Source organism: Boleophthalmus pectinirostris, unplaced genomic scaffold (genome assembly GCF_026225935.1).
Source record: "Boleophthalmus pectinirostris isolate CB_2022bp ecotype Guang Dong unplaced genomic scaffold, ASM2622593v1 HiC_scaffold_17, whole genome shotgun sequence".
Lineage (NCBI taxonomy): Eukaryota > Metazoa > Chordata > Actinopteri > Gobiiformes > Gobiidae > Boleophthalmus > Boleophthalmus pectinirostris.
The window spans coordinates 13,460,401-13,532,489 of NW_026571115.1; the positions used below are offsets into that span (position 1 = coordinate 13,460,401).

Here is a 72,089-nt window from a genome sequence, read left to right on the forward strand (position 1 = left end):
GCGAAGGCAACAAAGGTTCACCTGTTTTCTATTTGAAATGCCTCACAAATGTCTGTATTTACATTAAACATAACACTGATCACTAGTGTTCAGTATGTTCAATGCATTTGTCCCATTCTAAAAGAAGAGGTGTACTATTGATATTTTGCAGTGACCTCAGGCTGGGGGTGTTCTACAATATGCACACACAGACAAAAGTTTTAAGATTGTCTGAAAACTCAAGAAAATACACAACATTTATTTAAACCACACATTTTCAAAACCATTCATGGTCCTGACTTTCAACAAAAAAAGCTGAAAGTGTCTAAAAACTAAAAGCTGTCTGCTTGAGGCTGTAATTTGATGTGTCAGAGACTTGATTAAAACTACAAATTATCTCACCTGTCGTAGTTCCAACCAAATCAGTTATTTCTGGTCAGATTGTGTTAAAATAAGGCTCAGATTAAAGTCTAACAAACAGTAGTGCCTACAGTTAGTGTCACACCCGCAGGGATTGTGGATGACATCAACTGCAAAGTATTAACATTGTCAAAATAAGATTGGAATGTTTGTTTTGAAAGGAGGCACAATATGGAACTTTTCTGGTGGAGTGCTGGTCACCTGCTTATGTCCACAGAGATGTTTTTGGTTTGCCTGGAAAGTTCCACATAGTACGACAATAAACTCTCCATGAAGAGGAAGTGTCTCCATCAGGGTTGGGTGTCATTCAGAGGTTGCCGATACAAAACGATACATACCTTGATACTCGACCATGACACAATATATATCTTGATACAGTGCTCTTTCAATTCGATATGATATAATTCAAATCAATTCAATACAGTTCAATAAAAATAGAGGCTAAATCATGGCTAAGATAGTAAAAGTCTTTGTTAAACCATTTCTTGTGCAAAGTTAATATGAAAAAGAGCCATTTCAATCATCAAAATTGTGAAAATGTAAAATGTGTCGCATAAATGAGTTTCCTTCCTCTAAACAAACAACAAAACTGTAGCACTGTAACAAAATACTTTTGTAAAATTTACCAAAAAATACTGTAGGTGATATATCGATACAGCAGCCCACAATATCGATATTGTATCATCACATTAAACGATACAATATATCGATATTTTTGCACACTCCTAGTCTCCATGAAGCTCTGTGAAGTTTAATGCCATAAAGAGATGCTACCAGGCCATGTTAGAGGTCAGATCTGTGGAGAGGCAACCTCACTCAAAGCAATTATGGATGTTTATAAGTAACTAATGCCATCCAGTGAAGCATTCCAGGCAAAGTAATAAGATCTCTATGAGACAAGAAAGTGGCAGGCCGCCAACAGAAAAAGCTACGTAGTGTATCTTTAATATATCAGGTATATTTTCTGTAAAACTTTCAAAAATCTGCAAACTTTTTTTTTTTTTTTTTTAAAGAACCAAAAGTTGCGGTGCACGAGGTGAAATTTCTGCACTTTTCTGTTAAATGTCAGACCCTACCTTTGTGTGATACTTATTTTCAACCAATACTTTTGCATGCATAGCTAAAAAAGGAATATTAATCGTCATTATTGCCCACCCGAGTCAGATGCAGTGGATCTTGGGTCAGGACTTTGATCAAACAGTTTCTGAATATGAAACTCTTCAAGGACAGAGGAACATGCAGAGCCCACACTAATGACGGCCGTTCAGGAGAGAAGCCTCGACCTTTGCCACAGTGACGCCATCTTTGATTCATGATTCACACATGACATTTCCACAAGACTTCTTCTTTTAGGATGGAAAGGCCATTTTAATTGGCCATGAGCAGCAATGATGAAAAAAATCTGTGCAGTGTTGGAATAGATGAAACAAACTAAATATCTGAGTTGAGCTGCTGTTTCTAATTCTTTGCAGTGACATCATGCTGGGGGTGTTCTACATGTATCTCTAATGGTGGAATGTTGAGGAGTTACCATGGTGACACAAAGCACACACTAGCAAACACAATTTTAAAGTTTTAAGATTGTCTGAAAACTCAAGGAAAAATACAAAATAGATTCAAGCAGCACATTTTCATGAGCCTGTCTCCAAGTGTTCATGGTCCTGTTTAGGTGATTTTCAACAAAAGTGGTGAGTGTGAGTAACTGGAAAACTGTGGGCTAATGCTGGCTAGCTTTTGATTGTAATTGGAAGTGCGAATGACTTGTTTAACAGCACAAATCAGCTCACTTGAGGCAGTTCCAGTTAGCTCTTTCTGCTCACATTGTGTTAAAATAAAGCACATATTAAAGTATAATAAAGCGTCAGACAGAGCAGAGCCTACAGTTAGCGTCACACCCATAAAGAATGTGGATATCATCAGCTGCAAAGTATTAATTAGGCTATAATAAAACAGCCTGCTGCAATGTAAAATGCTAAAATGATACAAATAAAGTGATGTAGCACTGGTGCTTTGTTCTGGCTAATGAATCAAACACTGAATATTTTCTTGCATGTCTGAAAGTCGTGAGCTGCTCCCCTATCTCGTGTTTTGCTAAACTTAAACTGACTTTTACTTACAGAAGTCCATGTCAACAGGAGTTATGAAATATGAAATTAAATTCTAAAACAAAACACAGACTTTTGTGTTAAGTTTGTTATTGGTAGATTTCAAAGTGTACTACAAAAGCACTACTTGCTATAAATTAATTATCATATTTTCCAGGCTATTAGGCGCACTCTTAAGCCTCCAACCCCATCAAAAAACGACACCAGCGGACACACTCATCACTCCACGCCGACGAGGAACGGAACGGAGGAACGAACTGCAAAAGCGAGTACAATGTGCCACTTCTAGACACAACTGAACAAGTGAATCACTGCGAACACGCCAACAATCCATTGGTCCCAGACAGCACCCTCCCTACACGCCACAACTGAACAAAGCCCAGAGTCACCGTGAACGCACCAAACAAAGTCCCACTGACCCATCCAACTGTTGTGTTTCGTTTAAAGTCTGGGGCAGTTTATTTGTGAAAAAAAGTTCAAAAATAGACCTTTCTATGACAGTGCGCTTTATAATCCAGAGCGCCTAATAGCCCGGAAAATAAGGTAGTTGACAATTTTTTCTAATTTTCAGTGTTTTTGTGTCTCCATTTTGAAGGCTTTATTGGTAGTTTGCAGTGACATCACACTCGGGGGATTGTCTATTGGTGGAATGTTCAATATCAGTACATTGTACAAACTTTTCAACACTGGTTGTGTTTTTTTGTTTAATTAATGCTAATGTAATTTAATGAATCTCATCGGTTGTAGTTACAAACATGTCAGTTCTTTCTGTTCAGACTGTGGTAAATTAAAGTTCAGATGAAGTCTAACTTAAGTAACAGATGTTTAGACAGACTAGTGCCTACAGTTATCTTATGTATTTATTTGGGGTAAGTAAGAGATTTACTTTCTTTTACAATGGAACATATAACATTAGTGAAATCATAATAGAAATAACCACAACAAAAATGTGTCCAAAAAGGAGTGGAAAGAAGAAAACGTATTTAATCCCACCCCCACTTTTCTAATCTAACACAAGGAGCTTTCTTATGCATTTTTCAGACAGTTTACAATAAACTACATGAACTACTTACAAGTGTGGACAATAAGCAACTGTTATAGCTTGGTAACATATAATAATACATAAGCATACCAACAATAGTAACAGACAACAGATACAAGTAATGTAATGGACGGCTCATACCCGCAATGGTAATGAAAAAACAAACAAAAAAACAAAAAAACCAAGTATAAACTAGCACTACATAAGGAAGTATTGTTCTAATATTAAGACCCACTCTCTATATACTGTGACCAGACCATATGTTTATATAAAACCTTGAATTTATAGATATTTTGGCATTGCTTGAGACATGTACCCAGACTGTTCCAGAGTTTTACACCACATATAGACACACAGAAACTTTTACGGGTAGTTTGAACATTGGGCAAAATTTTCATACCCTCTAAAATGATGAGTTCTCTCTCTCATTTTGAACAAGCTTTGGAGATAACTTGATAGTAAATTGTTGAATACTCTAAATAAAATTACCAGTGTATAATATTTTACAAGGTCAGGAATCTTTAGGAGCTTGTAGGGATGTAAACGAAATATTGTGATATTGTATCATCAAAGTTCTCACAATAATATCGTGGACCACCACAATTTGACGAATTACAAGTCTCTTTGCTTAAATTAAGAGCTATGGTGCAGCAATAGGGTCTAGGAAGGGAACTACATAGACCATGATCCTTTGCTCCTTTTCAGTGTAGACTACAAGAAGACATTTCTAAGCACTTTGAAGTCTTAGTTCTTTGGATTAAGTCTTGTCAAGGCATTTTAAGAGGAAAAAGTAGCATAATCACAATTTTGTTAGCCTCCACAAAATCTTGCAATAAATATCTTGCCATGAGATGTACATCGTGAAAATATCGTACCGAGAGATTTGAACTAAATTACATCCCTAATCGTGAGCCTTCCCAACATATCATGAGCTTTCCCACGATATTGCAATAAATATCGTATCGTGAGGTTCATACCGTGAGGATATTGTATCGCGAGACTTGGATATTGTTACACCCCTAAGGAGCTTGGATTGAATAAAAAGAGGGATCTCAATGTCAGTGTTTTCTAAATACTGTCAATCATCTCGTTACCTATAAACTATTTCACACACAAAACAAAAACACAAAATCTCACAATCGAACACGCACCATTTATTCTCCCCCTTTTAATCTCTCAAAATGACGTATGTGTGCAACAGGTCAAACTATCACAAAGCGCCTTCATTAGTGAAAATGGTTGCGTGACCCTTTGACTCTGCTCCTATTTTCCTCTGTGGAGTCAGTGGTGGAGATGCCCATAGCTCAGAATGATCAAGTAAACCCGTGTGTTAATAGACTTCCTTTGGAGAGTGCTTCTGACCTAAACACATTCACGCTGAGGCCCTGAGGCGAACTACTGTGATACATGGCTTTAGCTAACAGTGCTGGAAATATTTATAAGACGACCAACTGGGCTGTTCTGGGGTCAAAGGTTATGCAAAAGTACCTCCAATAGACACATGCATGAGCTACGACAAAAGACACAATGGGGATGATTAAGCCAGGGTTTTCACATGTTTATTTTTGGTATTAGAGAAAGGTTAAACAGTTAAGGTGTTGAGAAGGTGCCAAATCCCAAAGTGAGTCATTTGAACTGTGATGTCAAAGCTAAAGTAAACAGCAGAGACAGAAACACCCGCAGACATGGACCGGGTCGGCGGACAAATGTTGGACTTATAGAAAGCATATGAGACTATAGTGACTTCAAAACTGTACGATCTTCAAAACAGATCAAGTGTCAATGGAACAAAGCATCTGTCACCTCACATTCATGGGTTGTGGTTTCCGGTTTATAGGCGCCAGGTGAGGACTACACCAGGCTCAAAAAGAAAAGTTGTGAATTGTTAGTTGCTATGGAAACAGTGATCATTTATTCTCACTCTGAAATCCACAGATCAGCTGCTTTCTTCTTCAACACAAGTGAAACACAACTGAAAATCACTACTCATGTCATATTTTAGAGACTGAGTCAGGACTGAGTAATGTACTGATAAAACATATGTGATGTTATTTTATGTTCTATGGAGCTTGAAAGTGCACTGTGTAATGTTTTTGATGGCGGGTCCCTCACCTGCTTCTCTCCATGAAGATATTGCCTGGAATATTCCACATATATGGGATTATACTCTATGAAGATAGCAGGTGTTACATGTTACATGTCATATCTGTGGAGAGGCGAACCCACTCACAGTAAGTTTTTAAGTCAACATGGAATTGACTAAATGCATTCAATGCCATATCTGCTTGTCAAACCCTGATCCCGTCAGATCTCAGAAGCTAAGCAAAGCTGGGCCTGGTTAGTACTTGGATGGGAGATTGCTGGGAAAATCAGGTGCCACAATGGGGCGCCAGTTGCAAAAACACTTGTTGTGTCCTTAGGCAAGGCACTTCACCCATATTGCCTATTATGAAGGTGGTGTACGTGATGGTGGTGGTTGGAGAGGCTGTTGGCGCAGATTGGCAGCCTCACTTCTGTCAGTCTGCACCAGGGCAGCTCCCACCATCGAGTGTGGAGTGAATGAATAATGCTCTGAGTGTCCAGTAAAGCACTATATAAAACTGATGCATTATTATTACTATTATAATGGGACATTCCAGACAAAGCAACATCTCCATGGAGACAAACAGATGGCTGACCCTCCACCAGAAAAGTTACACAATCCAGAAGGATTTAAGGATTGAAGGACTACACAATCTCTATTGGTCAGTCTCTGTTGTTCTCTGAGTGAGTGACATGTGGATTTCACCAATCACAATGATGGAGTAGTAAGTTTATTTATTTTATTTATAACATAAGCAAACTAATGGTGAGGAAATGCAAATGTTTTTAGACTTATGACTTTTAAACTAAATGGGTTTAAAAACTGTTTTTAACTTATCTGTCACCAAAAGAGTTCAATTCTTTTTCACAACACAGCACTTGTTTGACTAAACAACAAGTAACCACCCCTTTTTGAGAACAGAACCTCAACCATTAGCATTCCACTTACAAAAGAGCTTTTCTTCAAGGTCTTCCCAAATCCTGAGTTACCACTAGAAACAACTTGCTTATCCCTATACTTACACCACGACTCCACATAACACACTCCCTTTTGTAATGGGCTGCTTCCATCTTGACAACGTTGCAGAATTGGCACCACCAATCTGTGAGTTATTATCGTGTTACGTCTTATTTTAGAGTCTAAAGCGTGTTTGACATTTTTTTCCTCCCTTTGCTTTACGAGGCTCAAAGGTTTTGGGAAATCTCTTGGCCCACAGAGGAACGTTTTAGCTTTAACACATCCTGAAGTGAATTAAATGAAATCACCAATCTGGGACAAGAGTTGTGCCCAAATGTGGGGTTTACACAGAGCTGCATGTAAATCTGTCATTTCAACAGGGCACCGGGATAAGACAGGCCTTTGTGTTTTAAATGCTCTGGGAGGATAAAGTGAACACATATGGCAGACACAGAAATTAAGCAAATTAGAGGCTTGGCTTTCCTTGTCTCTGAAAGTGTAAAGTCTTGATTCATACCAACATGTTATATGCAGGAATAAATAATGCATGCATTTTCAAAGTTGGCAAATACACTAAAACAAATTGCATTGATCCACAAAAGGAACTTATATGGACACAGTAGCTCACACATCACAATATATTAGCTCCTGAAACTAAAATAACATCTTATATGGTAAAAAAAATGCATGAAAAAGTTTAGTTTTATCTATTTGAAAGGACAACGTAAGGCATTAAGCTCATAAAAAATAGAGATGTTCCTCACCAGATTAGAGCTAAATACCAAGTTTCTGTTGTGAGCCAGGAAGTAACAATGGTTCACTGTTAGCATACTAGTTATTATTAGCGTTAATGTGGCGGCAACACTCCATTCCAAAAGTTGTGAAAAGCGCTTAAACTTACGTATGAATACTTAGATAAGGAATAATGTTAGAGCGCTGCAAACTGAACCATGCTTATGTTTGTCACAATATCAAAAAAGGTAGAAAAATCAATACAAAAATCAGTTACAGCTCCTTTAATATTGCACATAACAATATTTATACACAGGGAATCAAATAGCTTTGTCACATGCCGATTTGGTTTAGGTTTGGTTCTGGTTTGAGCTCAGTTCAGTCTCAGTCTTGATTTTGTTCAGCCTTAGTTTAGTCTCAGTCTGACTGACTACAGTGTGTGTGCAAATGTGAACTCGCCCATTCTATATTAAAGGTCCCATATTATGCAAAATTGACTTTTGTAAACTTTAAGTCAAGTTAGAATGTTGTTATTAATGTTGTTACATACCTGGAGTTGTTCTTTGGTTCATTCACACGCTTGAGTAATGCTGCATTATTACTCTGTCTACATCTCCAAAGCTCAAAATGCTCTGTTGCACCTTGTGATGTCATGAAGCAGTAATTTTCAAGTTAACACCCATCTTTACCTTTAGTTCGGTAGAGATTGGCAATTCCAGGGCTGAAATTATCCAAATGATTCTTGTGTGTGGAGTCAAAAACACAGTAAAACACTTCTTGTATTACCACAGGACATCAGAACAGTGTTTTCAGTTTGAGAAACGAACTCAGGCAAAATATGCAGGGTTTGTGCGTTAAATATGTGTGAATGAAAAAAAAACAACAACAACACAACTCCAGGTATGTTTTTGATGAGGAAACAACATAATAACAGAGATCAGAAAACAGCATAATATGGGCCTTTTAACACTATTTGAAATGAAATATAGCGCACAAGTTATTTCGGTTCAAAGCAAAGACATACTTGCTCAGGTCTGCTACAGTGTCCATCACATTTAGCTGCTTGTAAAACTCAGTGCTAATAAGAACCGAAACAAACTCACTGCTATTTCACCAGTATATATCAGCCTGCCATGGATTCTTTTAATCTAATTTGTCTGAACTCCACATGAACTCCAGTTGGTGATGCTGAAGCAGATAGATCTTGACACTACTTCAGTGACAAATCACAATGAAATGACATGCATCTGCAGCTCTGTAGTCTGAGAACAATGGTGCTGTTTTAACATGCCCACCGCACTGGTCTGAATGTTTATCTCTCGTCCCGAACCGTGAAACTGTTTAGAAGTTCCCTTTCTTGAACTTGAATGGAGAAGGTGGAGCTCAGCTGACTCTGCACTGCTCTGTTATCTGTGGGCAGTAAACAAGGGCCTGCATGAGACTAGTGTTGTCATAATACTACAGTTTCATACTCTGTTTTGGAGCAAGTGAAAGCTCAAAACTCCATGGATTCTAAAAGTATTCAAGAAAGGTCTATATTTGTTTTATTGGAATATAAAATAAGAATTGATCCAAAAAAAATAATAATTTGTTAAAGGTCCTATATTATGCAAACTGACTCTTGTGAGTTTAAGGCCATGTTATAATGTTGTTACCTCATCAGAGACATACCTGGAATTGTGTTTTGTTTCATTCACACATTTAAGTAATCCTGCATTATTAGGCGTCTACGTCTCCAAAGTTTAAAATGTGATGTCATGAAGTGGTAGTTTTCAAGTGAATAATTACCTTTTACATTTTGTTCAGAAGAGACTGGCAGTTCCGCTGCTGTAATTATCTGAATGATTCTAGTGAAAGCATATTGAGTTTAAAAAGTCAAGTGGATGAGTGTTTTCTGTTTCAGAGAAAAACAAAACTTACAGGATATGTGAATGAAACAAAACATGACTTCAGGTGTACTTGCGATGAGGAAACAACATTATGACAGATCAGAAAATAGCATAATGGACCCTTTAATAACTTATCTTTGCCTGAAGTGTAATGGGAAAAAGTACAGCACAAGTACACTTCATGATACACTTCCTTGATACACAGGGGTCTGAGGTGTAGACCTGGTTTAGTTCTGGCATGTTCTTGTTTATTTGTGGCTTTGCCCTAATTTACTCCCAGTTTACTCTCATTTAAGCAGTGGTTAAATCCAAATTAAGGTTTCTTTTAGTTGAAGGTGGCACTTGTAAAGTGAAAGATGGAAGTGAAGGTGGTGTTTTGACATACTTGAGTTAGTTATGCATTATTACATTTAGAGCCAAATGTAAGCTACATTAAAACATTTTTTTTTCCTAGACCACAATGTCATTGTTGGGAAATATGCACTCTCCATTGCATTACATCACACCAACAAAGCTATGTGGTAATACAGGAAGTGCTCCACTGTGTTTTTAAACTCATCATTATTTGGATCATTGGATTAGCCCTGGAAATGCCAATTTCGACTGAACTAAAGGTAAAAGGTAACTTCATGACATCACAAGGTGGAACAGAGTATTTTGAGTTTTGGAGATTTAGACAGACTAATAATAAATTATTACTGTGAAATACAAAAATAGTCAGGTTTCAATTAACTGCCAGGTCTCCTTTAAACTCTGGGTGCAGGTGTATATTTTGATAAATAACTTTCCAAATAAATGCAGAGTCTAATGTAAAAAGACAGAAGTCATGTCTGCAACAACAGGATGCAGGACTGATGCTCGCGTTGTCTCTAACTTTCTCACTCTGCCTGCTCCCCATTTGCTACATCTGTCTTTTGTTTTAACTTGCTAAAGAAATTTCTGCATGTTGCAGGAAGGTTTTAATTACTTTCTGTAATTAAGAAGTCTCTTTCAAATGTGAAGAAACTCCCCACTCCATAGACATTTTGTTGTAGCATTTCAAATTATGTCTGTATATAAAGTAGCCTATGCTGACACCCCCTATGCTGAGGAAGCTGCTCAAACTCCCATTTCCTGTTTTTTGTGCTTTATTTCACCAAGATATGATTAGTGCAGCGACACCACAGAGAGTGAGATGTTTACAGCTGACAAAGGAGCAGTTTGACTTCAGGTCTGTCCTGCCTTTACAAGACTGGTTGTGTGAGTGACTCAGAATGGATAGGCTATATTCTCTGCGCAGCGTCCAATCACCCTCACCTTCACTGAAAAAGTGGCGGAACAGATGACGTTGCTATGAAATCCCTATTTTGAAGTGACGTAAAAAAGAAAGATGGCACAACATAGTGAGGAGGAAATGGAAGCAGTTATTAGGAGTTTTGGTAATATTACTTCAGTTTGGCAATTTGGAGGAAGCAGCAATGTCATCGCAGCTGCTGTGGCTTAAGAAGAAAGTTATGGCAAAGGGGCGAGGAAAGGCAGGGGATGAGACGGCATGAATCGTGCCGACAAGGTAGGCAAAGTAGTCGCCAGGCCATCGTACAATGGCAACACCTCCAAAGAGGCATCGCGTAAAAACTGTAAATTATAGTCATGCTGGACAAAAGAATTTGAGTACCATATTTTCCCAGTTTTGCTGAACAAGATTTTTGTGAGGAAGAAATTAATCGCCTTCCCCAGATTGCTGCCCGGTCTCAAATAAATGCCTGGTCTATTATTTGGTATTTTAGAGTTACTCAAACAGATGTGAATGAAACAAAACACAACTCCAGGTATGGTTTTGAGAAGGTAACAGCATTATAACTTGGCTTAAAGCTCAGAAGAATCAATTTTGTGTAATATAGGACCTTTAAGACTCCATTGTTCTACTTGTTCTTGAACCATAGCTTGAGAACCACTGCCCTGCTCCCACAGCTAAGTGCAGCAATAAAGTCCTTCCAAACTTTCTCAAGGTCTGGAACTAATCCATGCAAAAGAAACAGAAAAAATAAGCTGTCAAGTTTCCAGTGTCTAACTTCTCTCTCCCCTGTGTGATTCAGTTAAACCCAGTGCAACATTTAAAGTTTATACTAGGGCCCAACGCAGAAGTGGAAGCTGATATAGATATTATAAGAAAACATATTACAGTGTATAACTTAACCACTCATTCACCTTTGTTCATAGGAGAATTTGGCAGGTTTTGTGTGAGCTAAATGAGCATGAAATTGCTTTATTATGGTTTGTTTGAGGGGAAATGAAACGTAAGGCAGGAGGGATCAGAGCATGTGACCTAAGACCTTCTCAACACTGGACACTGCACTTCAGAGACGTGGAGAGTTTGACAAAACGTAATGTATATTTTTTATAACAATGATGTGTTTGCCATCCACAAATGTACTTAAAGGGGCGTGTAAAAGTTACCCAAGAAGAGAATTTGCAAAAGTATAACACTATTTTCTTATTTAAAAGACTGAAAGATGGCATTCAGGGCTGCAAAATGAATCACAATCAAATAGAAATTGCAATTTCAATGGACAAACACAAAAGCTGCAGTTTTTAAGTACCTTTATTTAATCTACAAAATATTACCTTTTTAACTGCTAACAATCTTTTTGCTTTCAGTTTTTTTGTTAATTCTTCTAGATGCATAGAAAATGTGAACTTTGAACAAAATCCTATTAAATCAACTGCTGCTTGTCTAAAAAATCTGTTCATTTTGTTTCTGGCATACTATTGTAATTTGAATTAATCTTACAAGTTATCACCCACCTTTCCTGCATATTTCAGCTTTTTTACCCTTTAATTGTCAGTTGCCCCTGTCAGTCCCTGTCATCATCAGAGCCCTCTCCTGACCCTTCATCTCGACAGGAGCATGATTAGGACACTGCACTATCACGAAGCAGCGAGTTCACACTCAATCAGAGCTTTGTCGTGTTTGAGAGCTTCTTCTTCAAACTACTCCAGAATTTTTAAATGGAGCTTGCTTTGAAGATATGTACAAAAAAGTTCACTGAAAATAGAAAGTTCAGTATATAGATTATATTTCAGGAACACATAGTTCAAAAGTGGCACCCTAATCAATTTATTATTCTAGCTTTGTATTTGCCCTGATTTAATATTGTGCATCTACAGTGAATTATCATAACTACAGCACTGTGCTCTTGAATTAATGTTTTAAAACTGTAAACATTGTGACTGCATGTGGAGAACAAGTCAGATATGATACAGTACAAGCTCATTTAAAACAAGGGCCTTTACCCTATCAGCAAAAGCTAAAGTTTAAACTTTGATCACACTTATTAGGGATGCACTGATCCAGCTTTTTCAATAGTATTTAAAGTATCAATTTCAGTATTATAGCTTTATATCACTGAGACTGGGTGGGTCGCAAGAGATTTTTTTGGGTTGCCTTGTTATAATCTGCATGAAGGTTGAAATGTTAAGACATGTTTTGTATAATTTCTAATCTTTTTGTAACTATTTTATTGACTGTTTTGTTCCAATATTGCTGGTTCAATTGAATGTTGAAAAGAAAAAGAAATGGGCTACATTTAATGTCCAAATAGGCAACTTATGGATGCCTTTGATTGCTAGTTGTGTTTTTCATTGTTTAAAACTTATTAATTAATTGTTCAGCGAGACATGATCACTCAGTCAACAATAAAAAATCCTCATCAGTGTTCAATAATGGTCAAATCCACCTTTATTTTGTGATTTATGAATAATGTCTATTGACTTGAGTTGCGAAGGTTTGTGATTTTTAAAATATGGGTCACCAGAAAAAAAAGTTTGGGAAACACTGATCTATATCAACAGATACAATGCAGAGACTGAAAACAGCATTTATGTCCTTAAAACAAAAATAAAATAAGACACAACTGATCCCAATGGATTATGTAGTTGATATCTATCTCTCAAGTAGTTATATGTCCAACCAGGATATCAGATGAACCAGTATTTGGAAGCCAATATCCAATCCAGCTTTTTTTTCAGAATTGATGCCAATGCGCATCCCTAACACTGAAAATGTAAATGTCTTCTTTTCACTCTTAAAATGATGACATGTCTCCCACAGTCATCCCTAACTTCTTCATTTGAAAGAGGGACACATCTATACATCTCCTTCCAAAATCTTTTCGACCCATGTTTAACCTTGATCTATTTATAGAAGCAACATCTGTCGACAAAGTGGCCTCCTTCACTTTTGAGACTCTATTTGGTGGTAATCTGTTGCGTGTACCCAAACAGCCCGTGTAGTCTGTGTTAGTCCTCTCTTTTGTCAGCTATAAGCACAGACATATCTTATCTCCCCCTATTATTTAGTGTTTCACCACGACACTGGCCTCCTGTATGGTTCATCTTACCGTGATTTGGAAACAGGATGGAGCCTGAAATGTGGAGCAGACCTGAGTCCTGATAAGATCTGAGTCCCACACTGAGCACATCAAAGAGGGATAGCTTTCACCTGAGATAACAGCCACTCGGAGCAGATACAACAGGGCCTATAGATAAAGTGGATTAACGCTAAAACTGGAACAACAGCTCATCTGCTGCTCATATCACGCTTGATAAAGACTCTACTACAACTGATGTTATCAATATTTTAAAAGAAGCCAGCATTATTATTACAGTTTTGTTTTTTTGTTTTTTTAATCTGGGCTATTTATCATGCATTGACAGTTCTGGCTGAACTCACCTGTCTTAAAAAACAGGAACCAGAAATTGAATAAAATATTTTTGGATAATGAAAAACCCAAGTAAAAATCACATCAGAAAATCCACTGAACCTGTCTATGAAACTATGAAACTACAATATGAGCACACAAAATCAGATATCAGGTATTAAAAAGGATAGTTACACAGTGGTTGCTACTTCTTAATTTTAGGTTAGGGTTAGTAGGCAGATCAGGTCAAATCCAGTGACTATAAATCAGCAAAACTGACTGTTAAAAGGCATTTTTTGTCTGTAATTCTGTACCTGTATGAAAAAAGACACAATTTGTATATAGCTTTGTTCATTTCATTCATAAATTTGCAGAAATCACCATTTTAGAGAAAAAAAAGTGCTCAAAGGTTCTTATTTACCACTTTTTATAGTTAAGTTTCATTTTGTATTACTGACTAAAAGTTAAATAAAAATAAAAATCCACAATTCTTTCCTTTGATAACAGCACCCCCTGGTGGCTCACTCCATGTAACTACACCAGTGGCTTGTAAGCGCACACATCTGTGTCATATCTGTCCACATGTACTGCATCACTATAGACACCACTCTCCAATGCACAGTATAGGTCAGCTCATCCAAAAGGCATCCTCATTTATAATCACGTGAGATGTCTGTCAATTCACTGTCTTTAAACAAAGGAGCAATTACAAGTAAAAACCAACAGCAGATGGGACAGAACTAAACATCCTGTCTGGATAAACCACTAAATGAATTTGACTGGAAACGATTTCAGTGAAGTAAACTGGATAACGTCCCAATAAAGTGTTCTCTGAGAATGAGAGACATCACATCAGGTTCCATTTCCATCAAACGTTTCTTTTTTCAAATGTACAACGTGAAACCTGCAGACAATTGAAGGCAGTACGTTCCCAAATAAGCCAGAGTATTACTGTACTACATACTGAAAACATTTAAGCAGCTTAATGTACTGAATGTTTTCAGTAAACATTAATCTACTGAATGTTTTCCACATTTTTAGTAGCGTGACTCACCAAATGGATGGTTGGCAGGTCGAACCATGCCCACACTGTTTTTGTGTCTCTGGGCAAGACACCTCCACATTGTCTACTCCAGTCGTACAGTCAACATCCTGCAAAATAAAGAAGTCACAAGTTAAAATGTAAACATGTTGTTTCATGTTAACAGACATAGAAAACCAAAGAGGCCTACAGAACTACAATGGTGCTGATGAGGCACACTCCAGTCTGAAGAGTCTGGAGAGTATCCAGCAACGTCAGCCTCTCAGTAAGAAGTCTCATTAATTAGAGCTGTGCAATTCATTTCATTTCAATTGAGATTCACTCATTTTTAATTATCAATGAAATGGGTGGGTGTTTTTATCAAGAGGTATGTAACTGGTCATACTGTATTTTGATATTAACCTATAGAGCACACAACTGTGGGTTGATTTTAGGTCTGGGTGATTTGACAAAAACTTTTTGCCCTATAGTGATCATTTGGATTTTTTATTTGATTTGATTTTTGTCACTAAAAACAAATAAAATGCTTTCAATATAGATTTTTTTTTGGAAAATAAACAATGCAGACTTTTGACCACCACAGAGAAATAGTCTAATAATTTCCTCCAAAGTCTAAACTTTGCTCCAAACCACATGCTTTTACTGACAGAAAACAGGTCTCTCTTATGAATATCAGGCATATCCCACAGAAATTGTTACAAGCACACATCATATTCCTTCTTTATTACAGCAGCAAGAACTGAAAATCCCATTAACACTTTGTAAAGTCAACAAAAGACAACCACATACACTTCTATTTGCATGACATATGCATGATATCAAACTCCATCAAACTGAAGGCTAACGTCAAAAACTTCAAAAACAATAGTTCAGTCAGACTCTGATATCAGTTCTTGTTTGTTTCATTCATCTTTTCATTTTGTTGGTTTGAAACTTTCGACTCATTCACGTAGGTTTTCTCTGTCTTTCTCACAACATCTGTCAATTATGGATTCTTTATACAAGCCTTAAATAAATACATTCTCTCCTCAGTTCAAGACCAAACTACCTCTGACCATTTGGCTACAAGATCTTCAGATAGGTGAGGCTGTGTGTGTGGTCGTCTCTTGCTTCCATGCTGAACTCAACTGAAGATTTCTACCTCATGTTACACTGGGGTTAGTTGGGACTTATGGGATGGGGTCTTGCACCTTTGATATTACACTAACATAATTTCATAGTTTTTTTTTATGATAATTACAATAAAAACTGATTATTACAATAGAATCTGATTTCCAGTGGTTAAAAGTGTACCAGATACTACAACATACTTTTCCACATATGCACAAGTGAGCCCATCTCCTCCGTTCACTTCGATGAATTCTACAACACAGATGCAGCACATTTAACAATAACCGCTAGAGGGCAGCCTACCCATACACACAGCCCTGGCAGCAGCGTGTGGGTCTGTGACATCTCACCAGGCTGCCTGTCGCCTGCAGCCGCACATTCAAACTGAATTATACTGTGAAATAGGATTACGTGTCAAGCAATGCAATGATTGAGCACAATTGTGGGGCGTCTGGCAGCCTCGTGGAATAAAGGGGGGAATACACAGACACGGGTGCGTATTTGTCATGCTGATGTGAGGCATTTGTGTGAAAAGATAAAGTCGCTGCTCTGAGTCAAACGATGGGTATCTCCAAAAGTCACAGCGCCTTTTCAAAGGGGTAAAATATAGCAGCTGTTTATCTGCGTGCTCCCCGAAGAACGCGCTGGCAGACTTACGGCCCTATAATTATGTGCGGGGAGTGCGAGTGTGTGTATGAATGAACATGGCCCATTTTAAAAATACGCTTTATTATAGTTGCCGTTTCTTCACCAATCGTGGGCTGGGGAGTGGATTTCCCTTTATAGGCTGGCTGCTCCCCGCGCGTCTCCCAGGGCAAGTGGAGAGGCGAAATTATACAGAAACATGGTTAGAAATAATCTAATGAAAAAAAGACTGGGGAGGGGGAGATCACGCCACGAAGAAAGTCAATCAATCTCATCCTTCTTCAGCAGCGCTTGCATAATGAGAAGGCCAAGAAAGCAGACTACGCTCAGATCTTACGTGGAATCGACGTGGGGCTGACGCAATAGACCTGCAGGGCTTTTGGCTGTACACTGGATTCTGCGATTAGAGTTCTATAAATAAGTTTCATTTTACATTTCACAATTGCTCATTAGTTCTTAAAGGTGCACTGCGCAACTTTTCTGGTGGAGGGTCTGCTACCTGCTTGTCGCCATGGAGATGTTATTGCTTTGCCAGGCATATTCCGTGGTGTGACTTTAAACATATCCATCTAGCATTTATTCATTACGGGTGTTTCTATTGTTCAAAAACACAATGATTCCTTCTGTGAAGAGGGGTGACTCTCCACAGATCTCAACTGTAATATAGCGTAGTGTTGTAATCTGCTTGTTTAGATAGGTTTAATCTATACCAGGCATGTTCAAACTATGGCCCGTGAGCCAAATGCGGCCCTCAGACAATGTGTTTTTGGCCCTCAGGCTTTCAGGTGAATTGGCTCAAATTACCTTGCATCAATTAAAAATGAACTTTTTACTGAATGTTTTTTTTTTTTAATCTACCATGATAATGCTAAATATATAATATTTAGTGTGTGGTTTTAACAATCTTAGCATGAATAAAGACTGATGGCACATTCTAACGTGTTTAAACATGCACATATTTCAATTATTCACTGTATTGAGCATCAGTCTACGGCCCTCGATCAGCCCTCTGTTTCGTCTGTGTTTAGATATGTGGCCCTTGATGAAAAAAGTTTGGACACCCCTGATCTATACTGTGGAACATTCTGGACAAAGCATTCACATTTCCATGGAGACAAGCAGGTGGTGGACCCTCGAGTAATGTCTTTAAGATGCACAGCCACTCATTATATCAATGCATCAATCTTTTATCATGCTTTTCTGAACATATAAAGTCGCTTGATATTACATTAAGTATTCATTACATTAAATATTCAGTACCATAAAACTAAGTGGGGGGTTAACCACTTTTAAAACGTGATTGGCAATTATTATCAATGGCCTCTCTGACCAATCACGGATCACTTATTAAAGCATTAGCCACATACTGTACATACATGGCTGGAATCGGACACCGAGAGCCTAGGCCGTTATGGTTAGAACTTAAAGGTGCACTGCGTAATGTTTCTAGTGGAGGGTCTGTCACCTGATGTTTCACAGTATAGATTAAACCTATCTATTAGAAGAGAGACAAGCAGGTTACGGCACTATGGTACTTCAGGTCTATGGAGAGTCGCCCATGTCCACAGAAGGACCTTTTGAATTTTTGAGCCATAGAAACACCCGTAATGAATAATTGCTATAGATGCGAATTCATAAAGTCATACCATGGAACATTCCAGGCAAAATAATAACATCTCCATGGAGAAAAACAGGTGGCAGACCCTCCAAAGGTTTCATAGTGCACCTTTACATCCAAGACTGAGAATTCACTTCAGCATCGTCTGATTTGGTAGTAGTTTTGATGTTTTTTGTAAATGATTATCTAGTTTTTTATTATCTCAAGTTTACCGAAATGATTGGTTTAGTCTTAGTTTAGAGCTAATTCAGATCAGTCTGTTTTGTCTGCCCTGTCCTCATTTTAGCGTCTTTGTGTTACCGTGAAAAGCGCTATATAAAACCGATGTATTATTATTATTATAGATTTTCTTTATATTTGTGTAGTCTGTAGATAAATAGCGCTAAAATGAGCTGTACAGAATGCTTATGTTTAGATGACTGTTAGTGAGAAAAGTTAGAAAACACAGTACTAAACTATGGGCACAGATCTGATCTTTCACCTGTGAGTCAGGGACCACCTGCACCAAAGCCTGTCTCGCCAATTAACCTCTGAACTGAGATCAATTAACCCTTTTAGCCCACCCAACAGCACATGCATTCTTAATAGAGGCACAAAAGCTCACCTATATAAGCACTGGAATGCGCCCAAATCACTGTAAGTAAAGGTTCTGACCTGGAAAGAGGAAACCAGCTGCTCAGGTCTTACAGTTTGCAGGTCAGATCGATAAAAAGGGGAAGATAGATAGGAAAAACTTACACTTATCTAAAGCTCTGATTAAGCACAAATAAGGTTGTTGTGTGCCAAGGGACCATCATAGTTATATCATGTCCAGTCCATTAACCTGCTCCAAATGAACTGCGCGTTATGGGGGAAGACTCTTAAAGGCAAAGGCCAGGATGTGGTCAGTGTGGGGTGAGAGGCATCATTGGATCAGTCGATATTCAGCGGGCACACACAGGCACAAAGAGCGGGAGCTGTAATGGACGGGGGTGAGAAGAATTGAACTAGTGAGTCTCAAAATGACTTCACATAAACTTGATAAACTTGAAAACTTGAAAGTAGAACTACCATGCTTCATAAATGGTGCAGTTATTTTAACCTTTAGGGCAGCTTTACATCAAGTAAAGGCTTACCCATTCACGCAAGAAAAGTGCCTTGCCCAAGGACAGTATTCATCTGTGGGAGTATGAACAAACCACCAATCAATAGACCTGTCACAATAATTACTATATCGACTTACTGTTCAATATATGAAAGCTGGAACAATGTATTTTGAGGCTCAAGATCTTTAGTGCACATTTTCTATGCAATAATGGGGAGATTGTTGCGTTTTTTTTATATAAAAAAAAGGTAAGATTTGAGCAGTAGAGGATGAAATAAATAAGATCTATCACTAATTATTAGTTCATGCTGCTCTGTATTTTCTGCAGCTCAAACCTTTTAAGGATGCAGTCTATTTAAAAATGTTTCCCTGGGATTATCTTGCTTTGTGCCAGAGGCATAAAGTAGTTTCAAAATTCTAGTTTATCACAATATTTCTCTGTAGCGATATATACATTTATCGTAGGGATGTAACAATAACCGAAAAATTGTGATATCCTTTGCTCCATTTCAGTGTAGACTACAAGAAGAAATTACTTCGTTTCACTTCGTACAAACCGTCTGACCTCGCAGGGGTAGAATTAATTCGCTCAACGGTAGGCAGGTACTTTTTATCATTTAACCAATCGCTGCTATTTGGTCGTGATGTATGTAATGCGCCGCTAATGGAGCTAACTGGTATATTAAACTTTTCTCAAATCCCATAGGAAAAGGGCAATAACGTCTTTCTCCTTGATAAAATTCACCAAACATTCTCTTTATTCTGGCTTTAAATCCTTGATCTCGGGAATCATTGACAACACTGAATATATGGCTCTTCGCTGATTGGCTGGTGCCCGAACTTGCACTTCCGGGGTTTTTCTAGTGTATTTTGATTCCTGACCTAGTCGCTGGAGACAAAATGAAATTGAGCGGAGACACTAGGTGAAGAAGAAATAACAGTTCTAAGCACTTTTAAGTCTTAGTTCTTTGGATTAAGTCTTGTCAAGGCATTTTAAGAGGAAAAAGTAGCACATTATCCTCCACAAAATATCACAATAAATATCGTACTGTGAGATGTGTATCGTGAAAATATCGTACAGAGAGATTTGGATATCGTTACATCCCTAATCGTGAGCCTCCCCGCCATATCATGAGCTTTCCCACAATATCGCAATAAATATCGTACTGTGAGGTTCATACCGTGACGACATTATATTGTATCATGAGACTTGGATATTGTTACACCCCTAATTCATCGTGACAGGTCTATAATCCAACAGATCAGACAACGAGCACACCAACTGAGCTACTGCCACCCTTAAATACCAAAGCTGGGTATGGTATTGGTATTGATTATTGTACATAGTGTAAACAGTGTGACTGAGAGGTAACATGGATTATTTGATATGAAAAGTATGGATTTAGTTAGATCAAGCATGCCTAAGTACCTTTATTTTGCCTGTGAGAGAGTATTTGTATAAGGATGTCCCTATCTGTCAATGGTACAGAACTATAAAAAGTTCTTGATCTATGTTGTTCCAAATCCTCAAAAACTTGGTACATAACTGACTTGGCAGTTGGCAGAATTAGCACTGGGGCTTCGTAACGCCATGTAAACTTCCCCTCCTGTTTCCATACTCTACATTTTGTTTGACATCCAAAGTCAAACTGAGGTATCCGGTTTCCTTCATGTATAGCAAAGACAGTGTAAAATCGTGCTGTGAAATCAGATGCTGTCTTCTCCAATCAATGCTTTTCACTCGCCCTATCACAAATGATTATGGAGCCCGTGCCAAAGCCATACAAACACAGTCATCAGTGGGTTAGTGAGGCGTGCGTGTTACGGTTCAGCGGCGTCCTGCGAGAGATACTGGTGAGGGCATGGAACAGCTGTTTATTGTGGCGCCATTAGTTAGCTTTAATTGTTCCTATCCAGTTTTACGCAGGACATATCGAGTTAATGAGCTCGGATGTGAGGAGAGGAGAACCGCTCGGAGGGGGGAGAGAGATAGGAGATAGCAGCGAGCCGATATTAGGGCTTAAAAAAGGGAGGAGTTTGTGTTGGGGGGGTACAGCGATGGAGAGAGAGAAGAAACTGTTAAAATGTGCGTTCAGACCCCAGCATCACCAGTTTGAGCACATAGGCTGCAGACTTCGCATCATGAACACCAAACATGAACTACAACGCACTTGCCTCGTTTCGACTTTGAGCTGGGAACCCCGAGTCTCCCCCCGGATACTGCTACTACTTATTGGATATCCCGCGTAACAAGTAGTGTATAAGAAAAGCTATTATAACGGATCGCCGGAGGGAGAAGACTGTAACAGAAAAAGACGGGACTCCCCAAGTGTTTTGTAGCTTATTTGGACATGGGACCGAGCGTGAGCACCGTAGGACCCGGAGCCAGAGGATCATCCTGAAGGCGGTTTAGAAGAAAGGAGTTTTATGTGAAAGATCCGCCTCTATTGAGTTGGGAGTTTTACGGTTTTACGCACCGGAAAGATGAGTCCCAACCGTGGCTTTATCCTGCTGCTCCTCAACGGCACCGCTTGTCTGGTGAGTGACGCGCGTGACAACTTTACACACACTGTCGATTTGCGTCCATGTTCCCGTCCCTGCACGAGTTTGCGCAAAGTATTAGCGCCAAACATGAACATTTTAAGTAATGTGCGTAGTTTAAATATATCGATTGGGACAGACTTGGCCATTTAAACTGATAAATGGAGGAAGATATGCAAGTTGCTTTCTGCATTATGAGCACGGCGCCTTGTTCATCGTTATCGTCGACTTTCCGGTGATTTTTCTTCTTTGGACTTCTAATGATGCAAACACGAGCTCCTCTTTGACCCGCGCTACTATCACTATCACTATTCCCACCGGACCCTCGTGTGAAGCGGCGTGCCGGGCGCAGCGTGTCCATCCCCTCTCAGCTCTGCTCGTGTGTAATCCCAGGCTGTCACTTTGATAGCACAGGTTCGATATGGAATAACTTAAAATACATAAAACATGATTTAAATATCACCCGACTGCATCTCAAAACGCACGTATAACAAAAACTGGAACATGCAGATAGAACAGCCTTCTGACGCCTGCTCCAATATTATTACAGTTAGTAATTTGTTTTAACAAATCAGCTTAAGTTTTATTTACGAATGAAAGATGAATTGCTTATTTATGCATTAAAATGTGTTTGGAAGTGCAAGGTCATACGGTCCATTCTCCGGGCCAAGATCAACAAAATCTTGCCTCCTGTTTCCATACATCCATACACTATATTTTATTTATATCAAACACACTCACTTTTTAATACCGAATTAGTATGAACCTATTAATAATAATTAGTTAATAAAATGTATAGGCTGGCTTTGGTGAAATAAAATAATGAAGTTAACTTTGGCTATATTGTCCATCAGATTTAATTGCTTCCTGTATTTTCCAGGACATTCGTCGTTATTCCATATAGTATCTTGGAAAGACAGTTCTAACTATAAGCATCTTGGATCTATATGTGAAGAAAGTGAAGCTCTGTAAGCATTTTAATACACACAAATTTACTTTGACACCTCACTGTGGTGCCAGACATGATCAAATCCAGCACCATATGCAGACTGTAAGTGTGAGTGAAGATAAAATGTAGCTGTAACTGGACTTGATGAGTGCATTAGAACAGAAGAAGAAGGAGTCTAGACCACTTTGACTCCAGGATCTCCCTCAACTCCTACATTTCGCTGCACTGTGCCATCTCCCATATCGCTTTCATCTTGTGCTCATTTGTTAAAAAGCTGCTTTAATGAGAAATCTCAGGATCCACGCGAGGGAAGTGGAAAACATCCTTGTGCTCGGAAACCCTTGGGCTGGTCGCTTTGGCTCATCACAGGAAATGAGCAAAAAAAAAAAAAAAAGAAAAAGAAAAAAGTCAGAAATTGCAGCGGAGTGTTTTTGCGCGTCTTTGTAGTTGACCTTGTGTTTTTTTGTGTGTTTGGGTAAAACAAAAAAATTCAAGAGGAGAAGCTGGAAGTGCACAATGAAGGCTGACAATCAAAGAGCACAAGTCCCATTCTCTAAGTTTACATGAAAGGTTTACGCTTTCAACTTTTCTTAAACAAATAAACATGCCCTTACAAAGCTATTGTCACCATTAAAGAGAGAAAAGCACATTCACTTGTTTAAAGAATCGTAAGAACAACTCTTCCAGCTTTTTCTGAGTATAAATCAGTGTAGTTTGCGTATACAATGAAAAAATATGTCTTATTTATTATATTAATACTCAAAACTCCCGTGAATCTGTTTGACTATTTCCTGTGACACCAAAATTTTAAACTCAAGAGAAGAAACTTGATACCTGAAAACACATTTATAATAAAAACTTAAAATTTCTAACAGATGCTAATAGTGTTTTTTAAGAAATTACGAGGTCTTAGGGTGCAGTCACACTTGTACATTTTTGGTCAGAGTTTAGTCCATTTTGAGTCCAAATGTAGATTTGGTTTGGTCCTGTTCTAGTTTTGGTTTAATCCTGGTATAGTCCTGGTTCAGTCTAGTTTAGTCCTGGTCTAGTCCTGGTTCAATCCTAGTCTAGTCCTGGTTTAGTCTAGATTTATTTCCAGGTTTAGTACCAATTTAGATGCTATTAAGAAGCAGTGATTAAAAAGTGGTGCCCTTATAGTTCAAGCTCATTCTAAAACTAAGGTATTCTGTGAAGGTCCAGCTTGTATTTAGTGTTCTGGTTGTATTTTTATGTATTTTTTAGTCTTGATACGTGCTCAGACGAGTATCTTAATCAGTCTTAATACTAGTTTTAGTATTGATTCATATCTGGGTATCACATTTTGAACAACCCGGCTGCAGACGGTATTCATCAGACGCATTCATTTGACATTCTCCCTAAAATGCCACCCTCTTGCGATTCACAATCCGAAACAAGTAGATCTGTACTATATTCACGGAGATATTGAGCAGCCCCACGCAGGCCGACTGTACAGTGGGATGAGCCCTTCTCAGAGACAGTGCACGGGATAATAGGCTTAGTGCTTGTTCTTTAGCTGTTGGAGCATGTGCCAGCTGCGGGGCTACACCACATTGTACAAAAGGTCTACAGCTAATCATAACGCAATTAATACAAGCCCCATTCTTTCCCCTCCATAGAACAGCATACACGACACCCCATAGCCAGTGATCCCAGCTAATTCATTAAGCTTGTAACACTGATAGATTAGAAAGTAATTAATACATGGGCCCGTTTATGAATATGGAACAGTTAAAATGATATTATAAATGTGATTTTCTACTGTAATGACCCGGCATAACTTAGACTGGGGTTTGCTCTCAGGGGAACAACTATAAGAATGGGTAATAATAATAATGGAGCTAAGAGTTAACCCAGAAAGCGGCGTCTCTTGTTGTTTCAGAGACGGATGATTCGTTTCACATGTTAATTATTCTATGTACAGAATATGAAGTGTCTTTGCTCCATAATTGACTGTGTGAGGAATGAGGTTTATTTTTGGCAGCGTTTCAAGTTGTTTTTCATAAGTGACAAGCGAGAGCCAGATCCATTTGTTTCAATGAAGACTTGTATGTGAATCTGTCAAGGGGAGAGACTGCATGGGGAAGACTCAGGGGGGTTAATGTTATAGAGATAGACTGATGTGGGTTTTTCCGGGGCGGATGCCGATACCGATTCTGTATGATCCAGAAAGAGCAATGGCCGATAAGTTCTGCTGATATTTTTGGGTTGATATGCACGGCCGATTTTTGCTAATTTTACGTAAATGATCTAATTTCAATTTAGTACAAATTCATCCAGATTTTACTAGAATCTGGATAAGAAGCTTTGTGGTGACTTTTTTGCAGGACCCCCTTTGGACTTAAGTGTTCAAATAAAGCTTTATGCATGTACTCTTTATATATGTGGAGGCAGGTGAATGGCCAAACAAAATATCGGCCTCTGTTGGAGATTTATAAGGCCGATTAATCATATGCAAAAAGTTAGATGTGATACAAGAATCGTGTGCTAGTTTACGAAATCTTTATTCTAAAATAAATACTAAGAATATGCTACTAAAAATGATCTACTTTAAGTTAACAAAGCATGCATTTGTTCAAATTTGTGAAATGTAAATTCACCATAACACATTTTGTGTAGGATGCCACATGGACATGCAAACAAAGCATCTGCTGACGTTTTTTTTTTTTTTTTTTTGTGCAGAGAAGTATTTAATTTTATGTTTTTAGATGTGAGATTGTATTTAATAGCCTAACTAATCTCGGTTAATTACATAATTAGGCTGGAACTCAAACATTAACTTTTAAATTAATGTAAAAATGTGTTGTTAAAACTAATTTTATCATCATTTTAAAAGTATATCCATTTGAATTGTATATAGTCCATAGACTATAATGAAGATATAAACGGGCATAGCGAACCCACTAGTTGCCGCGTTCTAAATAGGAAGTGAGCATGCGGCGCACTTCCTGCTCCATCGACCTGGGCACCATTTGAAAAACTGTCACCTCTCTCTTTGTAAGCACTGCTGTCAAACTCGTCATTTTGGCCTTAAAATGTTCATATTAACCCGTACCACATGATCCTGTCCATCCTATCCTCCATGACACCTTTTCCGTCACTCTCCCTCTATTTTTAAAGCCTTCATATAGTCCGTAGTTTCATCCATAGTCAGACTGGCGTGGAGGGGCAGCTGAGAGAAAAGCTGTGGCGGAACTGTGAAGAAAAAAGGTTCAATATTAGCCTGAGAGATTTGTTTGAGCTCATTGCCATCAAAGGACTCTTCTCTCCTCTCCTCTCCTCACTCCAGCAAACACTTTCAGGCCCGTGTCAGGTTGACTGTGAAAACCCCAACTGCTGCACTCCTGAAATTTAGGAGGGCTGTCGCAGAAATGTGAAAAGACAGCACAAAAGTACAGACTTTGGGAAAGGACAGTGAACACAACACAAGCTGCTGCTGCTGCTGCTGACCCCTGTTTAGGTGTAATAAAATCTCCGAGCAATACGATTTAGTGCGTAGGCTGGACACTCGATTCAAGGAACAATATGTCAAAATAGGGTCAGCTGAGATGGTACAATGAACGTAGGCTAAAGGTACAATATGAAATTCAGTTCTAACCATTTGTCACAAGTGGTATCTAAATTTATCTAAAAGTATTTCTAATAAGAGCAATACTATTTACACATTTTCATTAGGGATGTGCCAATGCAGCTTTTTCTGCTCCAATACTGATCTCGATACTTTGCCCTAGTATCGGCTGATATCGGGTATTAGCGGATATTTAAAGCTAGAGACACACGAAATGACGTAAATATGACCTTAAGGTGTTTTTTAACTGTTATTTAGCATTTAAAGTACTACCGAATAATAAAATAAAAGTTCAACAATACAAGGTGTTTTTGGACAAAATTGGTCAGTAAATCAATTAAGTCAATTAAGACCAAAAGGAGATATTTTGGTAATTTTACGTAAATGATCTCATTTCAATTTAGAACAAACTCATCCATTGATCTTGTCTTACTAGATTCTGGATGAGAGAGTTGTGTAGTGACATTTTTTGCAGACTTAAATGTCCAAATAAAGCTTTATGCATGTACTCTGTAAATATGGAGGCAGTTGATTGACCAAACAAAATCAGCCTCTGCTAGAGATTTATAAGGTTGTTTAATCATATGCTAAAAAGTACAAATCGGTCTGATATATCGGTCTATCTCTAGGTGTTGTCAACTTTATTGTCAAAGCAAGATGTGATGGAAAAATCAAGTGCTAGTTTACAAAGTGCTTATTCTAAAATACATGCCAAGAATAGGGTACTAAAAATGCTCTCCTTCAAGTTAACAAAAATACAAGTTCAACAATACAAGGCGTTTTCGGACAAAATTGGTCAGTAAATCAATTAAGTCTTATTCTTCCATTTTATAGACCAAAAAGAGATATCGATTTAACCAATATCTTAAAACCAATATCTGATCTATCAAAATATCAGAGCCTCTATCCGATACCAATATGTGCACCACTAATTTTGCAGTTTCCACTTTTGTGTAGCACGACAAAACACTCAGTTCTAGTGAATAGCCAGGGAGATAATGTGGTTGTGTGGTTATGAACTCAACTGATAATTATTTGCTATCCAGACGTGTTTTTAAAAACAGTGTCACATCCAATACGACCCTGTCCTCCATCTGACATTGCAACTATAACACAGCGCATTGTCAAAAAACTCCTGATACTTAAAAAATAACTAAATAAATGAATAAATCACAGAAAAATAGAACAGATAGAAGACCGTTGCAAAACTATGCAGGAATGGTCCAATTCTGTTATAGTCTAAATAATTTAAGACCATGAACAAAAAAAAAAAGAAAAAGGTAGCTTTTAAAAACGAACAAAGCTATTCATATTTTGTGCTGTAACTGCATTCTATTGTCCAAAAAAAATTATTGTATCAAAAATTGTGATGGAAATTTCAGCATCGTGACTAAGCCAGCCACAGAAAAGCGTGCGTCTTCCCTTGTGCTCATATCTTATTTATGAAGCTGTGTTGACCTGGCTGTATAGCGTTGACCCTCAGGTGTTAAGGTTCATCAACGCGTCAGAGCAGCTCACAAAACACCAACTGCTTTTTCAAACATGTTTTTCTGAGAAGCGCTCGACCTCCAGTCTTCTGTGTGGCCCTGAGAGAAAAGTCTACTTTATCCAACGCTGATTGCTTCAGAGCAGGCGCACACTGGCCATCTGAATCAGCCCTCCTGCCCATGAATGTCTTTTCTCTATTGAATTTGGCTCTTTGTGTCCAGACATATTCCAAGGTTTCATATTTTACAGTGTGCTGTGCGCTGTCGGTTTAAAAGTGCAAAGTGTATGTAAGTTTTTGGTAGGGAGTCCGTCACCTGCTTGTTTCTATGGATATGTCATTGCTCTGCTCAGAAATGTTCCACAGTATGACATTAAACAGATCTACCTTACATTTATTCAATTACAGGTGGTTTTATAGCCTAAAATACCTAAAAAAAAAAAAAACAAAAAAAAAAAAAACAGGCATTCTGAGCGGGGTTGCCTCTCCACAGATCTAACCTGTAACTTGGTCTGGTTTGGTCTCCATTATCCATTAAGATAGAAAGGTTTAATGGAGAAAAGCATTTGCTGAACCTTCCAGAAAAGTACAAAATGCACCTTTAAGAGTATCCAGTAAACACTACGCAAAACACATTTGAAGTACATTATTTAAGGTGCAATATCAGCAGGATCTTTGAGTAATCGCTTAAGTTATTCTTTGGTCTAATTGAGTTTTTTACAGCTAAAATAACAGAAGCTGCCCAAGTCATCTTATTGACATCTTATCTGCAGTTTATTTTTGTAATTTCCTCAAAACCTTGAAAAATGACTTAAGGAATTGTAAGAGGCTAAAAATATGAAACTTTTCAGGTTTTCTGCACGTTTTTATAGCACTGATTTTGTTTTAAGTGTTTTAATGACCCAAAAAGTAATGCATCTCCACAGATCTGAACAATAAATGTATTTAAGGTCCTATATTACGCAAAATTGACCCTCGTGAGCTTTAAGTCATGTTAGAATGTTGTTACCACCTCAAAAACATCGACGTAATCCTTTATGATGAGTCTTAGGAGTGTAATGATATCAAAGTCTCACGATACAATATCGTCACGGTATGAACCTCACGGTACGATATTTATTGTGATATCGTGGGGAAGCTCACGACATGGCGGGGAGGCTCACGATTATGGATGTAACAATATTCAAATCTCTTACGATATTTACACAATATTTCCATGATATATATCTCACGGTATGATATTTATTTGCGATATTTTGTGGAGGCTAACAAAATTGTTAATTGTTACTTCCTCTTAAAATGCCTTGACAAGATTTAATCCAAAGAACTAAGACTTAAAAGTACTTAGAACTGTTATTTCTTCTTGTTGTCTACACTGAAATGAAGCAAAGGATCATGGTCTATGTAGTTCCCTATGTCTTTTTTTTAGCTATTGCTGCACCATAACTCTTAATTTAAGCAAAGATACTTGTAATTCGGGATATTGAAGTTTGACAATACAATATCACGATATTTTAGTTATTGTTACATCCCTAATGAGTTTGTTTACTAGTACAGATAGTACTAGTACAAAGATCAAAATGATCTGCTCCACATTGTGATGTCATGAAACAGTAGTTTTAAGTTAACAAAGCTACCATTTACATTTTGTGCAGTAGAGACTGGTAATTCCAGGACTGAAATTATTCAAATGGTTGTAGCGAAGGTGGAGTTTAAAAACCACAGTGGCGCACTTACTGTATTAGCACATGACATCACCAGGTGTTTTCTGTTTGAAAAAAGAACTCAGACTAAATATCCAGGATTTATGTGTTAAACATGTGTGAATGAAACAAAACAACTTCGGGTATGTTGTTTGTGATGAAGACACAACATTATAACATAGATCAGAAAATAGTGTAATATGGGCATTAGGGTTAGGTATCATTAAGAAGTTGCCGATACGATACATTCATCGATACATAGGCCATGATACAATATATATCTCGATACAGTGTACTTTTGGTTTGATATGATATATTTCAAATTGATTTGATACTGTTCAATAAAAAATAAAGGCTAAATCATGGCTGTGATACTAAAAGTCTGTTAAAACACTTCTTGTGTAAAGTGAATATGAAACTCGCCCATTTTAATCCTCAGAACAGCAAAAATATCAAACGTGCTGGATACTGTATTTTCCGGGCTATTAGACGCGCTCTTAAGCCTCTAACGCAGACCGCCCCATACACAAATCCACTTGGGTGTCCCAACACGACTTCAGTAAACTACAAAGCCGCGCCACCCGCAGTGCACGTAAACACACACGGAGCAGACAGCGACCGCACAGCGAAACACACCCACAGACACACTCATCACTCCACGCGGACAAGGAACGGAAAGAAGGAACGAACCGAAAAACTGAGTGCAATGTGCCACTCTGAGCCACAACTGAACAACTGAGTCACTGCGAACACACCAACAATCCAGCGGTCGAACACAGCACCCCCCCTACACGCCACAACTGAACAAAGCCCAGAGTCACCGTGAACGCGCCAAACAAAGTCCGACTGACCCATCCAACTGTTGTGCTTCGTTTAAAGTCCAGTGTGGATAATTTGTGAAAAAAGTTTGAAAATAGACCATTTAATGACATAATAGCCTGTAAAATACGGTAAATGAGTTTCCTTCCTCTGAACAAGCAACAAAACTGTAGTGCTGTAACAAAATAATTTAGTAAAATATACCAGAAAATACTCTTGACGATATATCAATACAGCACCCCACGATATTGATACTGTATCATCACATTAAACGATACGATATATTGATATTTCGATATTTTGCACACCCCTAATAGGCACTTGGAAAAATGAACCGCTGTGATGGACAATATACACACAATATACACAAGTGCCTATTTAAATATACAGTGCGGGTAATAGCCTATATTGTATAATGCACTTACAATTCAGCTGTGGTATGAGCAATTACCAGAACTAATAAGATAGTCTAATTTGAACAGTAATTGACAAGTACATTTTACTAGCTAATCTTGTTAACTAACCGAGCAGTGAACTGTGAAGGATAAGTAAACAATAACTCATTTGGATATTGTATGACTGCATATAGACTGCTAAATACGGCACAGGGTAATGACCTTTACAAAGGGCTGCTCGAAATATTGAATAAAGTGGATACTGACGATCAGCTAGGAGCATGTTTGTTTACATTACCACCCACTTGTTACAACAGGAGCAGGAGAGAACAGGAGTGGAAATAGAATAAGAAAAAAATACTTAATAAAAACATATACTGCCCATATTGTTCTACACTTAAATATTAGCTTACCTGACCAGCCAGTCCCTTCTGCATTCTGTTTCAATCCAAAAGGGACTTGAAACAGACCACAGCGTGTGAAAAATCTCGGTCCAAACTCGTGACAATCCAACCACAGCTGCTAATTTGTATCAAGTATCTCTTAAGAGCAGAAGACATCTCCTCTTGAAAATTCTCCTAACATTCACAACAAAATATATCACTTTTAAAAAAAAACTGAGATAAGTAATAGTTTGGTGCTTCAATTGTTGAATCTGAGAAAATCCACGGTCTTTCTCAGTTCTTTATGTTGTCCTTTTTATGTGTAAGCAGCAATGTTTGTTTTTGAGGAGAATGGATCATGCTTCGCTCTGATTGGTTACTCAGCCTGTCAATCAAGCCCTCTGAAATGAGGGTGAGAGGGTGCAGCTCCAGATCCCCTCGTTTTTGTCAAAGCGGGTTCTGGCTGATCAGGTAATATTTTAGCCTCTTTGCAAACCACAACTCAAGACTGATTGCTGGACATGAAAATCTGCCTAAAACCTTTCTACTTTAGACCTGTCACAATAACACAGTTTGAAGTGTGATATACTGCTGGAGTAACTATACGGAAAACGATAATGTTGAAACTAGGAGCGCACCGATCCGACTTTTTCAGTTCCCACACCGATTTTGATACTAGCGATGTAACAATATCCAATTCTCTCTGTACGATATGTTCACGATGAGTAATAATATATATAAAATATATATATTACATCCAATTAAAGGCCCAGTCTTCACCGATATCATGAAACTAATACCTGATCCAGCTAATTTTCTTGGATCAGGGCTGATATTCAATCCCAGTATCAGTATTGGTGCATTCCTTACTGAAACTATTTTATGTCACTGACACAAGAAAACAAGTGCAGATTTAAACACAAAAACTATTCTAAATCTACAATATTGGAAAAAACTAAACAAAACATAAGCTTCAATAAATAATGAAACCTTTTAATACTCAGTTTGCATCTGGAAGTTATTAATTCAACCTTTAATGGTTTAAATGTTATCATATAGTCAAAACATAACCAAAAAATTCCCACTAGAGCAAAGGAAAATGTACACACGGTAAATACTGACCCCAAAAATACAGTATATTGTTCAGTCTACAATGTACTTAACGAATATCGAAGTCGCTATAGTAATTATCATGACAGGCCTACTCCACAAAAGTGACTTTTTCACTTCTTCAAAATCAAACTTACATCTGACCAATTCAATAAAGCCAACATGCCCAGAAAATATGACCCAAGTGTGAGAATACATACAAAAATGCAGAAGAACTATAACGACACTAAAAAGGTGAGTACAAAACCCCCAGCCTGTGGAAAAGTACTTTATAAATAGTACAAAACATGGCTGCTTGCAAGAAAAAAAAAACACAGGGGACTGAAAAACCTTGAAATTTCTGCAGAATCATTGAGTCAAGCACTTAACACTGTTCATTTAACAAGAGAGAAGTTTGATTAGATCATTTTGTTCTAATGATATTTTGCTTCCCATGCGTCACTGAAATAAATAAAACTCATTGTAAGTTTAAGGTTATAAAAGGTTAAGGTTAGTCTTGATTGTCCCCATAATGAAATTTGTCCTCTGTATTTGACCCATCTTTCAAAACACCCATGGTTTAAAATTGAGCTGGAGGACAGGTCTGATTTCTATGGTGAGTTTTGCTGTTTCAGATTACAGAGTGTTGACCTAGTTTTGTTAGTATCTCTCTAATAATTGGCCCTGTCCACATGAAAAAAAGTGGCACAAGGTCACATGTTCATCCGCATAAATAAACAAAAGTGAAATAATTTTTTTTTTTCACAATAGTTTCAGATAATGATGCCATTAAACAACTCCAAATATGTGATTGTCAACAGTTAAAAGAACTGCCTTAAAGGTGCACTGTGTAACTTTTCGGTTGTGGGTCTGTCAATGGAAATTGCATTAAACAGATCTACCTTGCATTTTGTTCAACTACAGATGGTTTATTGCTAAAAAAAAATACATAAAACAGGCATTCTTATAACTTGAATTGGTTTGGCCTCCATGATGAGAGAAAGGTTTAAACTGTGAAATATTCCAAACAAAGCAATAACATCTCCATGGACAAAAACAGGTGGTGGACCCTCCCCTCCATCACCATATTGGATATTGCCTCATACTTAGGGCCTGTGTACATGAGAAGACTTGCAGGTAAAGACAACAAAATATTTTATCAGAAGTGCCTTTGGTTTCAACAGTGAAGTCGTTTTTGGGGCTTAAAAATGCAAAAATCTGAAACTGTCCTCCAGAGTGAAAAAGTTGAATACGCTCCGCCGTAGCGTTTCCGTCTACACTCTCCAAGAGGCAAAACTCTGGTCAGATCTGCTCATGTTGCGTATTTACATCACATACATACAGTATACAGAAACAAACATGTTAGATGGCATGCATACCCAATCGAATTCCACACACTTTTGCGTCACTGTATGCACGCAGATTTCCTCCCAAAAACGCTGAATAAAAAGTGACGACGCAACACCACTTCTGCAAACTGAAAAAGCTGGATCAATGCATCCCTGTAGATATAACAGTATTTTTAGACTCAAAATGTATCTGATGCATTTCTTTCTTTGTATTTTTATTTTATATTTTGGGTTTTCTTTTTGTAGTACTGCATGGCCAAATTTGTATTTCATTATAAATAAAAACTAACTACTGAAGTGTTTCATTCAGCTATGTACTCCAGTGTTTTTCACTGTATTGTACATTTGAGGTTATCTTTTTTTTTTACCGGTAACTATGTTAGTGCTGCACGATGACAGAAAGTTTTAAAGTGTGAAACATTCCAAACAAAGCAATAACATCTCCATGGAGAAAAGCTGGAAAAAGAAAACCAGAAAGTTACAAAATGCAAAAAAACTAATAATGATATGATCCACAAATGTTGAACCTTAAGTTAAATCTTTCTTTCTCCATCTCAAATTATGCCATTAAATTCTAGACCATCAACTCAACTTTTCTGTTCTGATACCGATATCGATACTTTGAATTTAAGTCTCTACCAATAGCCAATGTTAACCAGTTCTAGGGCAGGGACTGAAAATATGATTCATTTTCTTTGAACGCAAATGGTTTATGGTTAAATCTTACCTAAATATGTTTTGAATCTGGTAGTTATTGTTTAAAGTAATCACAAGTTGGTCAGCAGATCGTCTTAATACACCAATTTACAGTGAACTATCATATCAATATCATGATATGATGATATTGAAATTGTACTTTATTTCAGAAAGTCACTCATGGCACATAGAGTGAAGCTTTCAAAACTTTATTTCGTGACATTTTGATGATTATGGTTTATAGATAATATACGATCAAAATGAGATATTGACTGAATCATTATGTTGGAAGCGATATCCATTCCGTTTACATTAACATCACTAAACTTAACCTATCGTTTTTCACCATTTTACCAGCTTTACACTACACTGCACACTGTATTTGTATTGCGTTTCAAATGCAAAAGCAAATTTTGTCTGGAGCACACACTGATATACACTTGAATCCGCCTCAAAGCTCCCACTGCTTTCTGTGATAGCCGTCCTCTTTCAGGTGACTGACCTTGTCCACCCAAACCCATCTCTCAGCCTAATGCAATACAGACCTAATCCTTCAAAACAAATAGCTCAAGGCTTGTGTCTCATACAGAAATAATGCATTCAGATACAAAGAAACAGCTCAACAGTATCTCAGAGTACTCATTTATATTGTGTTTTTTTTGCTGTTACAATCTGCTGACAATCTCTCCACCTCTTGTTCACCTGCCCCCCTCACACAGATCTCAGTTTTGTCTGTCACAGAAGTGGCCATTATATCATCTTTGCACTTTTTTGTCCTGGTGACCTCTTGCATATAGCTGAAAGATATTTGTATTACTATATTTCTATACATGTTTAGGCAAGGCAAGTTTGTTTGTATAGCACAATTCGTACACCAAGTAATTCAAAGTGCTTTACAGAATAAGAAATACATTAAAATCATAATAAAAACAAATCAAAACATAAATAATCATGAAGATTAAAATAAAAAAAGAGAGACATAAATTTTATTTTTATTTTAAATTTTAAAGTTTACTTGTACATATACATATACATTTATAATTATGCCTTATTTGACACCAGTCTCTTGTTATTTTTGCTATATTTAGAATTTATAATCATATATTTATATGGATGCTCTTTGTTATTATAATATATTGTGATGTGTGAGCTACTGTGTTCAAATAATTTCCCTTGTGGATCAATTAAGTCTGTCTATATAAAGTCTATACCAAGTTATATACTGAAATTGTTGAAGATGTTGTAAGATTGTTGAAGTTAAGCATTAGAATAGTAACTTGTTATAATGTAATTCCAGCTTGGTAAGTTGTGATGGGACTTTTAACTTTTTCGTGGGATCCATATCTTTTGGATCCATCCTTTTTCAAGGGGATGTAGACAGACTAATAATGCAGGATTATTCAATCATAATCTCATGTGTGAATGAAATAAACCACAATTTCAGGTATGAGGTAACATCATTATACCATGACTTAAAACTCACAAGAGTCAATTTTGCATAATATAGAACCTTTATTACAAAGGAAAGATAAAAACCTTGTCGTGTATACCATAGGGTAGAAGGTGACATTTCTGTCCTTGAGCAGTCAATTTCACACTTTATTCACATCTTTAGTACTTTTGAAACTTAACCAAGACATTTCCAGGCCTCTTTGACATTATATAAAATCAGATTATCATTTCCACAATAAAATACATCTCATATTCACAAAATATTGACAAAGCTTTCATCCGCCCCGTATCTGCCTCACTCACTCTGAGCTGGTTGGGCTGTAATCACAGAGGAGCCATTGAGAGCGCTTTATGTTGCTCTGACATCTGTCCTTTTACTGTTCCCCAGAGAGGGCGCCATAACACAGGGCCCATTAGGATCACTATGGCATTAGCGGCCAATGGCATCTATAACACAATCAGATTAGCATTTAAGTGCCTGGTATCAAAACAGCTACAGTTACAGAGTAAAGTCCAAGTGTTTACAGCGCTTATGTGTGGCCTACACAAACTACTTCATATATATAGTAGTAGGAACTGTAGTAGTAGTAGTAGTAGTAGTAGTAACTGTAGTAGTAGTAACTGTAGTAGTAGTAACTGTAGTAGTAGTAGTAACTGTAGTATTAACTGTAGTAGTAAATGTAGTAGTAGTAACTGTAGTAGTATTTGTAGTAGTAGTAGTAGTAATAGCTGTAGTAACTGCAGTAGTAATAGTAACTGTAGAAGTATTTACTAGAAGTAACGATAGTAGTAACTGTAGTAGTAACTGTAGCAGTATTAGTAACTGTAGTAGTATTTGTAGTAGTAGTAGTAGTAGTAGTAGTAGTAGTAACTGTAGTAGTAATAGTTGTAGTAACTGCAGCAGAAGTAGTAACTGTAGTAGTAGTAGTAACTGTAGTCATATTTAGTATTAGTAACTGTAGTTGTAGCTGTAGTGGGATTTTTAGTAGGAGTAGTAACTGTAGTGGTAGTAGTAATAGTCAATAATATAACCTTTATTTTTAGTTAGTTTAATGCTTTTACTTATAAAAATACCAATATACACGGTTACATTATCCACGATCAAATATAAAAACATATTTATTTCCTGTTTAACAAGGTTAACAACATAAATTTTCACAATCAGTACTATGATTTTATCACGAAATTTAAGAAAACAATGTCACGAGAGATTACAGAGAAGATTAAACACAGTGACTTTTGTAAAACTATATTTAAAATATAAAACAGCAGACTGTGAAAAACACAGAAATATGTGTCAATTAAGAAAGGTATTGTAAAATGGGGTTAATTAACATACAGCGGTACTAATTATTCTGTCTTCAAAAGTTATTTCATTGATGTTTTAAGAAAACAGCCTAAACAGAGCTCCCTGTGAGCCCTTTAAACCATCTTCGGAGCACTGTAATTGCCAAAAATCTATTAACATGTGCATTTATAATAGAAGTGAACCCTTGCGTCTTTCGTTTTCCTCTTAAAAAGTAGCAGTCAGAAGACCACGGGGAAGGCTCAAATCGGCTCTCAGGCTTTGTTATTTTACTATTTTATTTTCTCTTGACTCTTTTGTGCACTCACTGACAACAATCCAATTTGGAAAATATTTTCAGAAACACAAATTTCACTTCACCAAATTATGAGTTAAAAACACACCAAGGTCAGTTCTTCAAAGGGTCCTCATGTCCAAGCGCACTGTGCTGTTGGAGCAGAAGAGGAAAACTGTCCCAGATTTTCAATTCTAACAACTAAAGATGAGACTACTTCTTACAGTTTGAAAGTCAAGAATGCCAGTATTTTTATGAAGTATAGGGCATTTGTTTGAAAAAAAAAAAAAAAAAAGGTTAAAGTAATCGTCAAAGGTGTAATGAATGAAATGAAATGTCCAGACAATCCAGAGGTTGTTGGTTCAATCACAGCTTTGATTTTAGTGGCCCATTGTGGATGACATCTTACCTGAACACATTTTAAGCATGAGCGATCTGATTGGCAAGTATTCGAGAGCCATGTACTAGTATGTGTTATCTGTGCAGTACTGTGCAGTACTGTGCAGTGCTGTGTCTAGGTCTGTCACAGTAATTACTATATTGACTTTCCATTCAATACATGATAGACAGGAAAACACTGATGCTGATACTGGTATTGAATATCAGTGCCCATACTAAAAAAAAGTAGCTAGATTCCATGTTATCGGTTGTCATATATTCTGATTGAGCCATTAATTGGATGTAATAAGACCACAGGCTGATTTTGATTTAGAATGTCTTATAATGTTTGAACTTTTGGTCATACAAACAAAGCTGTAGTTATTTTAGGATAAATAAAAGTTACATCTAAACATTTGATCTGTTATGCAATTCGTTGTGGATTGGATTGATTTGGAAGGAAGTTCACTGTGTTTTAAGGAAAGTACCATTTTCTATCCCTACAATGGTACTGGTTAATATCGATATCGGCAGATGCTTAAAGTCAAAGTATCAATGTCGGTATCGGAACTGAAAAAGCTGGATCAGTGAATCCCTGTAGATAAAGACTTGAAATTTATCAGGTGTATTTTTTTCTTTGCATTACTGAGGAATATTCTTTTTGTAGTATTTTTCGGTCAAATGTGTATTTTTTTAGAGATACAAACTAACTACTGAAAAGACTCATTCAGCTATGTATGACATTTCATTTTTTTCACTGTATTGTACATGTGAGGGCTTTCTTTAGTGGTGGTTATGTTAGTGTCATAAAGTAATGTCAATATTACAATCAGGGCTTGACCATATATTATTCAGTCTTTCTAAAAACAACATTAAAATGGCTCAAAGTACTGGTTTCATGAACATAATGAAATAGCATCGACACAACAGACAATATCAAATACAGGATCTTTCTCCATTATCTGAACTAAACAACCCCAACCGTGTCATTGACGATTAGACAATTCAGAACGGCAATCATTCACAGCCCTAATTACAATAAAATTAGTTGTTCTCATGCCTGGTTTAGCTCTGGCTCCTTTGCTCTCGGTGTAAAACAGCTTGGGTTAACCCCGTAGAACCTCCTCCCTCCTCTGCCCTCCCGCTCCCCCTGCCCCGCTGACTGTGGGGACCCCTATGGAGAACACCCTCCCTGTGCACCAGCCGCATCCCAGCTCTGACATGTGGACAGACAGAGACAGAGAGAGAGAGACTGAGAGAAAAAAAAAAAAAGAGAAAAAATGAAAAACTGGGAGAAAGAGAGATGGAGAGACAGGAGGAGAATCCGTGACAGGCCTTCACACTGCGGCGGGCTGGATACGACGACAACTCCAAACCCACAGATCTGCTCCCAGAGACAGGATGAGGAAGGGCAGAGCGTTTCAAGGATGCGTGGTCCATTTACAGTCTCCATGGCCTCTTCACATAACAACACAGGACTAAAACTCCGCACAGAAAAATCTCCCCTTGCGATCTTTTCTTCATGAAACTTTAAAGGTGCAGTATGTAACTTTTTGGTCGGGGGTCCATCTCCTGCTTGTTTCTATAGATATGTCATTGCTCTGCTAGAATGTTCCACAGTATGACATTACACAGCTATATCTTACATTTATTCTACTACCAGTGTTTTTTTAGGTCAAAAATATCAAAAAAAAAAAAAAAAAAACAGGGTTGCCTCTCTGCAGATCTGACCTGTAACTTGGTCTCTTTGATGATAGAAATGTTTAATCTAATACTGTGAAGCATTTCAGACCAGAGGTGGGGACTTGTAAGTCGTGACTTGAACTCCAGTTAGACTTGAGTCACTATTTTTAGGACTTGATACTTGACTTCATAAAACGGACTAAGACGTGGAACTCAACTTGGACTTGAAGGTCAGTGCTTTGGGACTTGACTCGGACTTGAGGCCTGTGACTTGAGAAGACTTGAGAAGCACTTTTAAATCTGAATTCTTTCTATTATGACCGTAATGTTTCACAGCAAGATCTCGTCAAGACATTTAAAATGAACATTTCTACAACTCTTACATACTCTGTAAATACAAATAAATATACTATGATTCTTTTAAGTACAATTTATCTTAAAATTCATATAAATTGCAAAAATCTAACCTATATTAAGTACTTTGGTTTAAAGACTTGAAATGACTTGGAGCTCAAAGGAGGCGACTTGGACGTGACTTGAATTTATGAGCCAATGACTCAAGACTCGACTTGGACTTGCCTGTCTTTGACTTGGGACTTGACTCGGGCTTGAGGTCAAAGACTTGCAAAACAACGACTTGGTCCCACCTCTGTTCCAGACAAAGAAATAACATCTCCATGGAGAAAAGCATTTGACAGACCCTCCACCAGAAAAGTTACACAATGCACCTTTACCATTAGCCTTTTTTTCTTTTCAATTTTCATTTAAAATACTTGCATAGATTTGAATCCAAATGCAATCCCACCATAATTGGATGTTAGATTAGCACATATGGTGGCTCATTTCTAAGCAGTACTAAAGACTAGAGATACTCATTTGGGAAATAAACAATACTGAAAAAATACATTATATATGAACCATTCCTGAGTGATTTGAAAATGCTTGAACTAGCGTAAGACCAGTATGCAAGCTCACTATAGTAAACAAACTCTTCATTTCTGTTGAAAATTGCACTGTCTAAAAGCAGTTTTGTTTTAATTAAAAATGTGGTTTCTTAGTATCAAAATCATTATAACAGGACGAGTAACCTTGCCACCAAAATAATTAATCTGATCTCCATTGTGATAAAAATGTCTCTTGTTCCAAATCTAAAAATGACAAATCGCTGTGTTAATTGTCGTCATAACAACTTGTCCCCATTTGCCTTGTGGGGTTGACAGAAGTAAAATCAGATACTAATCAATACTAAAACTGGTACTGAAACGAGATATTTCTGAGCAAGTATCGATAGGGATGTAATAATAACCGAAATATTGTGATATCATATTGTCAAAGTTCTCATAAAAATATCGTGGACCATCACAATATATTGAATTACAAGTCTCTTATCTTAAATTAAGATTAATGGTGCAGCAATAGCTCAAAAAAGACAGAGGAAACTACATAGACCATGATCCGTTTCAGTGCAGACTACAAGAAGAAATAGCAGTTCTAAGCACTTTTAAGGCTTAGTTCTTTGGATTAAATCTTATCAAGGTATTTTAAGAGGAGAAAGTAGCATATTGACAGTTTTAGCTGTTTAGCCTCCACAAAATATCACAATAAATCTTGTACTGTGAGATATGTATCGTGAAAATATCGTACCGAGAGATTTGGATATTGTTACATCCCTAAACGTGAACCTCTCCTCCATATCGTGACCTTTCCCACATACCATGACTATATCGTATCATGAGACTTTGATATCGTTACATCCCTAATCGATACCAAAACGAAATCATGTTCTTAGGACAGAAATTCACCTTTATGAATAGCTTTAAAATGATCTTAAGCTGTATCAGAACAAGTATAAGAGTACATAAAGTAGTATGGACAACTGGACATGGACAACTATGGAACCTACCTGGACCATTGAGGGATTACACAGATATAAGACCACATCATAAAATAAAATAAAAAGTGATTTTATGTTGAAAATGACATCACAGTATATTGCCTAAATAAAGAGCTTTTATTTTTACTGTTATCTGGAAGGAGGCCCCGGGGAAGACCTAGGACACGCTAGAGGGACTATGTCTCTGGGCGGGCCTGAGAACGCCTTGGGGTCCCCCCGGCGGAGCTGGAGGAAGTGTCTAGGGTGATGGAAGTCTGGGAGTCCCTGCTTAAACTGCAGCCCCTGCGACCAGGCCACGTATAAGTGGAAGAAAATGGATGGATGTTATCGTCATGGTACTGAAATCGGTTTTGACGATAAAGCCTTTTATATGAAAATCAAGCTTGAAATTTTTGCATCGTGACTACACTATTTCCTTGTAGTAATACTTGGTTTTGTAGTCTTTATTGTCCTCATGAGCAAACTACATTTGACCCATATTTCAATCAGTACCACTGGGGTAACCTGTCAGGAGAAGCGGACGCCAGTAATGCCGTGTCAAGGGCCTATCTCTTCAATCAGGATCTCGGTTAGCAGATGAGCAATTAGCCTAATTTGTATATTTTGTGCCAATAACGCCGTAATCTACTGAGATCAATTGAGAATGACAATAAATTCTGTTTGCTAAAATTGTCCACTGGCCACACTTAATCCCTGAGCCATAGTTTGGGCCTATCCATTTTTATCATATTGTTTTAGCTGTGTTTACGTTTGTGGCTCGGAATGATAATAAAGCGCACCAACAAATGATTTTCAGCCTTGAGTGAAACAAGTGGGTGGAATTCCCAGGGGAAGTCTATAAAGATCTGCTTCACTTTCACACATAAGAGGAATAACTGCAGAGTGTTGAGAGCATATAACTACAGTAGGAAGAATATTGTGATAGTGCAAAGTAGGTGTTTGGGGCTAATACCGATTGAAGTGTCAACCGTGAATGACAACTTGATTTCTGTCAGGCCGAAACAATATTAGAAAAAGTGATATGGGACTAAGGGACCCTGGTTTATTTGAGGAGGGAATGGCGGGCTGTCAGTGTAGTTTTTCACCAAGGAAAGCCGGAGCTCTCTTGATAGCAGTGGTCAACAACAAGGTTAATACGGAGACAGTGCAGCCACTTCTCCGATACTTAAGGGTGCACTATTACTCTGCCTGGAATGTTCCACAGTATCACATTAAACAGCTCTACGTTACATGTATTAAATTACAGGTGTTTTATAACTCGGAGATACCTTGAAAAGCAGGTATTCATTGTGAAACATTCCAGATAAAGCAATAACTCCAACTTAATCTTCATGGCGAAAAGCATTTGACAGACTTTCCACGAGAAAAGGTTGAACAATGCACCTTGAGTCTGCACACCAGTGGATCGCTGTGTTCAGAGAGGCATGATTGACAGGTGGATTATCCAATCAGAGACATGGATAGTCCGTCCATATCAAAACAAATATAACCTGCTTATGAGAAAAAAAAGACAAGGAAAAATATCACAGGGGATGGAAAAATATTGCCAAAATGTTATGATATATTGTGATACTAAATTTGATGATGCAATATCTTTACTATGTACTGCTGTATTTATATATCTCCAAGAGTATTTTTTGGCATCTTTTACCAATTTTTTTTTTGTGACTGCATGACAACTTTATTGCTGAATTAGTGGAAGGAAACTTGTTCATGCAATACAGTTGATATATTCACTGTTTTGATGATTAAAATAGATTTCACATTACCTTTGCACGGGTTGTGGTTTAACAAAGAAATACTGTTGTTAAAATGTATTTGGTTCTAAAAAAACAGCAACATATCACTCAGTCTTATGCACAATATATAATGATAATACTGTCATGTATCGTATCAAAGCATGAGAGACCCTGTGATTCCCAGGCCCAGAGTGAAGCATCAAACTCAGTTTATCTGAAGTAAGAGAAATTTGATTTAGTTGTAAATGATGGCTGATGACTGATCAGTGAACTCTTTTGTTTCAAATACAAACACACACTCACAAATACATCACCCTGGACTTGACACGGAAACAGCCACTGGGCATATCGTATAAAAAATTCTGAGCAAAAGCCTGTTTATATTCTGAAATCTCTCATTGTTCTGGTTGAATGAGTGACCGTGCTCTCTGTGTGGTGACGCTACAGTGGTTTAGCGGGTCAGAGCTTAGCGCATGTCCAGCCGGGGCCCTCCCAGGATCCTTACAAGGGTTTCCAATTAGACCCCCGCACCACCGCAGGGATCACCACATGAAGCCGAGCTTGAAAAGACGCCATTTGAACTACGGTGGCAGGATAATAGGGACATGTTTTGCAGACTGTTGTGAAACTCGAGTTGAGAATGTCATTGGGGAATATAGTGTGGCAGTGGCATAATAGTATTCATTGTTTGTTTAGAAGGAAATGCTTCAAGAACGGTGCTGTCAGTGTTTAGCAAATCAATAGTTATTAAATAAGAACATTCCTCATCCCCTTATGTGCTGCCAAATGTAAGAAAACGCTCTGAAAATGCTCTGATCTGTTGGTACAGTGGTGTTAAAAAGCCTTACTTTATCTTTCATCACCCATTAACTCTGCTTCAGGGGAAAAACATGAATTAAACATGTTTTGTTTCAAAATAAGTCATTAACATGATCATAAATTATGTCTTATTTTCTGAATTACCAGGCTGCCTGCTGTAATTCCATTTGTGGATCCATGAACATGAATAATAGTTTGAATTGTCACAGCGCTCTCTGGGATTTTCTGTCTCTGCTGTCACACGGTGGAGCTAAAGTCCTCTGTAGCTGCAGCTGCCCTGGGACAGACAGAGTTAACAATGATTCACATTCTGTCCCTTCATCTTCTCTCATCACTAGGGTTGGGAATCATGGGGTCCCTCATGATTCAGTACGATACTCGATACCTGGCTCATGATATGACATCATGGGGAATCAATATACTACTGCTGTGATATATTGTATCACATAGTATGCTACTCTGTGATATATTTTGCTGTTTCTTTTAAGAAGCTAATACATTTTTACAATATTTCTTTTCTTTACTCTGACTTTATTATTTGAACTTTACACAAACTCCATAAAATGATGCAGTGTTGGCAGGTACGCAGTTTTCCAGTGGAATTGGATGGCTTTTTGGGAGCTGCTGGGGGTGAAAAATAGTGTCTGCTGGTTTGGCCAGTGCTACTTTCCAAGTAAAACGTATTTACTTTTAGAAGAATCCAAATGATAGTCCAAAACTTTGTATCTACTTTTACAGATACAGTGGAAAGTACAACTGCGCCGTATGGATATTGGGTGGTTTTCTGCTCTTGTGTGGGTAGGGTCGCTGGCAACCCTGCAACTCTCTTTTGACATTCTAGGAAAAATGTGTTGAGTAGTTTTGCCAAGACCTTTATTGGAATTAGTCCAACAATTAAGGGCCCAAAATAGAATTCAGAATTGATTTTGTAGCAGGTTTTAAAAGCAGAGCGTGTGTGCGATTTACTGTGATTTTCGTAAGATAAACAAGAAAAGGGACAAAACGATTTCCGCAATTAAAACTGCATTTACACCTCTGATAAACATTGACACATAACTTTGCTTTGTTAGGTCTGCTCCTTGTTTATAAATCCTGCCGCTAACTTCACAGGTTGCATCGTGAAGGCTCCTGACAACTGCTTCAGAAATTTACAGCGTTTGGCACCTGTTGTCTCCAAATGAGCATCAAACGTTTTGTTTTTTTTCTTACTGGAGTAAGCTCTTGTGATCGCGTTCCCTTCCTCCTCGTTTTGCTGCTAAACAGAAAAAAAGCCCAAATTCAGCGAGCAGATTGCCGACCCGCTTGGTACCTCACTGGCGTCCATAGTGTTTGGCATATGCAGATAAATTGCGTTTGGGAGCTTTGTAGTCGTACATGTGAGGGGCATACTAAGCAGAGCATCAGTAATCAGGGGTGCGCTAGCGTTAGCATCATACAAATGTGGCCACATCTGGTCCGGCTCTTTTGGAAGCGGCACATTTTGGATTATGGACACTTTTGATATCTTTGTAGTTTGGCTCGGTGAGTGTGATGTGCATTTTGAGCAAATGGTGTGCGCTCAAATGGAATTGTTATTTGTGACCTGCAAAGTTCAGCTCAGGACATCGCTCAGTGGATGATTATTAATATAAGAGAAAGACTGAACAGAGTGGAGACATGAGGATAAGGATCATATCTTAAAGGCGTGGGCGATATGGGAGAGAATGAATGTTTTAATTTTTTTGGAGGTAGACGATCACGATTTTGATTTGATCACAATTCAAAGAAGATGAAATACGTAGAGAGCAGTGGGCGTATGTCGGTGGAGGTGATAACGTTGATCAAGAATATGGCATCTTAAAAATGGCAATTAAAAAGTAGAGATGTAAAAATAACCAAAATATTGTATCGTCGAAGGTCTCACAATAATATCGTGGACCATCACAACATATCGAATTAAAAATATCTTCGCTTAAATGAGTAGTTATGGTGCAGCAATAGCTTAAAAAAAAAAGAAAGAAAGAACTACATAGACCATGATCCTTTGCTCTGTTTCAGTGCAGACTACAAGAAGAAATATCTGTTCTAAGCACTTTTAAATCTTAGTTCTCTTAAGTCCTGTCAAGGCATTTTAAAAGGAAAAAGTATTCATATTCAGTTTGCAAAAAATTTTGTACCGTGAGAAAATATCGTATCGAGGGATTTGGATATCGTTACATCCCTATTAAAGAGTGTTCAAACACGCACGAATCACTCCAATTACAACTTCAAGAGGGTAAATGAGAAGGGGAAACAACTATAACACTGTTTAAAGCCCTGCAAAGTCGATTTTGCATAGTAAGTCTGCTTTAAAGAGGTAAATAAAATCTGAAAGTCTGAACTTCACTGCATTTTGTTAAATCCACTCGTCACTCACTCAGGAAGACCATTAGGAAAAATGTGTGTGAAAAGTGATTATGGTTGAGCAAACATTTGCATTAAACTGTGAATCACAAAATGTACAAAATCGCAGATAGTCACAGGGAAGAGATTTGATTTTTATCAGCATACTGCAGCTCTAATATCTCCACATGAATAAGACTGCACTGAAAAATCATTTAACTATAACTTGTTCAGAATTAGGGCTGAGTGATACGAAAAAATTTAAAATAAAGGATCACAATGTTTTTCCTCATATTGATCAATATCGATTTTCGATTCCACACTATTCAGTATTTTCAAAAACAAAATTAAAATGGCTCTTTGAACAATACTGACACAAGATATAATGCAATTTCTTTCTCCATAGTTTATAGTCAGGTTCAAACCACATGCTTTTACTAACAGAGGACTGGCCGTGGACCTCTCACCCCCAATCACTGACAATTAGACAATTCAGAATCACAATCTGTCAATCTTTCAATTAAATGCCCAGCCCTACTCAAAATGCTGTAAGTTGTACCAAAATATGTCTCAAAGAAGTTTATTTTCACACTAACAATTTGATTCCCAATACCAACCAGAGATGTAGTGCTCAAGTCTCTTTACTCATTGATACTAATAACAAAAGAAGGGATGAATATAGAACTAAATTACTTTAAATGAAGGCAGAGACTTGGATCTTTTTGGCACACACATTTACATTTTACAGTAGCACATTTATTTCTCTGTGGAAGTTGTTGAAAATAAGCAAAAACTCTAGCAGGCTGGATGTTACTTTTGATGAAGATATCTGGCAGTGAAAGCGTTAACTAACCAAAGTCATCTTCAAGTTTCACTCAACTGTAATAAAATAAATAAATCTTGCAGTCATAAATGATACATATTTTTAAAACCTGCTATTGCTGACCAGATTGGAATTAAGATTTAAAGATGCACTATGTAACTTTTCGGCTGGTGGGTGTGTCACCTTCTTGTTTCTGTGGATATTTCATTGCTCTGCTTCGAATGTTCCACAATATGACACTAAAGTGTTCAATTAAACATTTTTATAGCTCAAAAATACCTACAGAAAAATGCATTCTGACTGTGAGTGGGGTTGCCTCTCCACAGATCTGATATGTAACTTGGCCTGGTTCAGTTTCCATAATGATAGAAAGTTTTAATGCCATACTGTGAAGCAATAACATCTCCAGGAAAAAAGCAAGTGGCGGACCCTCTACCAGAAAAGTTACACAATGCAGCTTTAATTAAATAAGTTAGCAGATTGTAACCCTGTGCTATACTCTCATGTAGAACCTGTCTGAACTGTACCATTTGTAGTCCCCATACTATCACAACGGACTACAAACTGCTCATCAGCTCTCGCTTTGCTCTCCTCTTTCCCCCCGAGACCCCAATAGAAGAAACTCTACCCAGCCACACTACACCTCCTCTCCTCTCTCGTCGTCTCTCCTCTGCGCTCCGCCGACCTGTCGATACCGTATAATGTAAAAATGTGATAGCCAATTCAGAGCTGGGCTTGAGTCTGAGCATACCCAATGAGCCCAAGTCTGAAGGGACCTCAAATCTCAGCCAGGCCAAAATGAGCTGAGAGAAAAGAGAAAGGAACAAAGCTGGGGGAGTTTGTAACACAACAGTCTAGCACTGTAGTGTGTGTATGTTTGTGAGTGTGTGTAAATGTTGTTCAAATTATGGCTTCAATGAGTAAAGAGTTTGTTTGTGAGGAATATGGAAAAGACGGTTTTCTTCTGTGCAGGTAGTTGTTGGTTAGTAACCTGGTTTAGACCTGGTTTAGGCCAGGTTTCTTTGACTAGAGTTTGGAACTGGTTTGAAAGGAGACTTCATTTATGTTTGGTTCTTTGCTTAAAAAGAAGTGTTACTTTTTAGAAGGATTAAACATCTTACTTAAAAAAACAAAACAAAAAACCTTTACTCTGTGAGTAGGGCTGTCGTCGACTAAAAAAGGTTAACTAAAAACTTGGCAAAAGCTCTCAAAACTAGTATTGCATATCTTTGTTTTCATGACTGATGCAGATTGTTTACACTCCAGAGAAACTGATGGCCAATAAGGTCTGCTGATATTTTTGGGCTGATGTGTGGAGATGATTTTAGCCAATAATTTCCCCCAAATGATCTAATTTGAATTTAGTACGAACTCATCCATGACTTCGTTTTACTACAAATTGGGTTAGAGAGCTGTTTTGCAGTGCCATCTTTGGACTAAAGTGTTCAAATGAAGCATATCAGTTGTTTAGTCATGGAGTCAAAAATGATGAATAATTGTTAAAATTATATCTTTTCTCACATTTAGGCATGCACCAATCCAGCTACCTCTCCTACCAGTTCCAATACTATGGCTAAGAGACTTTATCTTCCAAAATCAAATATAGGCTCTGTTCACACTTACGTCACAAGCCAGGAAGACATTTGTAAAGATGCGATTACAACTTCCGATGTAGTTACCGACACTGGGCTTGCCTAACATGAATCTATTAAAACCAACTATCATAAAACCCACTGAAGTAAATGGCATCAGCAGTAAAATAAAGGCTGCATACTAGGGATGGGCATTCGATTAAATTTTCTTAATCGATCGTTGAGAGAATTAATGATCGATTACTGATTACTCATTAACGTTTTTATATAAAATTATCATCATTATTAGTACTATCTGCACTTTACGACATATTAACCCTAACCACTCTAGAGCCACATCAGCCCATTTGAGATTATAATGTGTTTAATGCAGCTTTGCACAACTCTCACAGAAAAGAAACTTAAAACTGCATGGCTAATTTGCATAAACTAAGTGGGGAAAAAAAAAAAAAACAGCTCTTGTGCGCTGATGCGACACAACTCAGTGGAATACAGGTTAGTGTGACCATATTTGCGTTTGTCAAAACCAGGACACTGTATGGGGGGTGGAAGGTTGGGACTCGTCATCGATATTGCGCGACTCTCACCTGGCAAAACTTTTTCCCACTGGACACCGAAACATATGTGCTGCTGTGTACACTGTGCACATGGCCTCCCACTTGTCCCGACCGGAACGGAAAGCGTGGAATTTCTTGTACAAGTCATCGTTAAATACGCATTTGCTCTTCGGCACGTTGCAGACTGACCGACTGTTTGTGTTTGCTCGCTCCTTCTGAGTGCAGAGAGACACATGTACGGACCCCTGTTTGTCCCCGGACATGGACGTTTGGTCACGCTATGCTACGCACAGCAACCTACATTCGGTTTGTCGATTAAAATGAACGTAATCGATGAAATTCTTAATGATCAATTATCGATTAATCGACTAATCATGCCCATCCCTACTGCAAACGTATGTGTCGCCCCCATCTCTTCTAATCACATGTATCCATTGCACTCGAAGTTGTGTGTCAGTCGGGAAATGATGACAACTGAGGTATGATAAAGGTTAGATAAACATAACGGAAAGTTACAATGACATTTAGATGAAGAAAACTAAAGAAAAGTTGTAATCGCATCTTTCCAAACGTCTTCCTGGTTTGTGACAAAAGCGTGAATAGAGTGTATTGAATGGCAAAATAAGTTATGTTGCTCTTATTTATCTCTCACTTAACAACAGAACAAAAGCTCAAACATTGTGACTTTCTGGACTAACTATATGATCGTGAAATAACCAGCAATATCGATATTTCTGAGCCATAACTCCATCCAGCAAATCCCTACTCACAATATATAATAAGGAAGGCAACTCAAAAATTTCATCATGACATCCACACTGTGATGCAATTAATTGAGCATTTTACCTCTTAGCAGCACGTCATTGCAATATAGGTCTAGTGCCTTGGCTCGGGTCTGCTCTCCCTGTGCTTCCAGCTGTGTTAACATTGAGTTTTCTTGTCAATTCTCTATATTACTGTGGATGGACACACACTCCCTTTGTTAATAGCCTCTCTTAAAAGACTTTTGCACAGCACAGTGGATCCAGCGCGGCTCTCAGCTCCACTGACCCCTGAGAACTGCAGTAAATTATTCATTACAGTCAAATAGCTTGTTTCTTGTGAAAATTACCTTTTGCCGTCTCACCTTTTCACACATATACTCGCCGCAAGAATAATTAGTTCTTAAGGCACTACCGTTCCCAGACTTTAATCATGTAACTGAGTCTCCTGCAGTGAGCATATTAAAACTGGAGAGCAGGAGAAGACAGAAAATAATATATATCCACCAGGAAATGGCTACTTACGACATCTGAGCGCTCTAAGTCTTTAATTAAAATGTAATGCCATGTTACAGATGAAGATTTCTGATTCGTGATGAAAATGGAGAGCTTATTGAACTTGCTGGCCCTGCAGGACAGCACATGAAGTCAGCCGTGCCAATAGGACATGCCCATTATGTGTTTCAATCAATCCATGTGGTTTATCCGGCTTCAAGCGTCGATAGAAGACTGGAAAATACGATTTCATCCTACATTTGTGGTAATGCGCAAGCACAGTTAAAAAGCAGGCGTAGTAATAGTAACTGATTATTGGCTATTGCAGGTTTAATGACACTTTTAAAGGTGCACCGTGCAACTTTTTGACTGAGGCTCCTTCACCTGCTTGTTTCTATGGATATGTCATTGCACTGCCTGAAATGTTCCACACAATGACATTAAACAGTTCTTCTTTACATTTAGTCAATTACAGATGGCTTTATAGCTCAGAAATACCAAGAATAACAGGCATTCTGACTGTGAGCAGGGTTGTCTCTCCACAGATCTGACCTGTAACTTGGTCTGGTTTGGTCTCCATGAAGACAGATAGTTTAACACCACACTGCGAAACATTCCGGACAAAGTAATAACAATTCCATAGAGAAATGTATTTGACAGACCCTCTATTAGAAAAGTTACACAATGTACCTTTAATGGCACTTAAGTTTTTTCTTCTTAAATTTTTAAAATGTCCGTAAAAAGCATTTGCATTACAATTTAAGTTGATGTTTAAAAATACTATTAAGATATATAGCATACTAAAGTAAAATTTGTGTATGGACATTTTTGAAACTCAGCTGCAGTTCCTTCGCAGTCCAGCAGTGGGCTGTCATCTACACCACTACAAGGTTTACTGATTGAGTGTCCTTTATTTTGATTGACTTTTATTTTGAAAGAACTGAGGACATATGGAAAAATATCACAGCAATATACCCCTTCCACTTTTTGTGGCTTGTTACCTACAATGCAAACAACAACACAGTTCATACACAGAAAATTATTCAAAAATATTATTACGTTTATAAAATATTATCAATTCAAGTTGTGCGACTCTAATAGATCTTCCTTTGTATTGGAGTAGAGACGGTGCAGAGGTGATGTCTAGGCACAAGAAATACTGACTTATTGTTCATATATATGATAGATGGAACAATACCGTAATCATGGAGACTTTCCCTTTGCACTAGTAGGAAACTTTTTGTTATTTTTTCTGTACTACGATGAGATTTGAGCTGTAGAGGGTTGAATAAATTATTTCTATGGCTCATTACACAAATAGATACAAACTAACTGTCGCATTCTGCCATTTATTTATTGCAGTTTGTGTTTTTAGTTTAGTTTTTTTGGGGGGGACAATCCTGCTTTTGGATTATTGTCTCAGTGTCATAAACTGGTTTCAATATTATCGTTTATATTTTCTTCAGCGATACATTGTACTTCACAGTGTGATCTCATGACAGGTTTAGTGATACCCGTAAAGTTACTGATGTGCTCTGATGCACCACTCTGTCTGTGTCTGGACGGGACAAAGGCTGAGGCTGTACCTGTCACTAAAACAAAGGATTACTGCCCGTGTCTCTGGACTCTCCTTCTCGCCCTCCATCCATCTCTACACACCTCCTGTCCCTCTACTGCCTCTGTCCATCTATCCCTCCTCTTCTCTGTCTCTCTCTCCTTATATCTGCTCTACTTCCATCCCTCCATTCCTCCTGTCCCCCACTGCTTCCATCCTTCTCTCCTTCCCTCAGTCTCTCCTTCCACTCCTTTACCTGCATCCCCTTTGCCTCCCACCATTCATCCGTTCCCTCCCCCTCTCCTTTCCTCCCGCTGGGACAGAGCCTGGTCCTGCTGCTCCAGTGACTCACAGCCTCCTCCCTCTCCTCCTCTTCGGACACGTCTCTGAGTCACCTACACAAACTTTCTGTTGCCCTGGGTGCTTTTACATTAAATACAACAAACTCACAAACAATGGACATGAACTTACTTTTCCTGCTGGCATAGCAAATGTTAACCCTATCATGCACTTCAGTTTAAAACTTTCTGCTGCTCCAGTCTCTGCACGTCCATATATCATTCCCAGTTTGTGCATCAAGTTTGTTTTATTGAATCGATCAATGAGTAGAAATGGAATTGAAGATGGAAATATGGCACTAGGTGGCACCAGCCTGGCTACCGATTATCTACCACAATATCTGTTTTCGGTCACAACTAAGACATATTTTGGTAGACAATATTTTTGTAGCTCAAAAATTTCAAACTAGACCATCCCTGCCTTTTGTAGCATTTATAATCACATTCAAGAGGTAGAATTTCTTCAACAAGAGACGACAATTACAGTGAATCACGTCTTACATCATTCTTAAAGTGGTATGATATAGTAGGCGTCTATCAAAAAAGTTATTATAGAGTGTGAAGGAGGAAGAGATGCTTAAGACCAAGAGATGTATATTCTTTATAATAGTGGAAATTAGCAGCAGAGACCTGCGGGGTACAGTGACTCACTCCTTTGCAGCACAAGATGGGACAGAAGCTGATTCAGATCCTCTCACCATCATCACAACATCAACTCAACAATGACTCTGACACTGTAGCACTTTGAAACAATGAGTTTCCAGCTTTTATTTTTTGAATGGGGTTTGTGTTGATTTTCTGAATGAGCAGAAAAACGAACAAACACAGATGGAAACAAAGATGGTTAAGCTTTGGTTCACAGTTTCACACATTTAATTTTTCATATTGTACAAAATTGAGTAAGCCTTTATTATTAGTCTGTCTACTTCTCCAAAGCTCAAAATGCTTTGTTCCACCTTGTGATGTCATGAAGTGGTAGTTTTCAAGTTAGCAGCTACCTTTTACTTTTAGTTCAGTCGAGATTGGCAATTCTAGGACTGAAATTATCCAAACGATTCTATGGAAGGTATTTGGAGTTTAAAAACACAGTGGAGCTGTATTACCACATGACATCACAAGGTGGAACAGCATGTTTTCAGTTTAAGAGAAGAACTCAGCCTAAATATGAGATGTATTAAACAGGTATGAATGAAACAAAGCACAACTCCAGGTATGTTTGTGATGAGGAAACAACATTATAACATACATCAGAAAATAGCATATTATGGACCCTTTAAAATATAATAACAAAAAAAATTAAAACTTGATTTTAAAGGAAAGGCTTGTTACTCAATACTTATTCTAAGCACATTATTCTAACCATAGTGATAATGTATACATTTATTGATTCATAAACCATTCTAAAATTAACTGGATTCTAAAATGGTTCAAATTCTATACTGTGCTTTTTTCCTTTTTTATACTTGCCCAGATGCATACCAATTTGTTTTGATACTAGTTTCAGTCAATTAATATCTGGATATCGAGTTTTTGACAAGCCTACATCATATCAAATATTCAAATTGCCAACAACTAGAAAACATTTCTGCAAAACTCAGCGTTGCATTACATTTTAGCCTTGTAAACCATCTCTGTGAGTTTATTGGGGTTACTGCAGCCCATTATCACAACGCTTACATTGCAGAAGTCAAAGTTGTGGTAGTAAAACCTCCACAGCTCATATAACCTCCCAGTTAAACGCAAAAAACTTGAAGTCGTCTGCAATTTTAGCTGTTGGGAAAGCCATCGATTTAATGATGAAAAATATTATGTGTTCCCGTGTATTGTGTGACCCCAGTAATAATATGCACAATTTACTATCAGTGGTTGGAATAATGCAAATCAAATGTAAAGTATATGCTAGGGGCTATTTATAACTGACTATAAATGACTGGTCCTATATTACACAAAATTAACTCTGTGCTTAAAATCAAGACTGTTACCTCCTTAAAAACAAACCTGGAGTGGCGTTTTGTTTCATTCACACACGTCTCCAAAGCTCAAAATGCTTAGTTCCACCTTGTCATATCATGAAGCAGTAGTTTTCCAGGGCTGAACTTTAAAAAAATATATATTATGAGTTCCTGCATATTGTTTGACCTCGGTAATAATATGCACAATTTAGTATCAGTGGTTGGAATAATGCAAATCAAATGTAAAGTATATTCTAGGGGCTATTTATAATGACTTTAGATGCAGATAGTGGTTGAAAACAGTCTCGTAGTGAGGCACAGCATGGTTTCTCCGGCTCAGAGTCATTACAGATCTCTAGCCTTATTTTTTCGTCTATTTTGGGAGCCATATGAAACTCATTTGAACATTTGTCTTTGTGGATGATGCAGTGCAGTGAATCTGACACCTCCAGTGGTGCCAGACGCTTAAATCTTCTGTTCAACAATAGCACAGAGCTCACTCCATCTCTCAGTAAAGCTGGCCCTCAGACACATGAGGAATACTGTGGGAGAGAGAAGGATGTCCGGCTTCAGCTTTACTAGTGGCTGAATGACTGAAGATAAAAAGGACACAGGATTTTCTGGCATAGATATCAGCTATGCAATTTCAGTTTTAAATGCAAGATCCATGTTTTTAAAGAGCCCATTACACCATTTTCTGACCTCATCACAAACATGGAGTTGTGTTTTGTTTCATTCACACATGTATAACACGTAAACCCGTAAAGGTTGCTTTCTTCTCTCGAACATTTGGATAATTTCAGCGCTGTAATTGCCGATCTCGACTGAACTAAAGGTACAAGTTAGCTGTTAACTTGAAAATACACCATTATAACAAGGCTTAAAGTTCGCAATAGTCAATTTTAGTGTAATATAGAAACTATAAACATGTCTAAAAGCATTAAAATTGTGAACCATTAATCATCACGTAATCTTTTAAGATGGGATATTTTTGATTTGAATATGATGATTAATCTTGGAATTAGATCAAAATCATAAAGTTCTACATAGGGATGGGCATGATTAGTCGATTAATCGATAATTGATCATTAAGAATTTCATCGATTACGTTCATTTTAATCGACAAACCAAATGTAAGTTGCTGTGTGTAGTGTGACCAAACAGAGGTCCGTACATGTAGCTCTTCCACACTCAGAAGGCGCGAGCAGACACACACAGTCAGTCAGTCCGTAACGTACCAAAGCACAAATGCGTATTTAACGATGACTTGTACAAGAAATTCCATGCTTTCCGTTGCGTTCGGGACAAGTGTGAATCCATGTGCACAGTGTACAAACTACAAAGCAGCACATATGTTTCGGTGTCCAGTGGAAAAAAGTTTTACCAGGTGAGAGTCGCCCAGTGTCGATGACGAGTCCCCACCTCCCACCCCCCGTACGGTGTCCTGGTTTTGACAAACGCAAATATGGTCACACTAACCTGTATTCCACTGAATCATGTCTTTTAATCCAACAGAAGTTGACCGCATCAGCGACACAAGAGCTGTAGTTTTATCTTCGCTTAGTTTAGCAAAATTAGCGATGCGGTTTTTAAGTTTCGTTTCTGTGAGAGTTGCGCAAAACTGAATTAAACACATTATAATGTCAAACGGGCTGATGTGGCTCTAGAGTCGTTACGGTTTATATGTCATAAAGTTGAATTTATTTATGCAGATTAGTAGTGCAGATAGTAATAATAATGATGATCATTTTAATATAAAAACGTTAATGATTAATTGATAATCGATCGTTAATTCTTCCAACGATCGATTAAGAAAATTTCATGGAATGCCCATCCCTAGTTCTACAAAAGTAAACAAAACGACACAAAAAATAGTTGACTTGGTTTTAAATCTTAATAGTGTAATTTTGTTTATATATCTTCTTCCCTTCATTTTAATACGCTGGTAAATTGGCCAATCAACTGTAAATAGGTTAAGGTATTTTATTGTCCCTATGGGGAAATTTGTCCTGGGGCAGAAATAACAGAACCATTGGAGTAAGTAGCCCTAATTGCATTTGGGATTGGCTTGTAACTGTTTTGTTTTTGTTTTTTTATCACACAAGTCTATGTTTGACTTCAGCTGATGATGAGAGGTGTATTGTAATATTGCATAGAATCAATCAATGAGATTTTAAATTAAGTACCACACAAAGGAGTAGCACACTACACAAACATGAAGAGGAAAACAAGCAGAGCAGTATCCTCATAACCAAGCAGCTACTGGCCCAGAAGGGGAAGAGAAACTAAACAGCCAACCATAATATGCTCACCGTGGGGACTGGTGTAAATGTGATGGTCCTGCATAAGCTGGACTGCCCGACACAAAACGCAGATATAAAAATATCAAATCAATACATCTTCAGGCCCTCTAAATGTGTGTGTATTATTAATGAGTGAGGGCTTCTCCTGACAGAACAGGAGCAGTGGTGGTAGGGGAGACTAGAGCCCCCTAGAGGCAGACAAGTGTAGCGCACACACGCTCCAGGTAACAGGAGCAGCTCTGAACAGCCCAGTGGGAGCACCAGACCACAACCACATCAGCGGGAATCCTCGCAAGGCAGCTGAAATGTGATCCGCGTTGTTATGAAAGGAAATACACGTTTTAGAGAGACACAAAATCAATATCACTGACTGACTAGTGCAAAAGAACAAATGTGAAAGAGCTTCAAAAAGCTGCAGAAAATGGAATAAAAATGAGTCAGACTTAATAATCCTGACTAAGCCGGTGTAAGGAAGCCCTGGCAGTGGAGACAGTAGCTGGATCAGAGCACAGACTGGGAAACATGCATAATGCATGGCAGTCAAATCTCTGTGGGGAAAGTACACACAAAGCTCAAACGCCTCCCGCCTTTCACATTTGCATCACTTATTGTTCACAGTTAAACCAAGCTCAAGTTTACAACTAAGGAGTGTGTCGGCTTTTCACTGTCAGATACAAAGGATGTGCCTCTGCTGCATGTTCCAGGACAGAAGCTGCTGCTACGGGGCATCTGGCTTAAACTATTATGTCTCCTCTCCTATTCTCCTCACTCACAGACCGCTGAGCTCAGCACTGAGTCTTATCTCTGTGCAGATGTGAGCACACAAACTGATGATTTTCTAATTAAAACACTTAGGCCTCATTGGACACTACTTACTCTTCTCATGCCCTCTACTTCACCACGTCTCCATCTCCAGTACTTTGATCCAACCAAGTCTTTGTGCAGCAACAGCCCACCCCCACACTTCAGCACTTAGCTCACCTATAATGACAAAATTACAGTTGCAAAAGCATACAGAAGCCATGCTAGCTAGAGTCTACATTTGTATAAAGATGAAAAATGAACTAAATATCCAGACTTACAAACACAGATGATGCTGTATGTTTGGTGGTCCATATTTTCCAAAGACAGATCCACAGGTTCAGATGATAATCCAAAAGGCAAATAAATCCACAAAACTGTGAGGCCTCAGACCTTGCCCCACCTCACTTCCTCTGACCTTCCTTGTGAGAGCTCCTCCTCCTGACTGAAACAGACCACGCCCAGACTCCACCCTCAGCACACCTTTCTGCAACAGTTGTTTCAAACAATGTAAACTGAAATTGATTCATAGTACATTTAAGCCTGTCACAATAACACCCTTTTGAAGTATGATAAATTGCTACAGAGAAATATTGTGATAAACGATAATGATGAAAATACTTTATGCCTCTTGACACAATAACAATAAAGCTGGATAATTCCAATAAACCATTTTTAAATAGTGTGTATCATTAAAAGGCCTGAGCTGCGACATATAAACAACAGAATGAACAAATAATTAGCCATGAAAGTTACCCTCCACAGCTCAAATCAAATCTTATTACAACAGAAATAACACAAATATTCCAACTTTGGCATTCAAAATGTATATATATTGAACGATAAGTCAAGTAGTAATTATTGTCTCAACATAAACATCATTGGTTGAGCGGACAGATCCACTGACCCACATGTTGGCGCTGCGATTCCAGCTCCCATACATGAATGCTGTCATTGTATCCTTGGGCAAGACACTTAACCCACCTCACTCCCATTGCAAATAATAATGATAAAAAATTGTAAATTTTGTTCATGAATCAAATTGTTCAAAATAACTTGATCAAATTATCACTATTATTATTATTATTTTTAGTCTAATGTTAAGGCCGAGTCAAATGCATCTATCTACTACAAGCACGACAACCCCAGTTTTTGCTACAATACTATTGTAGTAATTTTTCTCATGTAAAGAGAAACCACTTACCTCCAGTAGGTCGATAGCAGTCTCCCGTCTGCAAAACCTTTCAAAAGCATTTCTTAATGACAGGCCTTTATTGTTTTATGGGATTGCTGCCATCTAAGAAAATTGTCCACCTTCTCAGAAATCGATGAGACGCAGCATACCAGGGGACCAGCACACTTTTATATGAATTCACTTTTGGTGTGGACTATGTTTGGATGTGTTCTTTGATCCCTTTGGTTTCTCCCGGTGGCTTGAAGCAGGCATACAAGCCCATTACTGCTGAGTTTAGGGAATTACCACAGCGGTGTGAAAACTAGACACATAAAGGAGTATTATATTCCCCCTCAAAGCTGGAGTAAACTAAGAATGCAATAATAGGAGCAGCTAGCGAATTTCATCCATTTATTTATATATATAACATTGATAGAATGTCACAGTTCGTACCACTAGAGGTATGAACAGTAAATTAAGTATCGATTAAATCTTTAATTTGTTTTCTGACCACGTTTTTTTTTCCACCTCACTAATACTTGTCTGCTTTCTTTCTCTCTGTTCTCTCCCCCCTTTTGTAAAACTATCCCCCTCCCCTCTGCAGGTAGCCTTTGGTCAAGAAGAAGACACGAGCAGCTCCAAGACTTCTTCTTCAGACGATTCGGCGAAAACCGTTGGGCTGTTGACCGGACAGACGCCACTTTCGCCACTCAGTCGCTGGATGCTGCATAGCAAAAGCCGGGCAGCAAACACAACATCTTTAGAGTTACCATACCGCTCCCCCGTGCCCTTCGCCAAGCAGGAATTTTCCAAACAGGAATTCTGGGAAATGCTTGGTAGCGACCTCTTAAAGCCAGACGCCTCAAGTTCAAGGGTCAAACGCAGGCCTATTGTGAAAACTGGAAAATTTAAGAAGATGTTCGGGTGGGGAGACTTCTACTCCAACATCAAAACCGTCCGGCTGAATCTCCTCATCACCGGGAAGATCGTGGACCACGGCAACGGTACTTTTAGCGTCTACTTTCGGCACAACTCCACGGGGCAGGGCAACATTTCGGTGAGCTTGGTCCCGCCCGTGAAGGCAGTGGAGTTCGATCTGGAGAGACAAAGCGTGGTGTACCCCAAGGACTCCAAAATCTTCAACTGCCGCGTGGACTATGAGAAGGTAGATCGCAGCAAGCGTACCTCTCTGTGCAACTATGACCCATCCAAGACCTGCTTCCAAGAGCAAATCCAAAGCCACGTCTCCTGGATCTGCTCCAAGCCATTCAAAGTCATCTGTATCTATATTTCATTCTACAGCACGGACTACCGCCTGGTTCAGAAGGTCTGTCCCGATTATAACTACCATAACGAGATGCCCTACCTGCCGTCGGGCTAACATTAAACTTGCAGAGGAAGGAGGGGAGGAGAGGTGGGAGGGAGAGAAGAAGAGAGGAGTCACTGAGGAGTCTACAGCCTTCTTTGTAGCCTGAGTGTAAAAAATAACACATATATGCAAAACAGCACATCCGGTATGCAGATAATGAGGTATCTGAATGCTAGCTGCAGCATTCATTAACTGGACTTGGGAGCAAAATCAAACGCATTCTTCTTACCTCAATCCAGTTTTCAAATGACAAGTCCTCGCCAGCTACACACATTCAAGTCATTTGTGAGCGTCCGAATGTCCTTTAATCTCCTTAACAAAACAGCTATAGCCAAGTAATAAGGCAGCAATTTCAAGCATGCCTCCATATGCTATAACCTGAAATTATACTAGTACGTCTGCTCATATAAAATAGCTATATGGGACAACATTATCCTGAAAGCATTTGACAGAACATCCACGCAGCATTAAAAGTTATTATAATTATATCATACCAATAGGGGCAATTACATCAAAAGCAATGGAGTGGAAAAATAAAACTGATTTTGAATGTGGAAAAGACACACTCCTCTAAGGCTTAGTATTATGACCCCTGATAGAGAAGTGAATAGGAGATGCTTTATTATGGCATGGGAGTTAATATGTAGGTATTTTAAATCTATAAGTGGTCTGGGTCAAGCGATTGGGTGAACTGATTCTCAGTCTGGGAGTTTTAAGTAATTATGGAGGAAGTTTTTTTTTGTTTTTATCAGAAAACATTAGCTACTTTAATTGCTGATTACTAATTGCTTCTTCTTTTACAGCTATTCAAATGAAACCTGGAAACTTAAAATAAATATGTCTTTTTCCATCTAATTCCTTTATATTGCCCTAGAACAGGTTTTTATATTTTCTTATGTAAAATACAGGGGTATAGTGGGCGTGGTACGCGGGGGTACGCCGTCCACCCACTTCTCCCAACGTGAGATATAAAAAAATAGCAAATAAAAAATGGCCTACAACTGAAATGTCAAACCGGAGCTATTGGAAATGGTGACAGCAAACTGCATAGGCTCATGATTCTGCAGTACTGTCTTATAGTGACCTGAGACATGAGGGACCAGGACTGATCCCAGGACTAAAACAGGTCTAAACCAGGTCTAAACCAGAACTGAACCAGGACGTCTAGACCATCGGGTGACAGCAAGAGAAAGAACCAGTGCAGAGCTCACGAGTCTAAGCGCAACTGTCACCTGATCACACTTTGTGGACACTCTGCTCCACGGGCTCGATGTTCTCTCTCTTGCTCTCAAGTCCAAGATTAGTTCTGGTTCAGTCCTAGTTTAGTCCTTCTGGTTCAGTCCTGGTTTAGTCCTGGTTTAGACCTGGTTCAGTCCTGGTTCATGTGTTGTAGCCTATCATTTATATTCTGTAGGTGATTATGAACAGCGTTAATGTTAACAACATGATTTTGAGTAAAAAAACAAAACACCAAATATTACTGCATTTTTACTGTGCTGACGCCTTTATGGTTGTACCATTACACCACTGGTAAAATATGAGTAAAAATTACTTTAATGTAGCATAAAATAGTTAGATGTGACTTGACATATTTATTTTAAAGGTGCACTATGTAACTTTTCTGGTGGAGGGTTCACCATCTGCTTATCTAAGTGTATCCATTTGCATTTACTCAATAACATGGCTTTTTATTTCCTTTAAAACTTTCTTACGGTGAGTGGGCTCACGTCTTCACAGATCTGACATGTAACCTGGCTATCTGGTGTCACCTGCTGTCTCCGTAGAGAAAAATATGTGAATGCCATACTGTGGAACATTCCGGGCAACATCATGGGCGGTGGACCCTCCACTAGAAATGTCACACTTTAAGTAAACCTTTTCATTTCTGAGAGTAAGAATACACTGCATATTAAACACGTTACCATATGATTTGCAGACCACCAATATTTTATGAATGTAACTAAACTTTTATTCATTTCATCTTCATTGTATTCTCTGTACCTAAGTAACTATTATTTGTATCCCTTATTGAAAGACCAGCAGCAAAAGACCAGCACAATTTCATAATACAATTTACATAAAAAGGCTTTTTGCTTGACAAAGAGTTAGGGCCAAGGACAGTGACCATTTCATAGATTTCGCATAGAGATACAGCTGGCCCCTTCACACTTTGGAAAGGAAGTGTATGAGCTCATTTAATTAAAGCCTATGTGCAGTGTGTAGTGTCTCCTATTGTCCCCTTTGCATGAAAAAGATTACATTTTGTTGCAGTCGAGATTTCTGATTTCACGCCTTGATAAATCTGACTGTACTGGGAGCTTGTTCTCTCCTGACTGATAGCGTGCTCAGTAAAAGCCATCGTCTTATCTTGAATAAATGAAAATATTATCATAGTAATTACATACAATTTAATCTCCTTTTGAAGTAATTAAGCTTTCTACTAGCGGGTAAAATGGATTCCTAAAAATTGAACTACTGTGGATTAGGGGATAAGGGCGTTCATAGAGATAGCATTGCAGCATAGAGGAGCTAACTGGTCTCATTAAGATAAGACAAGGCTCATCCAAACAGTGTAAGTGTGGGACAATGCGTTAGCTGTGAGTTAGCTGCCTGACATTTAGCGAGCTGTGTCCTCGCTCATTAGCGCAAAGGAGTCACGGGACCGATGCGAAGAGCCACATGTTTGATGATAATGGCTGGAAAATACAGGGATACAGTAGCACGAGATAGGGGAGTTTGTTGGGAGTTTAAAGGCCTCATATTATGCTATTTTCTGATCTATGTTATAACGTTTCCTCATCAAACACAGACCTGGAGTTGTGTTTTGTTTCATTTGCATATGTTTAACACACAAACCCTGCTTATTTAGGTTGAGCACTTCTCTCAACAGAAAACACACGTTTCACCTTGTGATGTCATATGGTAATACAGGTAGTGCTCCACTGTGTTTTTAAACTCCATACACCTTCACAAGAATCATTTTCATGATTTCAGCCCTGGAACTGCAGTCTACTGAACTAAAAGTAAAAGCTGTTAACTCAAAAACTACTGCTTCATGACATCACAAGGGGGAACAGAGCATTTTGAGCTTTGGAGATGTGTGTAAAATCCCTCAGTCATCCAGGTAGAATCCATGGCAGAAAAAAAATACAATTTGTCAACTGGAGAAATATTTATTTAGGTCAAAAAGGTATCTATCGCAGCTCATCCAGTCTGCTTCCTCAGTTCTGGTCAGAATGCTGGTGGACACTTCCTTATATCTAACTACAGGGAGGAGCTAACTACACTGAAACTACTCTGAAACTAACACCCTACTTGTTGTCAGTATGATTATACTAATATGCCTCTTCACTAAGATACAGATGAATAGGCCTAGCTAAAAAACAGAAACTGTAAAGAAGTAGGGTGTTAGTTTCAGAGTAGTTTCAGTGTAGTTAACTCCTTCCTACAGACAGATATAAGACTGTGTCCAGCTGAAGATGCAGCTTGGATGAGCTGCAAAATGTTTTTGACCTAAGTAGACATTTGTGCAATTGACACATTGAATTTCTCCTTTGCCTTTGGACATGTAGACAGACTAATAAATGATTACTCAAACATACGTGAATAAAAAAAAAGAAAAAAAAAAACACAACTCCAGGTATGTTTGTGAGGAGCTAACAACATTACAACATGGCTTAAAACTCACAAGAGTCAATGAGTGTATGAGTAATATAAGACCTTTAAGAAAGATATAGGACAGTAGGAAGTAGTGTAGTGTAAAATGATACAAAATAAATCACCTCTGTAACTTTCACCTCAGCTGCTTAATTGTCACAAAATGTGGTTGCATGTGATGGACCACAATACGGTGCAATAAAAGTATGTAATATGTTCATAAACTATAGGCTACATATGGCAAAGTTATAAGTCTGTCTCACATAGTCGTGCTCAGACTTGGATTGAAGATTGTTTATCCATTTTATTGAAGTTGATTTTGCATAATATAGGTTCTTTAAATTGCAATTAAATATTATCTAAAATAATGAAACAAATGCAATTCTGTGTTCCAAATAAGTGGTCTCAAAGGGCTTTAAAGGAATAAAAGATTAAACAGGCCTAGATTACCATAATGCTTTATATCAGTGCTTTCTTGGTTGATTCATGCATGACTGACTGATCTTGCATTGTCCTTTAAGGCTTCAGTAGTCAGAAGATTATTTTTTGCCTGTACTTCTTTGCAGTTATTTGAAACATTAATACAGATGATACATATATGGTGCTAAATGTCACATAGCCACTTTTCAGTAATAAAATGGTAAAATGAAACAATGAAGAAGCAGAGCAAATCAGTTTTTTAGTATTGAACATAAAGTTTACTATTTCATATCAGTATTATAGTTTACAAAGAACAAAATATAAAAATATGATCTTCTTATATCTTCTTAAAAAGTTCTTATAGTTACCAATATATTGCCATACCTCTCTTATTTCTGCTGCATAAAGTTTGAGTGGTACTTGAAAAGAATAGGCTGCCGCAGAGTGGAAAGAGCTCGCAGAGGAGCTCGGAGAGGTGGAGGAATGCACCGTCGGTAGGCTAAAGATAGCAACAAACACCTGTACATCTGCACATCAAAGCTGTGGTTTTAATTTACTGTTAAAGAGGGGGGTCGCTCCCGGAGACTGGAGCCACACCGCGAGTGACAAACATGTGACAATGACATGGAAGTGTATCAAATATTCAACAAAATTCCACAAATAATGCCAGTAAGGATTATTTTAATATAGTCAAGTTTACACACTTGTTTACTGCTACTATTATTACTTCAAAGTTGCACTATTTGACTTATCTGATTGTCTCCATGAACATATATCAGTTTAATGCTATACTGTAGAAAATTCCTGGCAAAGAACAACGTCCCTGTAGAGACAAGCAGCCACGAAAAGTTACATAGTGCAGCTTTAAGAAAATGTAATATAAGGGCTATATAAGCACAATTGTATTTTTTGTCCAAGCAGGATACTGAAGGTTAGTTTTTGTTTAGTATTTTCATGGCAATACAATGAACTGTTATCTGTGTGAACATGGCCACAAAACATGCACACAGTAAAATTAAACTGTTAAATCTATTCTAATGACAGTGAACTACTGTATACGTGTCCCTAATGAGAAGGTACACAGCAGGGGCAGCTTTAACACTACTGAATAAAGTCCCATGTATCATCTTAATATGAATTTAATAGAGCATATGCATTGTGGTTTGTCCAGTGGAAGCCATTTTTCTGTAACTGCAGGGGACACAAAGTATAGTGCTCTGCTACATAAGAAATCTCTATTGTTGAGCGATCCACACATTTCACAATGATGAGAATTTAAGGCTGTTGCCATAGTAAATAACAATTATGTTCTATCTTTTGAATGGGGAAAAAGTCATTAAAATGATGCATTGATACTTTGTAGGGGGTGCTCTATATGTATGTGTATTGTGTTCACAAGTTACCATGGACACACAAGGCACACATTAGGACACTCAGCCAAATAAGTTTAAGATCATCTGAAAGCTCAAAAAAAAGAAACAAAGAAAAATAAAATAATTCTACAAAAATATAAAATTTACTTAAACACCAAATTCTGTTTTTACTAGCTGTGCAAATGAGTCTAAAATAGAATAACTATCGCTGGCCTTATTTTGACATTTTAGTTCATATTTGTTAAAAATCTGACTTTTGGGTCAAAAGCTGTGTCTGTAAGCCTCTTTAGGGTCAACTACGGCCAGTACCTTTGAGTTTCTGGGTTGGACTAACGGATACCAGTGAGTCAGATGCAGGGTTATAGGCTCTATTCACGCTTACCTCACAAACCAGGAAGACGTTTACAAAGATGCGACCAGTTTTCTTCACCTAAATATCATTGTAGCATTCCATTATGCTCAGCTAATCAACAATTACAACCATACCTCAGTTTTCATCATTTCCCAACTGACACACAACTCCGAGCGCACTGGGTATACGTGATTAGAAGAGATGAGGGCGTCAAATTCAAGATGATTCCAAACAGCACATACGTATGCAGTCTTTATTTTACTCTGATGACATTTACTTCAATGGGTTTTATCACAGTCAGTTGGCAAACCCATTGTCAGTAACTACACCAGAAATTGCAATCACATCTTTCCAAACGGCTTCCTGGTTTGTGACGTAAGCGTGAATAGAGCCTATTACGTGACAAGCACAGTCATTGGCGGACAGTCTATGGGCAGTACTTGAGGAGCCCCTCTCAGCTCCATGACTACCTGGCATCGCTGGTCATGCGATGTCCTGCCGTGTCTGGAGAAAAGGGAAACGGTGTGATCCAAGCATAAATGTCCGCTCTGTTTCAAAGTCTGGAGTGCACACTATGTTGGATTGTTGTGGCTGTCAATTGGCTGTCAATCATCACCCCAGAGACAACCCCACACCTGCTTCACCCCAACCCACTGAGCACTGACCAATCTAGAGGATTTTTCAGATTTTGCTTAGGGACAGAGTAAAGCTTCAGGAGGGTGTTTAATGGCTCTTTAAACAACAGATTTTCAGGAGCCTGTGATTAGTGTGAACATTCATGATCCAGTTTAAATGTTTGACTTTAAACAAAAATGGTGAGAGACAAACTGAAAAAAACTGTTGGCTATTTCTAGCTAATTAACCCTCAGACAGAGCATACCTACAGTTAGCATCACATCCCCAAGAAATGTGGATACATTAGCTGCAAAGTATCAATACATACAGTATATAGAATAGAGGGACAATTTCTTATTTCTTTTATACTCTGGCCTGGCTGCATCTGTGTGCCATCTCTTATATTCTGAGACTCTTACATTCAAGGATCCTACTCTAACTGAAGAGAGAGTGTCCTTAAGAGGCCACGCGTCACTCAGCCCCCGACATCATCTACAGTTCAAACAGAAAGACATTGCACCCCCGCTAACAGGACTGTGATGTTCCTGTGTCAAAGCACTGGTAATGCGCTTGTGATGTCAAAGCATACGTGAGGCGACCCATTGGAAAGCCACAAAGAGGAGGAGAGTTGCCACAAAGTGCAGGTCTAATTGAAGCCAGCGTGTGATTGTTCAAGTGTGAGAGCAGATACAAAGCCCAGATAAAGTGTGATAAGGGATGGTGCTGTTGACATCATGCAAGGAAAAGCCAAAGGAGAACGGCAGCTTGAATTTGTTGATTTGTTTCTTTTAATTTACAACAAAATACAAACAGTTACAAGGAGACATAACACAAAACAGTAAAAGGTCAGAGTAAAAGTGTTTACAGACTTTCCTCCAGTCACAGTTAAAAGTGCAGTTTAAATGTAGACAGAAATGGACTTTCTTTTATGGCCAATGGAAGATTAATTGGTGCATTTACTTCATATTTCCATCACAGTTCAGATAAATATAGGTTTTATAATAACCACCAAGATATAAACATCAGTGGTTGAGCTGTCAGATCCACTGACCTGTAGGTTGGCGGTGCGATTCTAGCTCCCTCAGATGAATGAGTTGTTGTGTCGTCGGGCAAGATACTTAACCCACTTTGCTCCCAGTGTCTGCTTATCCTGGTGTATGACTGTGTGAGAATGGGTGAGTGGCTCTTTCATGTAAAGCGGATGGAAAAGCACGACATAAAAATGTAAAAATGTGTGACCATTTACCAATAATAGTAATGGTATGCTTAACAATATAAACTAATTGTAAAGAAAAGTTATATTAGTCATTATTTAACATTTTTTTTTTTTTTTTTTTACATTTAATGACCTCACAGTGGAAACATTTGAGTTCTTAGCACATTAAAACCAGTCTAAAACCTATACAATGTAATTCTTAAGCAAACATGTAAAATATAGAAAAATATAATATAGAATAGAAAAGAGTGTAAAATAGAAATTCTGAATTACATTATATTTTGATGATAATTTAAACTGACCATCCAAAGTGAATTTAGCACCTTTGCCACTGTAATTTAGCCATGCTGGCACCACCTAGTGCCTCCACTCAGTTTCATTTCTCTCCAGTGAATAGGTCAGGAATTGGAATACACTAGACAGCTTGCAAGAACCCCGGAAGTGTGAGTTCAGGCACCAGCCAGTCAGCGAAGAGCCATACATACTGTGTTGGCAACTATTCTCGAGATCGAGGATTTAAAGCCAGAACAAAGAGAATGTTTGGTGAATTTTATCAAGGGGAAAGACATTATTGCCCTTCTTCCTACGGGATTTGGAAAAAGCTTAATATACCAGTTAGCCCCGTTAGCGGCCCATTACATATGTCACGACCAAATAGCTGCGACTGGTTAAATAAAAAAGTACCCACCTACCGTCGAGCAAACAAATCCTAATGCTGCGAGGTCAGACGGTTTCCACAAAGTGAAACTGGCTGATGAATCAGACTAACTAATTAACTATTTAAAACTAAATAATCTATGAATGGTCAAAAGTCCTCAAAATGTCATCTATAAACAGGAAGTGTTTTGTTGTCAAATCTGCCTTAAGATTCATCTGCTCACATGGAGATACTTTACATTCTTTTCCATTACTGTTGCTGTTTTGCTGCTGCTGGTTTTCCACCTCCCAACTGTTTTTACCCCGACACTGAACCTTACTGTGCATAGTTCCACAGCAGTCTATGCTAATCTAACTATAATCTCTAATCTTAACTGTGCCACTCTTCTTTCGCTCCTCTATTTTTATCCACCTATCTCAAACTGTCTTAAAAGGGCTGTACCAGATTTATTTCTTTTTGGCAAAGTAAAATTTTTACCCAGCACACAGCAGCTCTTGTGGTCAAAATTAGACTGCTTTTTGCTGGCTATATAAAACATTTTTATTCTCCGTGAACAAGGAAATGCACTGTTAACATGCTAGTTGCTTGTAGAATTGCCGACTGGCCTCTGAAAAAATTGAAAAAAAGACTTATGAATGAATTGCAAGAAACTGGGGAATTGGTGCGTTTCAGTTCACATCAAAACAATCAATAGGTGAATTATATTTAATACAAATGTGGGCAGCTAAAATTTATATTGTTGAAATGCAGTTTTTGTTGTGATACAGTCATTAATTGAAATGATCAGGTTCAATATTTGCGAATTTACCTTTCCAGTTTTTCATGGCAAAGTACAATGTTATCAATGTTATACTCACTGTACTACAACAAAAACTGCATTTAAATAATATGAATTTTAGCAGTCATCCCCATCTGTATTAAATATAATTGGCCTAGAATGTAACTCTGTACCACTGCAAACCATTTAAACAGATCTAGTTGTGTTTGAAATCAGGTACAGCGCCTTTAAAGATGCGATCCTCTCTATGGTATCAGGCTGTCTTCTCTTTTCGAAGCTTCTTACATAAGCCCATGGAGTGTCAGGGCATCAAATCTCCACCACTCAACAGCGGCCGATACAGACACAGCCCAGTAACCTCAAAACTCCCCCCTCCTCTCCCACGGGACCTCTATGGGGAAACTGGATGGAACACATGTTGGAAATCAAAGCAAAGAGGACTGGAGAGGGGCTACCTGCCGAGAACTGTCCTCCCTCCTCCCTCCTCTCCTCACGATTCACAGCAATACTCGTCCCTGATACAAGCCCTCCCTCTCCCCCTCTCTGGGACCACGGCTACACTGCACTGACTGTTATAGACAGCGAAACAGAGGTGCCAATATTTGTGGATATACTTTTTTGGCCTTACCGAGACTGCAACACAACCTGAATATAGACAGTCAAAAATATAAGTATACATATATATATTAAAGCTATGAGATCTGAATAAAGTTGTATTTAATGTGGGTCATGCAGTGGAGGTTGTCTGTTTTACCATTTTCTGTTCCCTTTGAGTTGTCTGTGGCGGATTACTGTACGGATGGATATATGATGGCATTTACTGTGGTTTTCAAAATCTGCAAAAATCAATAAAAGTACGACAAACTTGAACTGTTTCCAGTTTTAGGTGGGTGATGCATCGTTGACGACTTAGAATGGAAATAGAGGTTCAGAAGATATGTAAATTTTGAATATCAAGTATCTTATATAACACGAAAATAGACACAGCAGATAATGGTGGACTTGAATCTTATAGATATCTAGACAGAGATTTTCAGATGGGTTTCAAAATTATCATCTGATCACTGCTGTTAAATGTTGTGTAACATGCACAATGTAACTTTTCTGCAGCCTGAAGTGACCCAAATCCAAATTTTTCGCGCTTTTATGAACCGTATCTGATCTTTTAATGACAGTCTGAACAACACAGATCTGATTTTTTCAAATGCAACCCAGGCCACTTGGATCTGTGCTCCTAAAATCGATACATATCCAATCTTTTGACATGCAACTTCAGTCTGAACGGTCAGGTCACATTCATCCCACCTACATGCTCACAAATGTACACAAACATTCTTCTCCTCATACAAAAACTGTGTATGAACTCCTTGTGAGTGAAGCAGTGAAGCACATAGCAATCCCACCACTCTTGGCTGAGACACACACGTTACTTTCTACGGTCATTGCTGCCACTGCTCCACAAAACGCCATGGCCAAAAACCTCCTCCTCCTCCTTCTCAATCTCCTCCTTAAAACAAATGAGCAAATAATACATGTTCTGGCCCTGGTACAACAGCAACTTTAAAATCATCAGGTGCTCAGCGGTAGTGTCCATGTTTAGGCGACTTCCATAAACACTGAGCATGCAGGACACTTTCGCTGAGTTTAAAGTCCACACTGGAGATCAAATACAAGTCACATTTAATTGGAAATGTGAATGACCTCCCAGAAAAAATCGGATTTCACAGAAAAATCCGAAATGAGCATTAAGCCCTGCAGTCTGAACGTGCCTTAATTATCTCCACATATATGTTATTGCTTTGCCTAGAATGTTCCACAGCATGGCATTAAACTTATCCATCAGGCATTTGTTCAAATACAGTTTTTTTTTTTATTTCTCAAAAATAACGTGTTCTGACTGTAAGCGGGATCACCTCTCCACAGATCTGACCTTGGTTGATGCATGTGGCTGATTGTCTCCATTGAGATAAATAAGTTAAATGCCACACTGTGGAAACTTCCAGGGCAAAGGAGACACATCTCCACAGACACAGGCAGACGTACCTTCCACCTGAAATGTTACATAATGCATCTTTAGTATCACAGACCCATAACTTAAGTGTATTTGTGGGGAGAGAGGTGAAGGAGGTGTCGACGATGCTGAAGTCTCAATTTTGACCTATTTGCATAAACACACTGTGGGCCAGGGGCAAAAAATGTGACAAACACTCAGAGAGCTCCTGGGTTCAACAGAAAACAGAAGAGAAGAGAGAGAGAGAGAGAGAAATGAGAGAGAGAGAGACAGAGAGAGAGAGGAAAGGGGGATAGAGAGAGAGAATGAGAGGGGGAGAAGAGAGAGAGAAACAAAAAGACAAAGAGAGAATGAGAACGGGACAGAGAGGGGGAATTAGAGAAATAGGGGAAGAGAGGGAAACAAAGAGAGAGACAGAGAGAAAGAAACAAAGAGATAGGGAGACGGAGAGCGAGAGACAGAAACAGGGAGAAAATGGGAAAGGGAGAGAGAGAAAGGGAGAGACAGAGAGGGAGAAAGTGAGAGAGGGAAACAGAGAGAGAGATAAGAGAGAACAACAAGGGAGACACAGAGAGAAAGAAACAATGAGACAGGGAGACGAAGGAAAACTGTGAAAGAGAGAGAGAAGAGAGAAAAAGAGAGAGAGAGAGAAACAAAGAGAAAGGGAGACCAGAGAGAGAGACAGAGAGAGGGAGAAAGTAAAAGAGGGAGAGAGAAAATGAGAGAGGGAGAGAGAAGAGATAGGGAAACAGAGAGACAAGAAAGAACAACAAGAGAGATGCAGAGAGATAAAGAAACAGAGACAGGGAGATGGAAAGAGAGAGAGAGGGAGAAAATGAGAAAGGGAGAGAGAGACAGAGAGGGGGAAAGTGAGAGGGAAGGAGAGAACAAATAAGAGAGGGAGAGAGAAGAGAGAAGGAAACAGAGAGACACAGAGAGAAAGAAACAAAGAGACAGGGAGATGGAGAGAGGGGGACAGAGAGAGAGAGAAAATGAGAAAAA

General features: G+C 38.2%; 1 protein-coding gene across 1 annotated transcript; it reads left to right on the forward strand.

The window, feature by feature from the left end:
• Positions 1-21,869: 21,869 nt before the first annotated feature.
• Positions 21,870-60,019, forward strand: LOC110168954 (neurexophilin-1). The gene is made up of 2 exons (XM_055152856.1): positions 21,870-21,923; positions 59,243-60,019. The coding sequence occupies exons 1-2, from the start codon at positions 21,870-21,872 to the stop codon at positions 60,017-60,019; spliced, it is 831 nt and encodes a 276-aa protein (XP_055008831.1).
• Positions 60,020-72,089: the final 12,070 nt, after the last annotated feature.

Bases quoted from the DNA above. Each gene is read 5' to 3' on its own strand.
- LOC110168954 (XM_055152856.1), top strand. From the start codon at position 21,870: ATGAGTCCCAACCGTGGCTTTATCCTGCTGCTCCTCAACGGCACCGCT. The intron at 21,924-59,242 runs GTGAGTGACGCG...TCCCCTCTGCAG, and splicing joins TCAACGGCACCGCTTGTCTG to GTAGCCTTTGGTCAAGAAGA.